At 39.5% G+C, this 72,089-nt stretch overlaps 2 protein-coding genes across 3 annotated transcripts; one reads left to right on the forward strand and one right to left on the reverse strand.

The window, feature by feature from the left end:
- The first annotated feature begins 14,238 nt into the window (after window positions 1-14,238).
- On the forward strand, window positions 14,239-27,775 carry PRDX4 (peroxiredoxin 4). The gene is made up of 7 exons (XM_063084031.1): window positions 14,239-14,565; window positions 17,775-17,892; window positions 20,894-21,010; window positions 23,489-23,611; window positions 24,087-24,217; window positions 25,193-25,227; window positions 27,667-27,775. Exons 1-7 carry the CDS (start codon window positions 14,325-14,327, stop codon window positions 27,715-27,717), a joined length of 816 nt encoding a protein of 271 aa, XP_062940101.1. The 5' UTR covers window positions 14,239-14,324; the 3' UTR covers window positions 27,718-27,775.
- A 7,114-nt stretch (window positions 27,776-34,889) lies between these two features.
- ACOT9 (acyl-CoA thioesterase 9) lies at window positions 34,890-57,499 on the reverse strand. 2 transcript variants are annotated; one of them, XM_063083563.1, is made up of 15 exons: window positions 57,007-57,499; window positions 53,085-53,182; window positions 50,868-50,913; window positions 48,793-48,963; window positions 48,496-48,533; window positions 46,921-47,004; window positions 46,438-46,541; window positions 41,527-41,600; window positions 37,685-37,752; window positions 37,053-37,164; window positions 36,806-36,896; window positions 36,555-36,640; window positions 36,043-36,130; window positions 35,743-35,893; window positions 34,890-35,203 (listed from the first exon to the last, which is right to left on the reverse strand). In XM_063083563.1, the coding sequence occupies exons 1-15, from the start codon at window positions 57,024-57,026 to the stop codon at window positions 35,115-35,117; spliced, it is 1,320 nt and encodes a 439-aa protein (XP_062939633.1). In that variant the 5' UTR covers window positions 57,027-57,499; the 3' UTR covers window positions 34,890-35,114. The 2 variants fall into 2 exon arrangements, with proteins under 2 accessions (XP_062939633.1, XP_062939634.1); XM_063083564.1 differs by lacking the exons at window positions 50,868-50,913; window positions 53,085-53,182; window positions 57,007-57,499 and adding an exon at window positions 49,352-49,431.
- Window positions 57,500-72,089: the final 14,590 nt, after the last annotated feature.

A 72,089-nucleotide genomic window follows, 5' to 3' on the forward strand; every position in this document is an offset into this window, starting at 1 on the left:
CTGCAAATGACCTGGGCCTTAACAAGGATCTCCTACCTCCCTTTAATAATGTTTCTCATTAACATTCTCAATAGTTATTTGTTGGGAATAAAGTATGTGCTGGACACTCTAATTGTTGCTAGGAATACTATTGTGAGCAAAATAGACATGGTGCCTTCCATTATTGAGTTTATAGCCTAATGAACATTTATCACATAATCACAGAAATATGTAATTACTAATTTCAATAAATACCTTAAAGGAAAAAGAAATGCCAAAAAAAGATCAGTATCTCACATTTTACAAAAGATACACAAAATTCTCATCCATTCCCAGTCTGAAGACAGTGCATTACAAAAAGTGTAAACAACTGGAGCAACATGGAATTTGGATGCTGAACATCCGAACTGAAAGCCAGGCTCTGCCAACTTCTAGCTCAATGTCCTTTCCTAAGCTCAAATTTCCTCCTCTCTCAATTAAGAGGGCAATTCATGTTACACAGTTCCTGGATTACGTCAGATCCTGGGGTTCGCTTTGTTCCTACCCATGTCAAGACTTCCATCTTATTGTTTTCTGGACCTCTGGGGTGCTCATCCCCTTTCCTTAAAATACCCACCTCTACTCAGGACATTTCTTCACCTAGTTTTACCCACCTCATCTTCAGGGACTCGAATACCACTTCCTCAGGAAAGCCTTCCCTGAAAACTCATTCACCCACCCCCATGTCGCCCCAAACTCCTGTGTTATATGTTATGGGCCCTAAGAGGCCTGCAATTCCCATTCATTGCACTTATCAGTTTACATTAAAACATTTATGTGACCATTGACTTCATATATGTGAGCGCCACTGGAATTAGCTTGAAAATGGCTGGGATGTGTCGCTTTTGTTACTGTTGCCACCCAATGACAGTGTCTGGCACATAGCAAGTGCTTAAAAAGTATTCCTGAAATTAAGTAATTAACCTAGGATCCTTTTCAGCAGCTATAGCTCTATGACTAAGACCAAGATGCACCATAAAAGGATAATGTCTCAGTCTAAGAACAAAGGGGACAATGACAATGTCAGGCAGTGGAGCAGGTGTATGAGAAAACGCTTGGAGATGGATGGGCCTTTCAGGATTCATGAAATCACATCTCCTCAATGCCTATATAAATATGCATAAGGCTGCCTGATAGCCATACCCTTGACTTTTTAAAAGAATTTTTTAAGATTTAAGATTTTTTTGTAAGATTTTCAAAAAGATTATTGTAGGCATGCCACCCAGAGAGGCCCGAGAGCCACCGGGCCCACAGGGCCCCAAGCCACCCACACCAGAACAGGTAGGTGCCACCAGGGGACTCCCAGCCCAGGCCAGTCCCTGCAGCCCAGAGGGGCCTGAGACTCCACTCCACAGGCACTGAAGCAGCTGTGCCAAACTGGCAGTCCTGGCAGGATCCTAGCCAGACACTAGGGTAGACAAGTGGACCATTAAATCCCCTGCCACAATGACTAAACACCAAAGGAAAGATACCAGAAATATGAAAAATCAAGAAAGTACATGACAACCAAAGGAAAATAGTAACTCTCAAGCTCTAGATCCTATAGCACAGGAAATCCTTAAAATGACTGACAAGGAATTTAGGCAACAACTCTAAGGAAACTAAATGAGATACAAGAAAATGCAGCTAGACAACACAATGAAATGAGAAAAGTATACAGGACCTGAAAGAAGAAATATACAAAAAAATCAATGCCCTGAAAAGGAATGTAACAGAGCTTATGGAGGTAAAGAATTCATTCAACGAAATAAAAAACAAAACAGAAAGTTTAACCAACAGGCTAGAACAAGCAGAAGAGAGAATTTCTAACCTTAAAGATGGGCTGTTTGAAATAACACAGGCAGATAACAAAAAGAAAAAAGAATTTTAAAAATCGAAGAAAATCTAAGAGAGATAACAGACAACCTTAAGCATTCAAATATCAAATATCAGAATCATAGGTATTCCAGAAGGAGAGGAAAAAGGAAATGGCATTGAAAACATATTCAATGAAATAATGGCAGAAAACATCCTGCGTATAGGCAAAGACACAGATCTTCAGGAGGCTCAGTGATCCCTAAACACATTCAACTCAAAAAGGTCCTCTCTAAGACATATTATAGTCAAACTGGCAAAACTCAAAGACAAAGAGAGAATCTTAAAAGCTGCAAGAGAAAAGCATCAAGTCACCTATAAGGGAGCCCCAATCAGACTAACATCGGACCTTTCATCACAAACCCTAAAAGCCAGAAAAGAATGGGATGATATATTCAAAATACTATAAAGACAAAGATTGCCAGCCAAGAATACTTCACCCAGAAAGGCTATCCTTCCAAAATGAAGGACAAATAGTATATTTCTCAGACTAACAAAAACTGTGGGAGTTCACTACCACATGACCAGCCTTACAAGAAATTCTCTAGGGAGTACTGGGTTTGGTACCTGAAAAACAACCACCACTGTCATAAATACTCAAGAAAAAACAAAACCCACTAGTAAAATTAAAATGGTAACAATAAAGAGAAAAAAAAGTTTATCTACTACCCTAAGAAACCAACAAATACAGAAGACAAACAGTAAATCAGAAAGAAAGGAACAAAAGATACTTAAGACATCCAAACAAAAATCAATAAAATGCTAGGAATAAATCAACACCTTTCAATAACAATTCAATGTAAAAGGATTAAATTTCCCACTCAAAGACACAGATTGACTGACTAGATTAAAAAGGTGGACCCAACTGTATGATGCCTTAAAGAGACTCACCTCACCTGTAAAGACACACATAGACTAAGAGTGAAAGGATGGAAAAAGATATATCATCCAAATAGAAACAAAAAATGAGCTGGAGTAGCTATTCTTATATCAGATAAAATAGGCTTAAAACCAAAAACCAAAAAAAGAGATAAAGAAGGCCACTATGTAATGATAAAAGTATCCATCAAGAAGATACAACAATCATAAATATATAAGCACCCAATGTTGGAGCAGCCAAATTGATAAAGCAAAAATATGAGATCTAAAGAATAAGATAGACACTAATACCATAATAACAGGGGACCTGAACACCCCACTCTCAATATTGTACATATCATTTAGGCAAAGAATCAGCAGAGAAACACAAGATGTAAACAACACTTTAGACCAACTGGACTTGGCAGATATCTACAGAACATTCCATCCAACAACCTCATAATATTCATTCTTCTCATCAGCACATGGAACATTCTGCAGGATAGATCACACGTCAGGTCACAAAGCAAGTCTCAACAAATTTTTAAAAAATTGGAATGATTCTATATATTTTTTCAGATCACAATGGATTAAAATTAGAAATCAATAACAAACGAAACTCTGGAAAATATACAAACACATGGAAATTAAACAGCATTCTACTTAATGACATATGGATCCAAGAAGAAATTAAACAGGAAATCAAAAAATTTATTGAAAATAATGATACATCATACCAAAACCTGTGGGATACTGCAAAAGCAGTACTAAGGGGGAAACTTATCACATTAAATGCTTTATTTCAGAAGAATGGAAAGATGGCAAGTAAACAACCTAACACTTCACCTTAAAGAACTAGAAAAACAAGAACAATCCAAACCCAAAGTTAGCAGACGGAAAGAAATAATTAAGATCAGAGCAGAACTTAATGAAATAAAAACCCAAAAAACGATACAAAAGATCAATGAATCAAAAAGTTCATCTTTTAAAAAGATAAATAAAATTGACAAATCATTAGCAAGACTAGCTAAAAAAAAGAAGAGAGAAGACCCAAATAACATACATTAGAAATGAAAAAGGTGATATTACAACTGATGCCTCAGAAATACAAGAAATCATTAGAAACTACTATAAACAACAACATGTCAACAAATTTAAAAATCTGGAGGAAATAGATAAATTTCTGGACACACACAAACTACCAAAACTAAGCCAAGAAGATATAGAAAATCTGAACAGACCAGTAACAATAAAAGAGATTGAAGCAGTTATCAGAAGGCTCCCAACAAAGAAAAGACCAGGACTGGATGGGTTCACTGCAGAGTTCTACCAAACCTTCAAAGAGGAATTGATACCAACTCTATACAAGCTATTCCAAAAGATTGAAACAGAGGCAATTCTCCCAAACTCATTCTATGAAGCAAACATCACCGTGATACCAAAACCAGACAAAGATAAAAGAAACAAAAAAATAATTACAGGCCAATATCTTTGATGAATAAAGATGCAAAAATCCTCAATAAAATACTAGCTAACAGAATACAGCAACACACAAAAAAAATTACACACCATGATCAAGTGGGATTCATCCCAGGGATGCAAGGTTGGTTCAACATTCACAAGCCAAGAAATGTGATACACCACATCAATAAAATCAAAGACAAAGACCATATGATCCTCTCTATAGACGCTGAAAAGGCATTTCACAAAATTAAACATTCATTCATGACAAAGACTCTCTACAAGTTAGGTAGAGACAGAAAGTATCTCAACATAATTAAAGCCATATATAATAAACCCACTGCCAATATCATCCTGAATGAGAAAAGCTTTTCCCTTAAGAACAGGAACTAGACAAGGATGCCCACTCTCATCACTCCTATTCAACATAGTGTTGGAAGTATTAGCCAGAGCAATCATAGAAGAGAAGGAAATAAAGGGCATCCAGATTGGAAAAGATGAAATCAAACTGTCCCTGTTTGCAGATGACACGATCCTATAAATCGAACAGCCTAAAACCTCTACCAAAAAACTCTTAGAGTTGATAAATGATTTCAGCCAAGTTGCAGGATACAAAATCAACAAACTCAGTAGCATTTCTATACTCCAACAGTGTACATGGAGAAAAAGAAATCAAGAAAGCTAACCCATTTACAACAGCCACCAAAACAATAAAATACTTAGGAATAAAGTTAACCAAGGATGTGAAAAATCTCTACAAGGAGAACTACAAACCACTGTTGAGAAAAATTAAAGAGGACACAAGAAGATGGAAAGATATCCCATGCTCTTGGATTGGAAGAATTAACATTGTGAAAATGTCCATACTACCCAAAGTGATCTGCAGATTCAATGCAATTCCCATCAAAAGTCCAGTGACATTTTTCTCTGAAATGGAATCAACTATCCTAACATTTATATGGAATAACAAAAGACCACAAATAGCCAAAGCAATTCTCAGCAAAAAAATAAAGCTGGTGGCATAACACTACCTGACTTTAAACTATACCACCAAGCTATAATAAACAAAACAGCATGGTACTGGCATAAAAACAGACACACAGATCAACGGAGTAGAATAGAGAACCCAGAAATCAATCCATATGCCTACAGCCATCTGATCTTTGCAAAGGCACCAAGTCTGCAAACGGAGGAAGAGACTGCCTCTTCAGCAAATAGTACTAGGAAAACTGGATATCCATATGCAAGGGAATGAAACTAGACCCGTACCTTTCACCATATACCAAAATCAACTCGAAATGGATTAAAGACTTAAATATACACCCTGAAACAATAAAATTCCTTAAAGAAAACATAGGCAAAACACTCCAGGAAGTAGGATTGGGTACATACTTCATGAATATGACCCCAAAAGCACAGGTGACAAAAGGAAAAATAAACAAATGGGATTATATGAAACTAAGAAGCCTCTGCACAGCAAATGAAACAATTAACAAAGTGAAAAGACAACCAACAGAGTGGGAAAAAATATTTGCAAAATATATATCTGACAAAGGATTAATATACAGAATATACAAGGAACTCAAACACCTTTTAAGGCAAAAAGCAGGTAACCCAATTAAAAAATGGGCAAAGGAACTGAACAGGCATTTCTCAAAGGAAGATATATGAATGGCCAACAGACACATGAAAAAATACTCAATATCACTCAGTATTTGGGAAATGCAAATCAAAACCACACTGAGAATACCACCTCACTCCAGTTAGGATGGCTAATATATAAAAGACTGAGAATGATAAATGCTGGTGAGGTTGCAGAGAACAAGGCACCCTTATACACTGTTGGTGGGACTGCAAATGGTGCAGCCTTTATGGAAAATGGTTTGGAGGTTTCTCAAACAATTACAGATAGATCTACCATATGACCCATCTATTCCACTGCTGGGAATATACCTAGAGGAATGGAAATCATCATGTCGAAGGGATACCTGTACTCCCATGTTTACTGCAGCACTATTTACAATAGCCAAGAGTTGGAACCAGTGCATCAGATGAGTGGATACAGAAAATGTGGTATACCTACACAATGGAATTCTACTCTGCCCTAAAAAAGAATGAAATACTACCATTTGCAGAATCATGGACAGACTTAGAAAAAATTACATTAAGTGAAATAAGTCAGGCACAGAGAAAGAAATACCATATGTTATCACTTATTTGTGGGAGCTAAAAATAAATAAATAAATTTATGTGAAGCCTCAGTTTCAAGAATCTGAATAAAACAAGCAGTGTACATCTCCTGTTCAAATGGAGGGGGGGAAGAAGACACAACAATCACAACAATTCCTTGAACTTGTTAAGACAAGTGAACAGATATGATGTTCATGGGTGGGAGGGGGGAGAAGCAGGGGGGAGAAGTAGGGGGGAGAAGCAGGGGGGAAAGGGGAATCAGTACAGGGACACGAAACTCAACTACACTGTATCTTGATAAATAAAAATAAAAATAAATTTAATAAAAGAAGAGGAAAAGAGAATAAATAAATAAATAAAGTTTCTAAAATAAAATCATCAGTAAGAGATAGAAATTGGGTTCTTGATTGCTGGGCCATCTTTATAGTGAAATTGCAGGTTGGTACCTTTTCTTATAGGAATGCATGTGTGCACATGCACACCAATGTCCTTTCTTTTTATAATAAGTTACCTTGGCATATACTATTCATCCTAGTGCTAACTTTCTGCACTCTGAGATTTACTGTTTTTTCTGTAGTCCACATAAAATCTCTAACTGTGTGTTCTATTATATATTGGGAGACTTGGTTATATTCTTTTCAGAATCTTGAACTTTGCAAGATTCTCAACTGGAAAAAAAGTATGAAGCTTGAAGAGGGAGTTAGAGAGGCAGAATTAATAAGGAAGGACAGATGCCTCTGACTCCAGTATACTTCTCTCAGTGTGAGAAATGGCAATCTGTTTTAGGAATCATAAATTTACTGTATTATATGCAGTTCCAAACAGGGAACATTCTTTCGAGCACAAACTATGAGAACCTCAGCAAAACCTCTTGTTAACCTATACATGTTTCATATGATGCCTAGAACTATACAGAGATTCTAGATTTTAACAAGCATGTTATTCCATTAATCAGAAAGAACAGCAGGTCATTTGCAATGTACTGTAAAACATTTTATGGACAACAGATGCATTACATAATCTCATGGCCTCTATAAAGTTGATAGTCTACAGGATTATTTTATTTGATACTTAATCTCTGTTCTCAGAATCCAGTTTATTTGTTTTTTATTCTATCATTTAAGGCTTTCAATATAAAATTTAAGATGTAATGATAATAGATCGCTTAATTTTCTGTAATATGCAGTAATTGCATGTCTTTAGTAAAGCTTCTTTTCAATTAAAAAAAAAAAAGATTATTGTAGAAAAACACATCCCTGGCTTGTGAGAAATGCTTCGGAGAGCCTTCTAGTGACTGGGTACTCTCTTACTTTATAAAAACAAATACAAATTAAAGTGAAAATCATGTTTGAAATCTGCCTTTCTACCAACCTCTTCCACTAACAAACCCTGCTTACAAATGATAAAGCAGCAAAACCTGTCCATATTGGTCTAAAGGCTACTTTCAACATTCAGACAGTCTAGGACAACCATTCATGAGTCTCTGCTTTACGAGCCTTGCTAACCACCTGAGCACACCCTCACTCTTTTGAACTCCTACATTTTAAACTAAAAGAAATTAAAGAGGATGCAAAAAGATGGAAAGACATTCCATGCTCTTGGATTAGGAGAATTAACATTGTGAAAATGTCCATATTAACCAAAGTGATCTACAGATTCAATGCAATCCGCATCAAATTACCAATGACATTCTTCACAGAAAGAGAAAAAAACAATCCTAACATTCATATGGAACAAAAGACCCTGAATAACTGAAGAAATCCTGAGCAAAAAAAATAAATAAATAAGCCTGGAAATGTAACACTACCTGACTTCAAATTATACTACAAAGCTATAGTGACCAAAAAGCATGGTATTGGCATAAAAAGACTCAGACCAATGGAACAGAATAGAGAATCCAGAAATCAACCCACTTATATTACAGCCAACTGATAATGACAAGAGCAACAGGAGCATACATTGGGGAAAGGACCACCTCTTCAATAAGTGGTGCTGGAAAAATTGGACATCCATAGGTAGAAAATGAAACTAGACCTGTATGTCTCACCATATAGCAAAATCAACTCAAAATGGATTAAACACATATATATGTAGGACACGAAACTATAAAATTACTAAAAGAAAACATAGGGAAAACACTTCAGGAAGTAGGACTGGGCAAAGAATTTATGAACAAGACCCCAGAAGCACAGGCAACAGAAGGAGAAATCAACAAATGGGATTATATCAAACTAAAAAGCTTCTGCACAGCAAAAGAAACAATTAACAGAGAAAAAAGACAATTTACAGAATGGGAGAAAATATTTGCAAATTACACATCCAACAAGGGATTAATATCCAGATCATACAAGGAACTCAAGCAACTTAACAGTAAAAAAACAAGTAACCTGATCAAAAAATGGGCAAAGGAACTGAACAAGCCTTTCTCAAAGGAAGATATACAAATGGCCAACAGACACAAAAAAACATTCAACATCACTCAGCATCAGGGAAATGCAAATCAAAACCACACTGAGATACCATCTCATGCCAGTTAGACTGGCCAGTATCAAAAAGACAGAGAATAACAAATGCTGGTGAGGATGTGGAGGAAGGGGAACCTTCCTACACCTTTGGTGGGACTGAAAATTGGTGCAGCCACTGTGAAAAACAGTATGGTGTTTCCTCAAACAACTGCAGATAGAACCACCATACGATCCAGCAATCCCACTACTGGATGTACACCCAAAGGAATGGAAATCATCACGTCAAAGGGATACCTGCACTTCTATGTTTACTGCAGCTCTATTTACAACAGCTAAGAGTTGGAACCAACCTAAATGTCCATCAACAGATGACTGGATAAGGAAAATGTGGTATATATACACAATGGAATACTACTCTGCCATAAAAAGAAATGAAATTCTGCCATTCGCAGCAACATGGATAAACTTAGAGAAAATTATGTATAGTGAAATAAGCCAGGTACAGGATGAGAAATACTGCATACCCTCACTTATAAGTGGAAGCTGAAAAAAAGAAAAAGAAAAAGAAAGAAAAATACAACAATCACCAATAATTCCTTGAACTCTCAAAAGGAGAGAATGGAATTGAGGACACTGAGAATGGAACTGAAGGGGTGGGGGGAGAGGGTTAGGGAAAAATAGGTAAAAGGCCACAAAAAATGTTTACATTGTGTAATGACTAAATAAATAAATACAAATTTTCAAAAATAAACTGATATTTTCCAATATTAATAAGAGCAACAATGTTTTTACTAGAAATTGTACTGTTTTACATTTTTTTGGTCTAAGACAATAATAAATATTCATTAAACTCCAAAAACAATACAAATGGCCAATAAACACATAAAAAGGTGCTCAACATCATTAGTCATTTGGGAAATGCTAATCAAAACCACAAAGAAATACAACCTTACACCCATTAGGATAACTATAACCAAAAAAATAGATAACAAGTGTTGAAGAGGATGTGGAGAAATTGGAACCCTCATACATTGTTGCTATGAATAAAAAATGGTGCAACTGCTATGGAAAACACTTTAGCAGGTCCTCAAAATGTTAAATATACAGTTACTATATGTCCTGGCAATTCCAGTCTAGGTATATAACCAACAGAACTGAAAATGTGTTCACACAAAAACTTGTATATTAATGTTCATTGCATCATTATTCATAATAGTCTAAAAGTTTAAACAACCCAAATATCCATCAATTTATGAATGGCTAAACAAAACTGGTATATCCAGCAATGGAATATTATTCAGCCATAAAAAGGAACGGAGTACCAATAGTTGCTACAGCATGGATGAACCCTGAAAGCAATAAGCCTAAATGAAAGAAGCAAGATACAAAAGGACATATATCGTATGATAGTATTTATATGAGGTACCTAGAGTAGTCAAATTCATAGAGAAAGTAGAATGTTGGTTTTTAGGGCCTGGGGGGAGTGGAGAATGGGGAATTATTATTTAATGGGTATAGTTTCAATTTGAGAAGATGAAAAAATTCTGGAGGATGGTGGTGATGGGTATACAACAATATGCATTTAATGCCACTGAACTGTACACTTAAAAATGACTAAAATGGTAAATTTTATGTTATGTATATTTTACTAAAATAAGAAAAGGAATGAAGCACCAATACACAATACAACATGGACAAACCCTGAAAACATTATGCTTTTGTGCCAGACACAAAAAGCCACATATTGTATGATTCCATTCATATGAAATGTCCTGAATAAGCAAATCTACAGAGAGAAAAAGTAGATTTGTGATTGCCAGGAGGTGGAGGAAAAGGAGGAACCGGGAGCGACTAATAGGCATGGAGTTTCTTTTGAGGGTGATAGAAATGTTCTAGAATCAGATAGTGGTGAGCACACAGCACAATATTATGAGTATACTAACAACCACTGAATTATACACTTTAAAATGAAGAAATCATATGTTTTGTGAATTTTATCTCAATAAAAAATTTGGACAAAAAGTCCTCCCCCAGGTTCTGTAATCTAAGCACAAGAGAGAGAAGCTATCCTTTTTATGACCTAGTCTTAGAAGTCACAAAGCATTACTCTTGCCATGTTTATTGGAAGTAAGTCCCTAAGTCTGGCCCACATTCAAAGTTAGGCTTTACATTTATCCTATCATTCCAGTTTCATAATACGGAGAAAGTATTATTGTCTTCCATCTACAGATTAAGAAACTGAGGCTCAGAGAAGTTAAATACATTTCTCAAGGCCATAAAGCCAATAGGTGGCAGATCTCAGATTTCAACCTAGAAACGGCTGACCCAAAATCTATACTCCTAACCACCATCAGTGGTGCTTCTTAACCAGACATGCCCATTTGTAAAACCAAAGACACCTGGGGCACCCCAATAACCTGTTAAATCATTTCTGGGGTTATGGTCCCTGTACTTGAATGTTTTTAAGTTCCCCAGGCGTTTCTAAGGTGCATCCTAGGTTCAGAACTATCCCTCTGTGTCTGATTTGTATTATTAATATGGAAAACTGACTCAAGCTGGGTGTGAAGTGCCTTGAGGGCAGGGCCCCCACTTCAAGCCTCCTTGTGGATGTCACTGTGACATCACAATGCCTGCACAAATATCATTGGATGAAAGGATTCAGAGCAACTGCCACCCAAATTGCCAGCTGCCAAGGAGTTCCAGTGTAACTGAGGGAGGCACAGTAGGTGCCTGGGAGCTGACTGGCCTGGTCGCTCCCTCCGGTGGGCAGGAGGTTCACTGGGGCCCACTTGGTGGGTAGCCCCAGCTGCCAACTGGGGCATCTCAGCCCAGAGCACAAAGGTGTAGGGACATAACGCTCTCCCCAAGCTTCCGTTCCCAGGTCCAAACTCAGATGCCCAGCTCAGGGCCTAGAATTCACTGAGGCTTGCGGCTGTTCATCCAGCGGTCACCATGGATCACCGAAGCCGACTACGGGGCATAGGCCTGAACCGAATCCTTGGGACTTAGGCCCGAGCAGCCCGGCCCCTGGTCCCCTTCCATGTGGAACAGGAAGCCAGGGAAGGAGAAGATTGGGAGCTAGAGCTCCCTCGTCAGAGGCCTCCTGTCTACCAGCCCCCAGAAAGCGAAGAGCCGCTGGACACTGTTCTGGGTAAGGACACGCCCTGCCTCCCTCTCCCGGCAGAAGGGGCCTGGCTTCCTCTTTTTCATCCTTTGCCCACAGGAAGCAGAGAGCCGAGTACAGAATGGGCAGATCCAGGGGAGGGAGGAACGCGAAAGGGGCACAGTTTCTATCTGCCACAAAGGGTTGTCACAAGGAGCAAGGCTACAATATAAAGATATAAGCAACTTGTAACTGAGACAGGCTGCTTGGAATATTAGGTGTTACTTACAAAATCGAGTGCTCACAGTAGCCAGTGCTTACCCTGTGCCAGGTTCTTTGGGAAACAAAGATGAGTTAGACATGGGTTTGGACCCCAGAAAGCTGGGAGTCTAACAGGGGAAAGACAAGCTGTCAGGATGGCCTCCGCGGGATTCAGAAAGATGACAGGAGCTCGCAGCAGGACACGGGCCCCTGGACACAGACAATGCTAGCAGCTCCTGGCTTGCTGGTGTGTACTGTCTCCTCCCTCAGCAAATGGGGGGCTCCTGGGCTAATTGTCAGAAGATGGAACGATGCCATGCTGGGACAGAGGGTTCTCTGGGAACTTTTCAAATCTTGATCTTAAAAAAAATACACACCTCAAGACAGGCTGTAATCACCAAACTGCCCATTTGCCCTGTAAGTTCCTTTTCTGTTAGAAGAGAAGAAATGGTCTCGAGCTATTGCTTTTCAGGCTACACCTTTCTTCTGCCAGTTTCCTGGGACTAGAAAGGGCTACCACTAGAGAGGGGGTCGTGGCACGGTTCACACAGATCACTGCAAGAAAAGGAATAATAAATGGGTTAGAGGGCTAAAAGGCTAGCTGTTTGGAGGCAGAAGGGTTAGTCTCCGCTTTGAGGGGCATGGTGTGTGATGGGGAGGCTTTGTAGGAGAATGCGTGGCTCTGACACAGGGCCGAGGCCAGGAGGCGGAGGCCCCACTGGTGGGAAGCCAGCCACCAGCCAAGCTGTGTGGAGAAAGACAGGTGAGGAAGCATGAGAGGGCCTACAACTGTGCTGAGGGTGGGTTCTCTGCAAATTTTTCTAGTTTTGATTTAAAAAAAAAAAATAGACATCTTTGAGACAAGATTAAGATGCCAAAAACTGCCTGTTTGCCCTTACCTGCTGGAGGAGAGTAAATGGTTAGCCCTATCTTCTCCAAGTTTTCTCAGGACTGAAAAGAGCTGCAGTCAGCCTTTGGAAAGTCTCCGATTTGGTCCTGCTTTTTGACCTCTCTCTACCTTTCAGGATAATGGTGTGGCACACGTGATAGCATTTAAAAGTTTTAGAGTTTTATGACTTCCTGCTCCTTCCTGATGTGAATCCTGAGCTATCTTCTATGTAGTTCTGCCATATCTCCTGTTTGGTCTTTGTCTTCTTTGTTCCTTGGGTGCATTCATCTTTCAAGTTGTGTAAAGTTCTTCTTCACACGACTTTTTTTCTCTGAGGGTGTGTGGGGAGGGTGGGGAGGGGAGTCAGCATGGTTATATTTTAATGCAGAAAATGTGACATCTGGATATAAAATGAAAATAAATGTTAAATGGGGGGGGAGCTGCAATTAGAGGGGAGAATCTTGGCACTGTCCACACAAATCAAGGACAATAACCAGTAAATGTCCATTAGATCTCAAAACTTATTCCTATTGTCTACCTGAAACTTTGTACCCTTGGACCAACATCTGCCCCGTTCCCTCCTTCCCCCCTCACAGCCTCTGGTAACCAGCAGGATAACTATAATCAATAATAATATATTATATATTTCAATATAACTAAGAGTAAATTTCAACTGCCTCACAACAAAAATGATACGTAAACGAAGTGATAGATATGTTAATTAGCTTGATTTAATCATTTCACATATCTTATAAATGTATATAATTAGGATTTGTCAATTAGTAAAAAATTTTAAGTGACTTTTTAAAAAGTCTATTAGAAGTATAAAATGTGGGCCGTTCACTGGCGTATAGGTCAGTTTCAGCTTTTGAGGTGATGGTGGGCGGGGAAGGCAGACTAAGAACACTAACCTGAGGGAGCCGGAGCGCGGGAAGCCGCTTACGCGCCACGCCTTGACGCAGCCGGCCCAGAGTTGGGCGATGCTCACCGCCGAGCCCGCCTCAGAGCGCAGGCGCGAATGCCGGCTGGGGGCGAGGGGGCGGGGCAGTCGCCCACGTGGCGGGGGGCGGGGGAGGCGAGGAATGGGGGAGGTGGTGAGGGGGCGGAGCGGGTCTCACGAGGCCACGCCCCGGTTAAAGCGGGCGTCGTGCACGCGGGTGTAGCTCCCTGGCCGCGGGAGAGGCGGTGCTCGCGCCAGGGGACGTGTTTCTGCACTCGCGTGGTCATGGAGGCGCCGCCGCCGCTTCTAGCCGCGATGACCCTGGCCCCTGGCTGGAGCCGAAGGCTGCTCCTGCCACTGCTGCTGCTCCTGCTGCCGGCCGTGGTTCTGCGGGGCTTGGAGTCAGAGGAGAGGCCTCGGATCCGCGAAGAGGAGTGCCACTTCTACGCGGGTGGACAAGTGTACCCAGGGGAGGCGTCCCGAGTATCGGTAGCAGACCACTCCCTGCACCTAAGCAAAGCCAAGAGTAGGTGGTGCCCGTGCTAAGGGTGGGGGTGGGGAAAGCCCGAACACACTTATACCCTGGTTACGGACACTACCGGGGGGCCTGGGCTTGGGCGGCACCCCCGGGGCTGCCTCGGAGTCCTGGGCCGAGCTGGTTTTCTCCTAGGGGGCGGGGGACGGAGGGGGTTCCAGCTGCGAAGAAGGGGATGGTTTTCACTTATCAGATTTTGGAAGAGGTAGTGGTTACCCCAAAAGCCACAGACGAGGGAAGGAGGATGGCCCTAGTCCCGGGCTTGTAGGCATCGAGGATGTGCAAACAAACACTTCCTCAAACATCGCAAAGTGCCTGCAGCACGTCCCGTCTCTTTTTCCAAGTACTGTTTCAGGGAAGAATACATTGATAGATTGAAATAATCATTCACAGAAAGTTTGATTAGACAGAAAAGTGGCTAAACAAAATGCTCAGGTTGTCAAACGTTTCGTTGTTTTGTTTGTTTGTTTGTTTTGTTACATCTTATAAAGAAGATTATTAAGAACCACTTTCCCAAAACCTGTAAAGTTAGTGGGTATTTTTTGTGTTTCTCAAAAATGAAGAGCCTGTTACAGGGTGTACTTTGGAGGGAAACGGGGTTAAAAGGAGATTGGAAGTAATGCATTTGGGTTGATAATAAACCTCGTGGCAAATTTGTGTCCTGCCATTTTGGCTTTTGATTATTTGCATTTCTGTCCAGTGTACAAAGCTAATGGCCACTTTCGGGAAGGACACGTCAGACTAAGTAAATACTGAGAAAGTTGTAGCCTGATGGATCTGGATGTCAAAAGAAGTTACCAGTGGCTATATAAACTGTCGCTTTTCAGTAACCTGCTTTTCCTGCAGATCATTTGACATTCTGTAGGTGTGTATTTGGCTTTTGTGGCTCAGTTACATCACATTCTGCGACAGTATTCATAGAAAAAAGTAATGAATTTGGAGTTAAATGGGATATTCTTATGACATGATGGGGTGGAAGTAATAAATGAGAAAAACTGTTTTGCCTCCTTAAACATTTGCAGTTCTTTTCTACTGAAAGTTAACTACTTTTGGATTTTCATTTTTAGAAAGCTAGTCTTGCACTTTTAAAATCATAGTATTTCCAAGTCCTGTTGGTTTTACTTGGCTGGGAAGGTACTTTGAAATATGTCAGCAGCCAGTTAAGTGTTTGCTGACGTTACATATATTTCCCATAGGAAACAAATCCACTCCAAAGCTGCTTATGGAAGCCAATAAATGGTAGTAAGGTAGTAGTAATAGCTTTCTTTTTACCAGCAAGCCTTTTCAAATATTAGGTATTTGCTACGTTTCTGTCACATGTAGGCTTATCTAGAATTAAAGATACAAGGACTTTTAGTCATAAAATAAAATATTATGTAGCCATTAAAGCCATATTTTCAAACAATTTTTAGTAATATGAAAAAATGTTCATGATAAATTTACTATTTCCTTAAGAACAGGGAAGAAAAAAAAACGGTGCAACGTGATCCAAATTTGGGTATTTAAAAAGACAAAGACATCAAAATGTTAACAGTAGTTAAATTTATGGGGATTAGGAGAGAGAGGATTTAAATATTCTTTATATTTCTCTGCATTTAGCAAAATCTTTATGTTAATTATATGATTCATATTCAGGACAATTTTTGTTTTTCAACAGATGCAAGGCGTTGCTTTGGGGATTCCATGTATAGAGCTTAGAAAGTAATTGCAGTTCTTAAAGCAAGAACCCAAAATTTCCAAAATCAGTTTTCAGAACAAAATCTATTTTTCATATATGGTTCTCCCGATATGCTAAAATCATTAAGAAATGTTATCGTAATAGATCATTACAATTGAGTAGCATTTTAAGTAATGTACATAAAGCATATATAGCTCAGTACCCTTCTGCTATCTAATTCTCCCTCCTGGCCTTTACTTAATCAGATCAGGCTTATTCATATGAGGTAGGCTGCTGGCTCAAGCTAAGTGATCACATTATATATTAACTTCACAGAGAAATTCATCTTCAGTTTTTCTCTATTTTCACAGTGACCATTAATGCTGGCCGTTATACAAAAGTATAAGCTTTACTTTCTAGGAACTTTGGTCAAACTTGGAAGCAAGTACTGACCTCAGTGTATGTTATAGTTCTGAAAGTATAAGTGTTATCCAAATGTGTGAACAGAGTATGAAGGTACACTGCAGACAGCCCCCACCTTACGATGTTTCGATTTATGATTTTTCAACTTTACAATGAGTTTATCAGGGCACTAGGTGCATTTTTGACTTACAATGATTTTATCAGGACATAGCCCCATGGTAAGTTGAGCATCTGTATAATCAAGGTGTGTTGGCTAGAATTACAGTACGCCCTTACAAGAGAGCAGCATAAACTGTTCATTTTCCATTATGTCACTTGAAACCTGTTCAAGGGGGGTCTCTTCAAAGCCCTCTAGGAAAATTATCCTATGGTCTGGGATTATACGCTTATGGCTTGACATATTTGCAGATTTCTCCTCCTTGAGTGCAGCAGGTCCTCCATGTGTATGTGAGAAGCTGGACAAACTAATTTAAATTAGTACATCTGGAAGACTGCATTAGAGAAAGGAAAATCTAATTATTTGAAATATAGAAAGTTGATAACTTGGAGGAGCTATAGTGAAGTATCCAGTAGGATTTAGTGCAGGGATGGAAGGTAGGGGGTCTATGAGCATGAATAGAAAAAAAGTCTGTATTTTCACTAACCCCTAACCGAAATTTAGTATTTCCCTCTATTATAAACATCAGCAACAAACCACACTAGCTTATCTGTACTCACTTGTACCTGTCACCAATAGGATCACAGATATTTTCATGCTACGTTATGGTTATTACAGGTATCCTGAAACATCATCTACACTTGTTATTTTAGTTATTAGATCACTGCTAGATGTTGCAGTTTTAAAGTTAATAAAAGAGCACGTATATTACTATATCACCAATTTGTTTTTTCATATTTTGATAATTGCACTTCAATGTAATTGGTTTCCTTTGTAATTCTATATATTTATTTTATGCATTTAATAACACTATTCAAAGAACTCTGTAAGCTTCACCAGACTGCCAAACAAGTCCAAAGGTTTAGAAGCCCTGATTTTTACTGATTTTTTTTTAAAGATGTCCTTCTGCCATTCCACCAACTTTCTCAGTGTTATGGAATGTGATGTCTTTTTCTTTCTTAGTTTCGAAGCCAGCACCTTATTGGGAAGGAACAGCTGTGATAAATGGAGAATTTAAGGAGCTCAAGTTAACTGATTATCGTGGGAAATACTTGGTATTTTTCTTCTACCCACTTGATTTGTAAGTAATATGTGTAAACGGCAGCCAGTAAAACCTCAGTCTTAATATTTTTTCTAGAACATAAAATAGAAATTATTTTGTTCAGCTCTTGGTTCTTAAAGTTAAGCTGAGATGAGGAATTTATTCAAAAAGGTAACATCTACTGTATATTTTAGAGTAATAACCCATTGACCTTAATACTTTATACTTACATTTACATGATTGTGTTATCATAGTGGAATAATTAGCTTAACGAAAATATATTCATTAAGCTCTACCTACTAAGGCAAGAAAATGGACTGATAATATTTTATAAAACATTTAAAGAAAAACTTATGCCATAATTCTGTTTAATGTATCTCTTTTAGCTAGAAAATTAATTAACCCTTTTCTCTAGTGGTACAATTTAACTATGGCTTTGCCATTTTTATTCTTTGCTGCACCTGTTGCTTTCCTGGAATCTGAACATTTTCCTGAAAGTATTGTATACTGCATAAGGAATAATACCTATTAATATAAGTTAATGGGTATTGTGGGGGGTTTTTTTCTTTAACTCTGTGACAGTGAGCATTTTTGTAGATGGTCAGAAAGTAGACACAGAGTAAATACTCTTATACGTTAATCACATCGAGTATTTAATTATTTTGAAAAATACTATTTTAAGCGTTTTCCAAATCCTATGAAAATGAAAAGAGGCCAGAAAGAGAGTTATACCAACTTTTATCTTTTTTCTGTTTGAACTTTTTGGTTACAAAAAGTAGATGGAAGATTCCTCTGTCTTTGCCACTGTGCCTTTTTCCATTAGAACTAATTTAGAACTATGTAGAAAAAATTTAAACTTGCAGGGAGGGTATATTTAAGCTAATTTCTATAGGTTGTTTCGAGACCCAGGTCAGCAAACTTTTTCTGCAGAGGGCCACATAGTAAATATTTTAGTTTTGTGGTGATCTGTGGGCAGCTACTCAACTTTACTATTGTAGCACGAAAACAGACAATACATAAACAAATGAATGTTACTCTGTTCCATTGAAACTTTATCTACAAAAAAAAAAAAATAGGCTGGATTTGGCCTGTGCATCAAAGTTTGCCAACCCCTGCTCTAAGCCAAATAGGAAGAATTCTCATAAAAGTTAGTACATTGAGACTAAAACAAGTTATGAATCTGCATAATACAGTCTTTTAAATTAGTAAGAACTTGCTTCTTTCTGATCAATGTGCACTGTGGCTTGACGAACTAAAAAATATAATACTTAATTTCTAATAGAAATCTTGATATAAAAAATGATAGGCCTTCTAAATGTGTTGTTATAAAACCAGAAAGTGAACATGTATATTAAATATTTATAATACTAACTCTGAATTTTTTTTTTTTTTTTTGTGACCGGTAAGGGGATCGCAACCCTTGGCATGGTGTCACCCGCACCGCAGGCGCTCAGCCAGTGAGCGCAGCGGCCTCGGCACTCCCAGTGCCACTGCACTCCCAGTGCCGCACTCTCCCGAGTGAGCCACGGGGTCGGCCCCTAACCCTGAATTTTGAAATTAGGCTAACAAAACAGAAAAGTATGCTGCTCAGTATTTCCTCAGTGTTACTTAAAATTCCATAATGAATAAGACATATCTAATTAGAGGATGGTATTAGCAGTGGTCTTCTAGGGCAGCTAAGATAGCTTCTTCCTGTTGTTTCCATGTAAGGCTGGACTGGGCCTGGTTGGAGAAGGAAGAATTCTGGGACATTTGCCACATGTTTGCAAGGAGGAAAGTCACAAACATAACCCTTCACTCTTCTGCCAGAACTTTTTCTCTGTCTTCACTAAAAAGTTGGGCAAATGTGTCTCTAGGTAACATTTCTTAGGATAATAGGAAGGAAGGCAGAGGCTGACTGTTCCTACCCTTTAGAAAATATTAAAAATACATATTATAGCCCAGGTTTCCAGGGACATAATCCTAGATTAGAACTCTCTGCTGGCACATAGCAGTGTTGGCAGTGCTGTAGTTGAACTGAAGCATTTAAAAATCCTGTATCAGGCTGTGGTAGGAACTTGTCCCCTAAGTCTGTTTTTCAAGCTTTTTTGATCATGATCCACAGTGGGAAATATATTTTTCATTGCCACCCAGTCCACATACACATATATAGGGTAACATTCAGTTTGTATGCCAGCACAGCCATGCTCATCATTAAAATACTGAAAAACTTGCATACCAGGTGGTAAATAGTCACTTTCCCAACCTCTTCCCCAAGTTGCCCCTACTACCTGGTTCCTTTCAGAAACCTTCAGAGCTAAAGCCGGCTTTGGGTTAAGGTTGTTAAATATTTTGAATAACACTGCTGAACGCAGACACATATATGCATTTATATATATATATGTTTAACTTACCCTTACTATGTACAATGTATTCTCATATTTTCTATTCTTTTTCACTTTTTTAAAATGTTGGTTGGAACTCACTAAATTGTTTTAAGAAGTCCCTACCACTGTTTGAAAAATACTGCCCTAGGTAATATTCCCTAAACATGCCCTTCTGACAACATGAGGGTATTAAGGTATAAAATTCCTGGCTGCACAGGACTGGGAGACAAGGTGGAAGAGGGGCTTATCAAGAAAGAGGGAGGGGAGGACTGGAGAACATTGCTTCATCTCAAAAATACAGACAGATGCATCTAGCTAATAAGGTTGGTATAGGAATGTGAAAAAATAGTGAAGTTATGTAAAATTTGTATACATCCTTTGAAAGCTGTAAAGCTACCATAAGGGAAAAGGGAACATTGGTTGACCACTGATCCATTGAGTTGTAAGAAGAAGAAACTTTATTGAGATGTAATTGGGAACTCTAACATACATTTCTTTATTAAGTATTTGATCAAATGACAATTTTTTAGACTACTCCATCTTGAGAGGTTTCATATATAAAATTGTTCTTAATGTGCAATTTTATATACTAATGGCGTTTTTAGAAATTAAGTCACTTGAAAATTGAGATATATGCTGAATCGCAGTTTTGTTTTTTGTTTTTTACCTTTCAGCACGTTTGTGTGTCCAACTGAAATTATCGCTTTTGGTGACAGAATTGAAGAATTCAGATCTATAAATACTGAAGTGGTAGCATGCTCTGTCGATTCACAGTTTACCCATTTGGCCTGGTCAGTATCTAACACTTATATTTGTAGGAAAAAAGAATGGATAACTCTTAACATGATAGAAATATAGTCATTTATCTGAGAGTAATACAATGAGCTTGTAGTTCAATGAAGTTATGGTAAAAATGCTTAAGGATTTTATAGGACATTTCAAAATTGGGGGGAAAAGTGATTTCCATAGCAAAAATCACTGAATTGTATGATTATTTTATGATAACCTTATCCTGGAGAAAAAATCTTTAAAATATACCATTTCTCTGTTACACAGATGTCTAGTATGGTAAGTCGAACTCATAATAGTTTTTATGATTTTCAAGAAGCAATAATTTTTAAAAATTTCAAAGTACTTAAAAATTCATTAATCATGAAAAGATGTTCTGCCTAATTAGTTGCAAATTATTGCAAATTAAAATGAGATGCCATTTTTCCATGTCTGATTGGCCAAGATTTAAGAGATTGAAAAAATTCGTTCAGCGTTGACAAAGATGTGAAGAAATGGCATTGACACAGTTGGTTTAGCATTTCAGGAGATCAGTTAGGCATTGTGTCTCAATATTTGAAATGTACTTGTTGATGTGAGTTTTTAATAGTGTCCACAATTTTGCACAGGAAATTTTGTGTACAATTAAGGTCATTCAGAATTATTTTAGTTTCAAAACTTAATATTCATTAAAGTTACAAATTCAAGTCACAAGTTTTTCTCCATTTACAATTACATATATACATACATGTGTGTATATAACAAATTTTAATTGGTTGGAGACCTAAAATTTAATTAATTACATTCCCTTAAGAAATTAATCCGCTGGCTGGTTAGCTCAGTTGGTTAGAGCATAGCCTTGTAACGCTAAGGTCAAGGGTTCAGATCCCCATACCGGCCAGCTGCCAAAAATAAAAATAAACAAAAAACAAAAAGAAATGAATGCCCTTGAGTATTTTTAAATGCAGTTATATAGTTAACATTTTATTTCCTTGTCGAGTATCTCAATTTTCAGACAGACCTTCCCAAGTACTTCTAATATGCCAAATTCTCTTAAGCATTATAAATTACTTAATATACAAATATATACTGATTATCAAAAATACTAAAATTATAGGCTTAATTTACTTCATCATTTCTATGGTAATTCTCAATCTTCCTAGGATCAAAACACATAATCACTAAGGAAAAAGTTACAGCATCTCAACTAATTTGGGATTGTTTTCCCAAGGAAATCTGAGAAATATGTTCTCAGCTGGATAGGTTTCATATCATCTAGAGATTTCTCTTTTTTTTAATTTATTTTTTATTGAAACATAGTTGCAATTAACCAGAGATTTCTGTTTGGATGTCACAAATCAGGCTGCAGACATCTGGAGCAGTATCTCTCTGTTTTCTAGCTGCTATGTCAGTGCCCTCTTATTGGGGCACTAGCCCACATCCCCTGGTTTCAAGTTACAGAATACTTAAGTCTGAAGACTAATGCATCTGAGATTATAACTAACTCCCTTCCCTGCTCCAAGTGGAGTTTGCATTTCTTTCTCAGAATATTAAAATGTCACCTAGTTGCATCCTGCCTCTCTCTCCAGGCTTTGTCCTGTGATCACATTCTAAGGTTATGCTTATGACAGTGCATATCCTTTGACCTGTCAATTCCATTTCTAGAAATTAATCAGACAAGTGTACAAAGATGAGAATACAAGGATATTTCTTTTTTTTTTCTCAGAACTATATAGAAATTTTATTTTATTTTTTTTTCTGTTTCTTCTTTTTTTTATTTTATTTTTTTTTTTTTTCGATATACATTGTGGCTGATTATTGCTCCCCATCACCAAAACCTCCCTCCCTCCTCCCTCCCCCCTCCCCCCAACAATGTCTTTTCTGTTTGCTTGTCATATCAACTTCAAGTAATTGTTGTTATATCTTCTTCCCCCCCCCCCCCGGTTTTGTGTGTGTGTGTGTGTGTGTGTGTGTGTGTGAATTTATATATTAATTTTTAGCTCCCACCAATAAGTGAAAACATGTGGTATTTCTCTTTCTGTGCCTGACTTGTTTCACTTAATATAATTCTCTCAAGGTCCATCCATGTTGTTGCAAATGGCAGTATTTCATTCGTTTTTATAGCTGAGTAGTATTCCATTGTGTAGATGTACCACATTTTCCGTATCCACTCATCTGATGATGGACATTTGGTACAAGGATATTTCTAATAGTGTTTATAAAAGCAAAAAAAAGGAACGTTTAAATGTCTATCAGTAGAGATTAGTAAAATATAGTATGTCTGTACATTAAAACGTATTGCATATATATCCATATTTAGTGTTTAAAGGATATGAATATATTGTTAAGTGGGGGGAAAAGGCAAGAAAATAGGAAGTATGTTAGCTTGTTTTTGTTAGAGAAAAGAATGTGTGAATGTGCATATGCAGCGAAAGAGTGCTGACTGTTTTAATATATACCATTTACTTAGCTCTGACAGGTAAGTGTTGTGTTTGTTACAGGATTAATACTCCTCGGAGACAAGGAGGACTTGGGCCAATAAGGATTCCACTTCTTTCAGATCTGACCCATCAGATCTCAAAGGACTATGGCGTATATCTAGAGGACTCAGGCCACACTCTTAGGTACCTTTCAGTAGTTTTACATTATGACAAATCCAAGTATATTTATAATCCTCCTTAAAACAGATGTTATTTATGAGTTAAAAGATACAATTGTGAGTACCCTACTTAAACTATGTTAGAGTCATAAAGTGTTAGAGCTGGAAGATTAGAAGTCTTTGAGCAGTGCTGTCATTTTGCAGATAAAACAGTCCAATTCATAGAGTCCCATGAAGTTAGCCAAAGTTATACCATTAGTTAACGGCAGAGCCCAGACTTGAATCCAGGTCCTCCACTTCCTTGTCCATTTCTTTTTCCCAAACTGACTCAGTAATGTTTTTTCCTAAATATGAGTGTACCTCAAGAAGTTCACTGAAAGATTCATATTATCTTTTAATTTTGTTTTTCCATGAACTTCTTGAAGTACCCTCATACAAATACCAGCCAGCTGCCCCCCTCTGCAAAAAGTAACAACCTCTGCTATTCTTGTGTTTTACAGAGGTCTCTTCATTATTGATGACAAGGGAATCCTGAGACAGATTACTCTGAATGACCTGCCTGTGGGTAGATCAGTGGATGAGACACTACGTTTGGTTCAAGCATTCCAGTACACCGACAAACACGGAGAAGGTACCCTTCTGTTCTAATCTTTTGATTTTTTAGTTTGAGAGAGAGCAGCATAATCAGTTTGGTTTCTTATCCTAAAAGTAATTTGGATGGTTCCAAAGTTTTCTGATTGTTTTCAAATTATCAGCAGATCTTTTTAGCAGACGAAATTATTATTTAAAGTGCTTTTTACAAAATATCACTATATATTCTGCTTACTGAATAAGATATAAAAATATTCATTATTTGCATAGTCTTTTTTAATAAACTCAAAGAGAAAAGTTTTTGTTACTGCAGTTTTTCAAATTATGTTTCTATAAACTTAAAATGTGCCAATCTAGCATCATTTAGTAATGTAGGTCTTATTTGCATGTTTATATTATTGGATTTAGCTGCTTAAATAATGTAATCCCCAGGGTTGTTCAGAATCATACTGGTAATCTGTCAGTTCATCCTTTCACTCCAAGTTTTAGCGGCAACTAAATGGAAAAAGTCAGACTTTAATAAAGTTGGAAACTTTGGAAATCTGGTGAACTGGAAGGTCTGGGCATGGCAAAAATTCCTCTGAGTTTACACAAACTTCAGTAAGCTTGTCTGCGACACATCATGCAGTATTTTGTACTGATGCCATGATTTTCTGTTTGTCAAAAGAAACTTTAGAATGCATCCTGATTCAGGAACTGGGTTACATTTTTAAAAGGAATATATAATGTGTTCTGTTTTATCAGAGTGACATTCAATATGGTTTCTTATATCATAAATGTAACTAAACATAATTGGTAAAAATGAAATAGAGTACTTGCCTGCTGCTAAGCTCCATGACTAAAATTCCTTGGTGCAAGCAGACAAACTAACAGAAGTGCTCGGTGGTCTAGAAATGTTCTTATTAACATATCCTATTAATTCAGCTTCATATGGAAACAGAAAAAAATCAGGAGTTGCTGAAGAGAATTGAACTCTGTTTTTAAACTTCCTTTTGCCCATTTTTGTTCCTTTTAGTCTGCCCTGCTGGCTGGAAACCTGGTAGTGAAACAGTAAGTCATATTGATTTTTCTGTTAAAGGGATAGCTGGAGCCAAAAAACAAAAGCCAACCTTAGGATAATCTTTCCTTATAATAGAACTGTCTTGGTTTTTGTAAATAAAGTAAACATTGCTAAGCAGGGATCATAGAATACAGACAGGAAGAATAGCTGAAACTGGAGAAAACAGAATATGGGGCTTAATGCTGTGAATTTTAAAGCCAAGTATCCAGAGAAATATACCATTCAAAATCAAAAACAAAGGGCAGAGTGGAGACATGTAGAATAAATTCAGCAGTCTTAGAGGTCATGTATGGATTCTTCCTATATTGTGAGCAAAGAAAACAGTCACAAGCAAAACCTTTCTATATGTAGTAAAAAGCTTTTGAGAAAATCTGGGTTCATTAACACTGAAGCTAAAGATTCTCTCCTTGTGATTGGAAGAAAGAAAAGATTGAAGCAGGTACATTCTTTCATTTAGGGAGGCTGAATAATTTATAGACAATCCCTGAAGTAGTCTCTGGCCAAAATACAATTTGGAAACTTGCTTGAAACTTTTTTTAAATAACATATTTATCTTCTAAAAGTCAGGAATTTTTCACAAACTGTAGTTAGGAAATTGAAAACTACTGAAGCATTAGAGGAAGAAATCATTATCTTAGGATAATAGAAAAATACAGACTCTTAAGACTTTCTTCCTTAACAAATCCAAACAAACAAACAAACAAAAAAAGCAAAGTACCATTAGCCATAGAGGTAGAAAGTTACTCTCTGACTTCAGGTGTGCCCACTTTCTATTCTCTGAACACACTAAGCTGGTTCCTGCCTCAGGGCCTTTGCCCTTGTTCTCTCCGCATTGCTGTCTGCATGACGGCTCCCTCATTTCACTCACGTTTCAGCTCAAATGTCACCTTAGAAGTCTTTCCTCACCACTTTATCTCCACTACAGACACTATCCCATCAACGTATTTTTAAAAGGATTTACCAGTCTAAAATTAGAATTAGAATATAACTCCAAGGGCAAGGACCTTGGCTGTGTTGTTCACTAATAAATACTGTCTGGCTGTCGTAATAGTTGAATACTTGCCGTATAGCAGGTGCTCAATAAATGTCAGTTGAAAGAATGACCAACACATAAATATATACAATTGTTACTTGTCAATTAAAAATAAAATAAAAAAGAATGACCAAACACAGTATGTGATAATACGTGCGCATTTTTCTGGAGGGAGAGGCCATAGTTTTGACCAGAAAGCGGCTATGTGGCCCCCAAAAGTTAGTCAAGTGGATAGTCAGCATGTTTTCTGAAATGTACAGTACTCATCCTGTAATACCCTTCATAGTTAATTTGAACTTCTTGGGAGCTCTCACTGATCTCTCGGGACCTGGGTACTTAGACATGTCTGTGATTGGTGGCTGTGGTATTCATCAGTCACAGTTGATTGTGCTACACCTCCGGGGGGAAGCGCCCCCCTACCTTGAAGACCTATCCAGAAATGCTTTTTAAGGCATCTTAAGCTACTTTTTAAGCCAGCAGCTTCTGATTCATATTTCTGTCTGTAAACTTCACAATCAATAAATGTTTAGTAACCTGATGACTAATTTATAATTTAAAGTATCTAGTGCTCAAAGTACCTTACCTTCAAATCCCCTTTGAGATCCATCAGATTTATGTAGAGATAAGTAAGTTGGTATAGTAACATTAACTTTGACCTCAAAGGAAAAGCTGTTTCACAAACCCATCAGAAACTGGTTCAAAGTCAGTGAATTATGGTGATTACAATTAGGTTATTTTTTATATCTAAAGACAGATGTACTTTACCTATAACTAGCAAGTAACATAGTTAATGCGAGATCAAATTATATTGGAAAAAATTTTTTAAGTTTATAACAGGTTTCAAAATACTCTTGGAGGGAGCACTTTTTCTTTCAGAATATTTATTCATTGACTAGTTATTGAAGTTAATGCTTGATGTTGTGTTTGAGGGTTTTTTTTTTTATTACTTGCAGTTTGAAATTAAAAAGTTGTATTCTAAGCCTCCAAAAAATTCATTTGGTAAACCCTTAGTGAACACACTGCTGCCCCCTTTTCAGGGTATTGTGGCATAACATCATTTAATAGCAAATGATTTTTAAAATATATTAACATCTGTAGCCACGCTCTCAATGTGTTTGATTTAATTAGATCAAACCTGAAGATGCCATGAAAGCCTGGTGGCCGAGAGAAGAGCTGTAAGTAAATTTTGGGGTGCTTGAGTACAGATGTTAATTTATTAACAAATAAATTATTTGCCTTTCGGGATAGCTGAGAGTAGTAGGCAGGACAAATCCTGTATACAAAAGTAATCTTTATATCTTCTTTTGTCAAGAGACAGGCAGCTAATGTCAGACTACTAATGACATCCTTTGGCTTTTAAAATTAATAATTTTGCTTTTTTGTTTTGTTATAACAGATAATCCCAGATCCAGCTGGAAAACTGAAGTATTTTGATAAACTAAATTGAAAAATACTTCAAGTCATGATGTTTGAGAGTTCTCAATAAAGTTCACCATTCATTACCACATTGTGTTACAGTAGTAATTTCTTGGAGAATATAAAAATCCATGTCACGATCCAAAGATATTTAGTTCAAGTTAGACACTGATGTTAAAAGACAAGCAGTTATTCTCTACTATTTCAAAGTAAGAATTGTCAGATTGAATCAAACTAAAAACAGCAGTAATAACTAACATTTATGGAGTGCACGCCATGTGCCAGGCTTTGTGTTAGCAGGTTAGGTGTGTTATTTCATTGAATCCTCACAGCAACTCTTATTTAGATCAGATAAATTACCAAAGTCACAAAGCTAGCCAGCAAAGGCTAAAATATCAGACTCTGAACCCAGACAGGCTAATTCTAGTTTCTGAGCTCTTAACACTCCACCGTGGCTCACCTCTCCATGCCTTTGAGGGTAGCAGTAAAGAACAGGTTTGTGAGCATAGTCACCTTCCACTTACCCCATAGCTCACTGTTCTGTAATAACATAAAGCCCTTTGTCCCCCCTTTTCTCTAAATTCACATTTTCAACTTGTACCAGATTTATAAGTAACAAGTTACATGTTTATAGTTTAACAAATAAAAGTTGAATCCCTAAATATATGTAGCTAGCTCTTAACAAATGGCCATATACAAAGCTGCTTCATATTTAGTTTTAAATAGCAAAGCAACTTTTACCAATCCCATTACTAACATAACATAATTTTGGCATAATGTACATTTATGTAAAATGCTAAAAATATATTTTAAAAGATCTGCCTCCCTGAAGCAGCTTACAGTTTTTTAATTAACATTTAAAAGCCAACTCAAATACCCAAATTCATCTAAATCATGCATTTGTTCATATAGAAAATATTTTATTACCTACACATGTGCAAGGTACTTTGCTAGGCAATAGGAATAAAAGATATGACACAATCCCTTCCCTCAAGAAGCCCACAGTCGTATAAACCCCCAGGCTTATAAATGAAATCAGCATGTTGCAATACAATGTAATAAGTGCTGAAAACCCCAACACCTGTAGAGGCTCTAAGGCAAGCAAGAGCAGCTAAAAGGAAAGACAGGCTGAGGAAAGGTTTCACGGGGCTGGGGGGGTTGCCCATTTCCTGTTTCTCCACTGAAGGCCATATCACCTGCAAGTAGTCCTTACCAAAAAAATACAGTACTTGTGGCCCAACCTCAAGAGACAAAGCACTGACTGGTCTTCCTCTCTCACAATTATCTACTTGGAAATGGCACATACTTTAGAGTTGATTGGCTAGGGTCAGGGGTCCGGTGTGTAGCCAGGGCTAGACGGAAGTTAAGAATAGAATCTGTGGTCTTCATTTCGTTAACGTCAAGCTCTGGCCATTTGTACAACTTGGCTGTGACATCAGAAACAGGATTTGCAATTTTTCTTTTTTTTTTTTTTTTTTTTTTTGTCTTTTTTGTGTCCAGCACTCAGCCAGTGAGCGCACCGGTCATTCCCATATAGGATCCGAACCCGCGGCGGGAGCGTCGCTGCGCTCCCAGCGCCGCACTCTCCCAAGTGCGCCACGGGCTCGGCCCTGCAATTTTTCTTTTAAAGGGAGTATACTGCACTGTAGTCCACAGGCCACAAGATGGCACCCATCTCACAGAAATCAAACAGCAACTTGCTTAGTCCTGAGGCCCCCCTTTCAGGCTAAACTAAGAGCAACAACTTGCTCTCAGATGATTTTTTTACAAATCTAATTTTTTTTAATGAAAAACAACTTGAAAATTCAACAATTCAAACATAAGTACAACTCAAGAGGGTATCTTAATATGTACTAAATGTACTCCTTCCATCCATGATGAAAGGTCAAACTTTTTGACCATGACCCAGTTGGAACTACATTTTATACTGTGACCTAGTATGCACACAGATGTATGTACCATGCACATACATAACAAGTGTCACACGACACTTACCATTACTATGCATGATGCATCTTATTTTGTTTTTTTAATGTTTACAGCCCACTAAATTTTATGACCCACTCATTTCAAACCCATAGCCTGAAAATAAACATATGCACATTTTTTTACAAATATATATACACATATATATATTAAATGTATAAAATCAGGATACCACAATGCCTGGTATATCAATACCTTTTCACGTGTAATTTTCATTTTACTTCCATTATGGTTTTGTTCATTTGTTTTACTATTGACTCTTTTAAAGGTACAGAATTTCTCTGACAAAACCCAAAATTTCTCTACGCTTTCTTTGGTGATTATAATCCTTTCTCTCTGGGGATTAATTCCTCGATGTCTCTGGTTTACTAAGTGGTTTTCATAAGGGCTTGTTTTATTCAGGCTCCAATTTTTTTAGCATATACATCTTAAATGGGATTTTATTTTTAAGATGATATGTAACATATTCATAAAAATATTTCACTAACTGAACAGCTGAATCATGTGAAGGAAGAATACAGGCCTAAATCAGAGACTCTGGAGAGAGAAAAAGGTACCCCCTCCTTCTGTAGGGGAGGAAACAAGACCTGTAGAGATTAATCCTCCACCCACCTCCCAGAGCTAGCTGGTTGCAAAGGTAGGTGAGACACCACAGGGTAGACATTCAGGCCGGCACCACTTCTCACACGTTACTCTGACTACCCAGAAACCCACACACTGGATCAAAGGACCCCCAAATCCACCTCAGATTGATTCCCTTAAATCCAAATAATCTCATGACACAACAGTTTCATCGAGAAGTAGTGTGATTAGTCAAGGACCCCTGAACCCATTTTTGAACTTTCCAAATCCCTACCTTTAAATTTTTCTTTCCTGTTACCTATGTTACAATACATTCATTATTTGTTGGCAAGGGAAGGGAAAGAAAACATTCACAAGTTAATTTAGAGAGTCAATCATAACTGTAACAAAAGTTTTATCCCAAGAGGGAATTAAAACAAATGCTGAAAATATTTCAGCCATCCTCTCATTTGGTTAAGACCCCACTGCATTGATATATACGTATATGGAATTCTTTTTTTTAATGTTCATCATAACAGCTGAGAAAATATGTAAAAAATATGGCAAAGAACCAAGATTCTAGACCTACTCTGGGCCTATCCCATTTATATACTGTTACACAGTGGGCTTTGGGAAGTTACTTTCCCTCTCTAAGCCTCAGTTTCCTCACCTGCAAAATGTGGGTAATAATGGTATTGACTTCAAAGAGTTACTGTAATAATTAAATGAGAGAATACATTTTAATGTCATTAAACAGTGCCTGACATATAGTAAAAATCCAATGTGTTAGCCATACATAAAATTTTGTGATTACATCTTGTAACTGATTTTTTGCCAAGTTTATGCCACACTTCATCACTAACATACAAGTTGCCATGAGGTTCTGTAACCAAATAAAGAATCCCTAATTCCTTCCAAATGTTTTCATGCTAAAGCATAAAGCATTATTGAATTTTAGCTTTAAGCTCCTGCCCAGAAACTGAAATCAGTAACACAACCTCGTATTCTCTGTATCAAAATGGAGGCAAATATCTTATAAACTAAACTTTACCATCCTCCTGGTGTTCCTTTCACCTCCCTCTTTTCGTCTGTAAAGACGGTCATAATGCTAAAAGATTATTATTCAGAATTTGTGGTAAAGGTAAATGCACTGTTACAAGTTAACATTGTATAAATTATCAGCAGTGACAGCAAGCAATTATACTCCTGCTAAAAAGCAAGACTGCCAACCCTTAAAAGCTGGAAAGATCAGTCAGATCTAAAATGTCATCCGAAATTTGGTTTTAAGAAACATAATACTAATATTTGATTCTTCATAGGAAAAGAGGGCATAACAACTTACTCCTTGCGTAATATATTAGACTGCCTTTTCATGTTACAAAATAGAAATATAGAGTATGTTCCCAGCTTTGTAAAAGTTGTAATAGTTCCTAGTGTGTTTGATTTGTTCATAGGTATTTTTTTTTTTAAAATGGGCCCATGGTCAAATAGGTTTCACAAAAGCTGATTTTAAAAAGTGAAGAAGTTTTTTTATGGCCCTATTTTCAGTCTTTCATAAGCTAATATGCATTATAAAATACCCAAGGAGGGTTACACCATACAGTGTTTCCCAATATTACTTGTCAATAAGACCTTTATAAAAGAGCACCTCACTAGCACCAGTGAGGAATTCACCCAGGAAAGACAAATGGATACTTGAAATTACTTAGCCCTTGCCATCTAGCCCAAGATACCATCACTTTTTTTGAAAAGTGAAACTTTTTTCGAAACTTTTTTCTTAGCAACCTCTCAATCAACAATGTCGATGTAAAAAGGTGGGGCCTTTTCCCAGTACTAATCCTCCTCAACTTCAGTGACACCATTCATAATTCCTTCCATGAAAATGGCTTTGAGAGGAAGAATGGTGTGGTTAAGACCTGGGGATTTGTCTGGCTGCTCTTAGAGCCCTTGAGCCACCATTTAAGAAATCCAGCCAGCCTGCTACACAGCCCCCACTCATTCCAGCCACCCCAGCTGAGGCACCAGATGTCCCAGCCCAGACGGGATCCCAGCTGGACTCCCAGCTGAACACAGCCAAGTGAGTGACCCCAGCCAATGCCACATGGAGCAGAAGAACCTCCCATGTGATCCCAGCCATCCCACAGAATTAAATATATCCTTAGAAAGATAAACTGCACAAATTCATCAAAAAGAAAAATAAAATATTGGAATCCCAGGTGAGTGGGGTAAAAATTTAAGTTCTTCAGGAATAGAGCACCATGGAGCTCCTGTTGGAGCTCTATTCCAAGAGATGAGAGAAAGCAGATCACACCAGAGAGAATGCAGGTACCAAAGGGAATATGTAGACAAAGAGTTTTCCGGTTTCAACAGAAAGATCCACAACATCACAGGAACATGCCCAACATAGTGTAAAGCATACTAGAGTGAAGTAAACTCTTCTAAAGAAACCAGTGATAAAGACACCATCCTCAAAGACTGCACATTGCAGAAATATCTAAGCAAAAACTAAGAACTTGGCAATAAATGCCTGAAGTAAAATTAGGACCTCAGCACAGACTATTAAATACAAAACAACGTCCAACCCATGTTAGGAAGCTCCATGCTGGACCCTCAGCAGTACTGGTACTGGTTAAAAGTTCTCATCTATTCCTTAAGGAAGAGGGACAGATGACTAATAAGCCAGAACCTACTGTATATCCTTTATAGTTTGCTTCATTTCCTCTTCTTAAAGTCCTGTATTAAAAATAAAGACCTATAGTTCTTATAAGTACCTGCATCGGTGGATAACAGATTTGGGGTTAAGATTCTGATATCCAAAACTACTTGAACAATTTAATTAAAAAGACAATAATGAGTTGAAATCCAATCTCAGTAGAATTCAAACAAAGGCAATTAACAAATGTCATTTTTTACCTAGCAAAATAGCAAAGATGATTTCACAAGGTAAGATAAAATTTGGCGAAGTTTAGGGAAACTGCTGATGAGTAAGTGAATGTGTGCAACTGTTCTGCAGGGTTATGTGAAATGCATATTCAAAGCCTCCAACATGTGCATACTATGTGACCTAGATGGCTCACTTGCCTACATTTTTCCCAAGGAAGCACTTTAGGGATCAAATGTTTTAGGTATTTAGGATATTTACTGCAACACTGTTTATAATACCAAAATATGTTTAGAAAAAGCTTTCATATACAACAAATGGTTAAATATAGAATGTATAATCTATACAATAGCACACAGTAAGTCTCTTAACTGAACTCCACTTAACACATTCACAAAACTCTCCAGGGCCCTTCCCTTCCCATTAGCCACCTGGCCCCACCTGTCCCTACATCATAGGTAGATATGCAAGATGCTGTATTGAAGGGCCAGTAAATCTCAGGGTGGTAGTACAGCATGAAGAGTCAAGCTACCATATATTTAACTTATGTTTAATTCTGTAAGTTAAATCTGCATGCCCACAAGAGATAGTTGTGTTTGTTCCCATGACTATTTATGCCCAAGGTAATTGTTGATATTAACTGTGATTCAATAAATATTATATAAACTAATATAAAATTTTTTAAGAAAGGCATTCCAGCTAATTCCAAGGCAGAGCCAAATTTGTGACCACTGATCTAGAACCCACACTAAAGACTGCTTCCTTCTTGGAAGGATCTTTTTCAGAGATTAATTTTTTCTTCTATGTAGCCTGTTTTTTACCTCTCCTAAATTTGATCAAGTTCCCCTCCCATCAAGGAAGAAACTGTCTTGGCTGAAGATTAATGATTGAATGCCTCCCTCTGTGTTCCTAGGTGACACATACACACACACACAAAAAAAGTTCATGGAAAAATAGAATTAAACAATTCTATCAAACAATAATATGAATCTTTCCATTAACTGTTTGAAGTACCCTCATATCAGCTCATTTATAGCTAATAAAGTTCGTGTGTCAAGTGCTGAGGATAGTGCCTACCTAGCAAATGGCAAGTGCTCTGTAAGCATAAGCTGCTATTCTGATTATTGTTCCTGTTTTTTAATCAGATATATCCCATCCAGCCCCTAGCACGGTGTACTGAATAGCTGTCTGGTGAATGAAAGAATGAATAAATGGTCCTGTGTTTCCTCACCTCGACCATCTCTGAACACTTCCTCGTGATATGGCTTTAGATCTAAAGCTTCCCACAAATCGTTACAGATGCTGTATCTTTTGTTCAATCCCTTTACCCCAACTTTTCATCTACCCTCTGTTAACAAAAGCTGGGAAACAGAGGGAAGCAAAATACACAGGAATCATTGTAGGGTTGGTGGGCTTTTAAAAGCTTCCCACAAATCGTTACAGATGCTGTATCTTTTGTTCAATCCCTTTACCCCAACTTTTCATCTACCCTCTGTTAACAAAAGTTGGGAAACAGAGGGAAGCAAAATACACAGGAATCATGTAGGGTTGGTGGGCTTTTAGATGACACAGGGGAACAGGTCAGGTTTAAAGAATGTCATCCGAAGTTAAAATAAAAATAAAAATAAAATAATGTCATTCAAATGCCTTGGTAGGAAACCTTGTATATTGATCGTTGTAATATGTGTAAGAAAAAAAATGTGTCCAATTGTGTAAACAGTCATTCTGCCCTAATTCCTTTAGCGGGTGGAAGGCAACGTGGTAGATTCACAAAATTGTTTTGAAAGTATTTATTGTTTAATAGCTCTCTCTCCCCTCAACCCTATCCAACCATTCTCTTCATTCTCTTGTTCTGCTTTTCTGATTATCCTAAAAGCTGAATACATTTCTCCTTCTCTATGGAGGATGAGAAGCAACACTGAACCAATACACTTGACCAGGCCTTCATCAGGCACTACGTTATGTGGATGGAGTGCTGGTTTTCAACAAGTGAGGTTTTCCTAGGGCTCCACAAGGCAGTCCTTTTTCAAGGTCACCGGGGCACTCATGGAGTTGAAATGCCGCTGCCCATCCAAATACAACATGGACTCTGAAACACAAGAAAGATAACCCTGGAGAAACTGGCAAGGCCTCAGAAAATCATCATACAAACACAAATCTACTTGGGAACGCTGGGACAGCAATGAGAATGCGAAAGCAGTGATGGAGATGCACGTGTACTGTTGAGCTGGGGAGCCGGCCACGACTCCCATCCCTTTCCTTTCCCAGTCACTGACTACCAGTGGCTGCTTGCAGCTGGCACTGCAGACAACCCCCAAGAGCGCAGAGCAGCAACAGCCACCAGAGAGCCACGAGGCATTTTTGGCCTTCAGGGTTGCAGAACCTCAAAAGCAAAATCTCCTAAAAACATGCTCTTGGGCTGACAGGCATTGATGCGCTTCCTACGACAAAGTTTGTTTTGTTTCTTTTTTGGTAGCTGGCCAGTACAAAGATCTGAACCCATGACCTTATGAGGCTGCACTCTAACCAACTGAGCTAACCAGCCAGCCCCTACAACAACGCAAAAGGAGAAAAATTTCTTCAGAAGTTCTTCCCTTCATTAGGGGACAAGCAATAATCACTGCTTACCTCCATATGTTCTGGGGAAAACCAAGGGCACTTCTTTTTCCGACATGAATGTGAAATGAAAGACATTGGTGGTTGTATGCTCTTTATTCTGAAGAGAAGCCACTTCACTGTGTACTCTGACTTGAATATAATTGTTCTGAGTAAAGCATACCTAACAGATTATAGACACTATAGTTAGTCAACTGCATTAGGAAGGGGAAAAAGACAGTCATAAGAGAAACAGTGGTTTTAGAGTATAGAAACTTCGCTTCTAGGCCCAAATGACAAAAACCTGTATTTCATCTCTCATTACACACCTACCTGGGAAGAAAGAAAGAGCAATGAGCCAACCTCAACTGGTTTCTGAAACATGATATCATCCACTGCTACCACAAATGGTCGGGAACCACTATTGGAAAAAGGCAGAATTTGGGGTAAATTGCAACACTCAGGTGATCTCGATTTTTTTCCTAACAACCAGCTGAAGCAAAATAAAAATAAACAAAGAATAAACGTAGAGAAGGGGGAAATGATCATACCAGCAAGGAATAAGAGATGCCAGTGTAACTAGATCAGGGCCAAAATCACTATATCTTTTCTCTTCTATATATTATTGCCATATCTTCTCAGCAGGTCTTCAATGTACTAACTTACAAAGTCAGAACAAGAACAATAGCCTTCTAAGAAGATCAAACTCAGCTGGTATCAGTGTGGTATTCATTTAAAAACATAACTTATTCCCCAAAACATCTAGTCTCGTCCAAAATGTTTCATTTCAGTGGGGTGGTATAAATTGCTTCTCAGAAGTTAAGACTGCCTTAAATCTAACTCACCCGAAGCTACAAGCAGTAGCCCATGCAAGTTCATATGCTTTCCTCATAAGGAAACCACCAAAGATCCTATTGAAAATGTTCCGCTCCTATAAGACATAAATATTAATGAATGTAAACTTATAGCCACCCTAGTATACAGAACAAAGGAATTAACAATGCCATAGAACGAAGGGCAGTTTAAAGGTGTGTCAAGTCAAACATCATGAATGTAAGCTATCCTATTCAGAAGATTTCTCATTAAATTACAATACCTGAGGGTGGCAAATTTCCAAGCTCTTCAGTTTTGAATTTTCCATCCACACTGCATTAGAGGGCAAAACTCGACTCCGAAAACTTATAGTCCTGTACAAATGGATATTTATTAAACCCCGTTAATGCCATGGTTTTGCTGCTGAAATGTAAAAAAAATTGTGAACAATTCCCAATATGCTCAGGCAAGCGTGGCTCTGGAGAAGGCCAAGGTTTAAATGCTTTCCCTTGGAATTTCACCATCCTTACTTTGGATCCAGTGTGTTAAGAAACATCTCATGGATAGTGTTCCTCTCCTCAGCACTGGGAGCCATTTTCAGTAATGATGTCGAGCTGAAGGCAATCCTTCTCCCCTTGTTCACTGGAACATGGGAGAATAGGAGCTATGATCAGGACAGTCACAGTACAGCACACGGGGTCCTGACCTGGAGTGCCTTGGGTCCTACAAAGGCAGTATTTCAAAATTTCAAAACCCCACCAGAAATTATACATGTATCCAAGAGAAAGCTGCAGAGGCCACATAAAACTTCCAATGAGTCTTTGCTTTCAGATAGAAATTGTATTGGCTCAGTGAGAGACCACTTGTTGTCATTCTGATCCACAGCCCTGACTGGCAGTTATCCCATTAATCTGCATTTCCCATTTCATTAAAAATGAGAAAACCAATTAATTCACTTAATAAATATTGTCTGATCAATAAAATCATTCAAGATATGGACTCCAAAGAACAAAAAATAAGGTATTTTTAATACCAATACATTCTTGGCGTGAGTAAGACATTTGACTGGTATAAGGAGTCCATATATAATCTTAAATAATCTCTTCTGCAGTGTGATTAATGTGCTTTTTAAATTTATTTTATTATAAACAAATTAATATACATTCTCCTTGTCTAAAGAGCTCTTCTTCCTCTGGGCTTTCAGGGATGAGTGGATTTACAAATGCCGGCCTAAAGAGAAGAAAAGAAAAGAATACAATATAAGATGTGACATTATCTAATAAAAATTGAAGATGACCAATTTCCCATTAGTTTTAAAATCTTCTACTTTTGGGCTGAGCCCGTGGCGCACTCGGGAGAGTGTGGCACTGGGAGCGCGGCGACGCTCCCGCCGCAGGTTGGGATCCTATGTGGGAATGGCCGGTGCACTCACTGGCTGAGTGCCAGTCACGAAAAAGACAAAAAAAAAAAAAAAAAAATCTTCTACTGTTCCTCATGCTTACTGCCTCACAGATGACCACTGAGAAAATTAAGGGAGGCTTCTAGTTATAAACTTGCCTGTACACTAGAAAGTTCACATTATAAAAAGGATACTGCCACTTGCCAAAATGTTTAACCTGATTCTAATCATGAGGAAACAGTCAAATACAGGATGTAGAACATTCTACCAGACAACTGCCTTGGACTTATCAAAAATGTCAATGTCAAGAAAGACAGAAAATGACAGGGGGACTATTCTAAAGAAACATGACAACCAAATGCAATACACGATCCTTGACTGGATCTTCAATCAGGGGGAAAAGCTATAAAGGCTATTTTAGGGACAACTGGTAAAATTTGAATATGGACCATATATTAGATAATATGACTATTATTGTTAAATTTCTTGGCTATAATAAAGGCATTGAGGTTATGGAGGAGAATTACCTTGTTCTTAGGAGATATATGGTGAACTACTGATGGGTGAAGCAGTCAAATTTACTTTCTAATGATTCAGGAAAAAAAGGTGTGTATGTGTGTATTTACAGAGAGAAGGCGAGAGAGTTAAGCAAATGTGGTACGATGTTAATTGGTGAATTTACGTGAAGGGCATATTTGAGTTTGTTGCACATTATTCTTTCTACTTTTCCATAAGTGTCAAATTTTTCAAAATAAAAAAATAAGAGAAAAGGTATAGTACTTCACTATGGTAGAATCCAAAGGTTTGATGAAACAACAATGGAAACAAAAGAATTGAAAGGGCAGCTTGGAAAACTGAAATGCATCAGCTGGGAAAGAAACTTGAAACGATGCCCTCAGTGCTTGGAAAGGAGCCCCAGGCCAGCCGCTGGCCGCAGCAGGTCAACTGGGGCTGGCAGAAGGAACAGGAGTAGATGAGTGTTACTCTTCATTCCGATCACAGAGTCACCAAGGTATTTTTTGGTTTTAACTAGGTTTTCCAAGTCGTCTTTCCATGCAATAGAAAAGTTTCTCATTGCCTGCTCCTACATCAAGTTTCTAATAGAAATTAGATTTCTCACAGGCCACTAGACTCTGTCCTGTGCAGAGAGCAATCTGCTAACATTCCCTCCCACCCTAGTCCCACCCCTACAATTAGATAGTTTTTCTCAGTATGGATGCCTTGGGTGGAACTGTTGTTAGGAACCAAGAATTCAATTTAAGAGAAAAAAGATAAAGTCAAATAAGTTAAAGACCATATGGTTAAATTAAACTTGGAATTGACCATAAAAACTCATAAGGCTTTTTGTTTGTTTGTTTAACACACATCCTAGCTCCGTCCATTAAAAAAGCCTAGACAAACTAGTAGCATTGTAGAGTTCCAGTGCCCAGATTTTGGTGTCTAAATACCAGTTCCCACTAAAAGGAACATCAGGACTCCTTGGAGAAATGGGTGATTCCAGGCCTGGGGCAGGAAATGTGTAAGATGAGCCCAAGACATCTTGTTGCACCAGGGAGCAGGAAGGTATCAAAGATTAATGGAGATAGGTCAAAAGGACACTGGAGCCAGCTTAGAGGAACCCCCACTGACCAAAGATGCCACATCCTGAGCATCAAGAAGAACATTGAGAGCAATTTATTGAAATACATGTAATATATTAAAACCATGAATTTGCAATGATACCTTTCTAAAAAGCCCAAAAAGTGGGAAAGCCATGTCATCACTAGCTAGTGAACCAACCTGTTATTCTGAAAATGTGTAAACAAAGGACAACAAGGAAGCACTGACCCTGACTTTCCTTTACAAACCAAATTGCCCTAGTTGATAAGGGAAAGCTCTTCTTTAAGGAACTCCAACCAATAAATGTAGAAGGAATGACAAAATTTGAGAATCATTTTACACCCCCTAATGAAAATGATTAAAGCAATGATCAGCAATGGACATTAAAAGCATTGGAAAAAAACTGATGGGGAACTATAGCTATTTACAGGATGACAAAGTACACCATGTAGATTATTGCTGGTCAGAAGAAAAACTGAACTTCACAATGGAGAGATCAGGCTGTCACTACTTGAACCCGCACATAAATTTTAGCATCACTGTGAGTGGGACAGCCTGCACCTCCTGATATGATGCAATATCATACAATACAAAATACTTAGCATCACCTATGTGGTACTCTCACCACATATGCTGAACCTGAATCTAATAAAAGCTTTAGATCAAACTTCAGTTTATAGAAAACACTAGAGATAGAGAAACTAGTTTAAAAAAAAAAAAAAAGCACCATGAGGAACGTGAGGAAGGAATAAGACAAATCCAGAAAGTGGGTCATTGTACAGAATAACTGATGAAGCCTTTCAACAAGTTAATGATATGAAACAAGAAGGGGGCAGCTGGTACACACAACTATTCTGGATAAAAACAGATTAAAGATATCACACAACTGTGTGAATACACTAAAAGCCATTAAATTGTACACATTCAATGGGTGAATTATGTGGTATGTGAATTATATCTCAATAAAGCTGCTAACAAAAAAAACAGACTTAAGAAACATAAAACTCAAATGTAATATGTGGACATTATTTGGATCCTGATTTGAATACATGATTAAAAAGATATTTGGGGAAAACTGGATATGAACTGAATATCAGAATATATTAAGGACATACTATTATTTTTGTTAGGCATGAAAATGGTAACATAGTTAAGAGAATATCCTCATTTTTTTTTTTTTTTTTATAAAAGATGACCGGTAAGGGGATCCTAACCCTTGACTTGGTGTTTTCAGCACCACACCCAGCCAGTGAGCCAACCGGCCATCCCTATAAAGGATCCGAACCCGGGGCCTTGGTGTTATCAGCACCACACTCTCCCGAGTGAGCCACGGGCTGGCCCTAGAGAATATCCTCATTTAAAAAAAAGATACCTACACTAAAATATTTAGAGGTGAAATGTCATGTCTCGAATGTGCTTTAAAATATTATAAATTTTCTTTAAAGAAAAAAAACAGACGAAGTAAATACAGTAACAGAGTTTGGGTATGTTGTCCCCTTAAAGCTCATGTGGAAATCTGATCCCCAATGTGGCAGTGTTGGGAGCTCTTTGGGTCATAGGGGGCAGATCCCTCATGAATGGATTAATGCTCTCCTTGAGGGGGGACGGGTAGTGAGTGAGTTCTCTATTAGTTCCCACAAGAGCTGGTTGTTTAAAAGGACCCTGGCACCTTCTCTCTCTCTCTCTCTCTCTCTCCCCCCCCCCCTTGCTTCCTCTCATCATGTGATCCTGCACCCACCAGCTGCCTGGCATGAGGGGAAGCAGCCTACGGACCGCACTAGATGCTGCTGTCCCAGAATCATGAGCCAAATAAACCTCTTTGTAAATTGCCCAATCTCAGGTATTCTGTTATAGCAACACAAAAACAGACTAATACATATGGCAAAAATGATTAAAACTGTTAAGTCCAGATGATGGGTATATAGAAATTGTTTATAGTCTTCTCTCCAGTTTTATGTATCTTTGGAATTCTTCAAAATAAAGAATTATGAAAAAACAGCAATTACCCTTTATTTTCACAATCACGAGCCACCATTACAAACGTTGCATCCAAAACAGGAAAAAATTCATCACCATGCAACTAAAGAACAAAGGAAAGAAAATGCACATATAAGAAATGCATTTACTGGGAAGACCTACCACAATTCTAACAGATAACATGCATGCTTTGAGAAAGTCTTAAATTGGAAAAAAAGGAGAAGCACACTCATTACCCACCATCTGCTGAGGGCTGACCCTGAGCCAAGCACAGCACTAGGCTCTGAGAATGGCAGGATGACCAACGAGCCTGTGGTCTGGCAGAGGAGACAGACACCTCGAAACCCAAAAGGTGCACTGTGCGAGAAGTGCTGGGACAGGCTTTGGAGCTGGGAGTGACTGGGACCTAGGGGCAAGGGCCGCAGAGGCATCTTCTGCATCATCAGCATTTAATTTGCTCACATCATGCAGAATCCGGGCTTCCTTCAGGGCCTACCTGTCCTCCTGATGGCACACCTACCCAGGTGGACCTCCCACCACACTCACAGACACTAGCATCTTCAGGGAACTGTAGTGTGCCAGGTACTGGCACATGTCCATGTCTCCTTAGCCAAGCACAGGAGCTCCCAAGAAGGGGTAAGATAAGTGACAATTCTGTGGATTAAGTTAACGATTTACAATGCACAGGCTTTTGAGATTTTAAGGTGTTTATCCCCTAGAAGTCTGCATTTCCAGGAAAGTCATATCATAAACTATTGACAAAAGCTATTTATAACCTGAGGATATATTTGGTTCCCTCCTCAACAAATACTACAAGCCTCATCACTACTGCCTGTGCAGGCCCTTACTGCCTGCCCCTCAACTGTGGGAACAATCGCACCAATTTCATTATGCCTCTGCCCTGTTCAAATCTTTCAATAACTCCTCCTTGCCTCCAGCACCTGGGCTAATCCCATTAACACGGCATACAGGTTGAGCATCCCTTATCCAAAATGCATGGGACCAGAAGTATTTTGGATTTCAGATTTTTCTGGATTTTGGAATATTTGCAGAATAAATACTGGTTGGCATCCCTAATTCAAAGATCCGAAATGCTCCAATGAGCATTTCCTTTGAGCATCATGTCATCATTGAAAAAGTTTTCAAATTTTGAGATCAGGGATGCTCAAGCTGTATAAAGCCCTCCACAACAGAACTCCAGTTCTTCACCAAACACTGTCCTCATACCTGTACCTTCTTTCCTAGCCACAGCTTAACAACTGAGAGGGCCTGGGATACAGCCGGCTGTTGATCACCTCCCATCCATGCCTTTGCCTGATGCCTTCCTCACTGGCCTCATTCTTCAAGACACTCCTCCCATCTTGGCCCCATCCCCACTCCCCGGGCAGAGTTCATCATTCACTCCTGCCTTCAGCCACCTTAATGGAAACAAAGCCCTCCCTTGATAGTGGTTCTCAATGTAAGAGAAGTAGATACCACACCCACAGGAGGCATCTGGAAATGTGTAGAAGGGTTTTTAGTTGTCGCATGACTTGTGGGGGGCACCATGGGGAGCTAAACATTTCACAGTGCAGGGGACAGGCCTGCAGAACAAAGAATTTTCCCACATACAATGCCAACAGTATCTCTGTTGAGAAATACTGCATAATAATATACTATATCATAATCATTTATTTATATGTCTGTCTCCTACTGCACTGAGATCCTTGAGGACAAAGACCAATTTTCTTCACATTTGTATCCTTAGCATTTAGCCCAAAGACTGGCAGATAGCAGATACCCAATCAATGTTTGCTGATGAATGAATGAAGCACATAATTACTGAGCATTACTAGAAGGTAAACTCCAAGAGAATGAAACTTTGTCTTGCCTATCGCTGTATGCCTAGCATAGAACAAGTGCTCAATAACCAACTGCTAAATGAATGGATGTAAGGAAGCGGCCTCAGTGACTCAAACCCAGGCCCTTCTATTGAGGAACATACAGTCTAGTGGAAGAGAAAAGACACATTTATATATGGCTGTGTAGGACAGAGTATAGCAGGTGCCAAAAGAGAGGGTACCGAGGAAGGAGTCTTGGGGAAGGAACAGGTGCTATGAGCTAGGGGGATCAGGGAAGGGGTCGAGCACGAAGTGACCCTGAAGCATAAGAGGAATGCGGATACGCGGCGCCAGAGCACAAGGAATTTCAGGCAAAGGAAAAAGCATAAGCAATGATATGCATTCACTCACTCACTATTTAAATTATGGTTTATTATAATGAACAACCTACAGGTTGAGCATCCCAGATCCAAAAATCCAAAACCTGAAATGCTCCAAAGATCTGGGCTTAAGCTCTTCTTACACATATGAATGAAATGTATCATGTTCTGGGCTTAAGCTCTTCTTACACATCTTTGAGCATCATGTCAGCACTCAAAAAGTTTCAGATTTCGGAGCATTGCAGATTTCAGATTTTCGTATTAGGGATGATCAATGTGTAGCACCAAGCATTCGTTGGGAGTACAAAGGTGAATAACTTCCTAGCCTTAGGATGCTCAGTGTCCAGTAGTGAGCACTAAGAAGGCATATAAATGGTAGGTTGGAGGGCATATAATTGGAAAGGTAGTTTGGAGCTAGTTTATGGAGCATCTTGGACCCTAACTAGTCAAAAGAGTTTAGACTTTAATCTATAGATAATGGTCACTGAAGATTTTTTTAGACGAGGAGTGATATGATTCAAGATCAACTTTGGAAGATCTGGTAAAAATGTGTAAAATTAACAGAGACAGGACAGACTAGAGGCAGGCAGAGATTAATTAAAAGACAGTTGAGGCACATACAAGAGGCAGTGAGGACTCGAATAAAACACAGAGGCCAAGGGAGAGAAAGGATTCTGGTGAGTTGCTGTGGGTGAGGAATCTGCAAGATTTGGCAAAAACCTGCATGGGAAAGGAAAAGTTAAAACTATCGCAAAGGCTGGAGCTGGGGGAAACAGGAGGCAGGCAAAGGGGAGACTGGAGGAGGATCAGGATCTGACACATGCAGTTTGGCACGCACTGAACTTGAGGTAGCAACAGCACATCTAGGTGGAGAAATATAATGGACACTCAGAAGAGAGTGAAGGTCAAGCCTAGAACAGACACTTGGGACCACCTTAATAGTTTGATAATAAATTAACATTATTGCCAACAGTGGGTACTATGTGACAGGCACTATACCAAGTACTTCATATGAGTGGGTTTTTTTTTTTCATGTCACCCTTACCACAACCATATGACATGGTACTATTACTATTTTCATGTTACACTTGAGAAAACAGGCTCAGAGAGAGAAGGTAAGTAGTTTGTCCACAGTCAAATGGCTAATAAGCAGCAGAGCTGGGATCAGAACCTAGGTCTACCCAAACCAAAGGCAGAGTGCTTATCCCCAACCCACCTCTCTGGAATACGAGTAGAAAGGATCACTCAAGTCACCGGTTATTAGACAAATAGCCAATGAGGAACACAAATTTTTTTTAAGTTTTTACTTGTCTGACATTGATTTTCATTGGCTTGCACTCTCAATAATTCCTATATTTCTTTTTCCACCTATTTGTCCAAGACTCAAATTGTCAAGATTCCCTAGAAGGCAGGTCCTATGCCAGGAATCTGCTGTGCATGGCACTGAGCAGGCTAGGAATTAACCAAGTATATTTTTTTTTAAAAAAAAAAAAAGAGTGTGGACAAATCATAGCAGCATCCCCAGCAATGTCATCATATTTTGCTTTAAAAACAATATTACTGTCAGTTACATCACCATAGGAGCTAAAGGATTCAATCACTAACACATAGTATCAAATAAAAATATTCTTATCTATTTTGATAAATACCTTTAATTACTGCAGAGCAAGCTTCAGACTTTTTCTAAAAGCCTGAAAGATTTTTTCTCCAAAAGGTGAAATGTTTCATAATTCCATAGCAAAAAAAAAATGCATTTGAATAACAGGTCTACCAAATACCCCAGCATAACTAAATAAGTCATTCTTAAATAAGTTTTCCACAATGAAATCTTAAGCATACTCTGAATTATTTGATTTCTGTGCTGTTATCCTCTCTGAGCTACTTTTTCTTTCCAAATTTCTTCATTTGTTTATAATAGCTACTCTGAGTTTTGCTCATTAGAGGGGCTGTTCCTAACTGCTATGATAGTCCAAATAACTATTAAGGGTAAACCTGTGCTCCCAAAAAGATAAGTGGAAGCCCTAATTCCCATACCTGTGAACATGACTTCATTTGGAAATAGGGTTGTTGCAGACATAGGGTTGTTAAGATGAGGTCATACTGAAGTACGGTGGGCCCTTAATCCAATATTAGTATCCTAATAAGAAGAGAAGAGATACGGAGACAGACACGCAAGACAAGATCGCCATGTGATGACAGAGGCAGAGATAAAATGAAGTGCTGCAAATAAATGCAAGCTAAGGAATGCCAAGGATTGCCAGCAAACCACCAAAAGCAAGGAAGAGGGAAGGGAACATTCGTTCCTACAGGTTTCAAAGGGAGCAAGGCCCTGCGAACACCTTGATTTTGGACTTCTAGGCTCCCAGCTGGGAGACAGTAAGTTTCTGTAGCTTTTAAGCCACCAGTTTGTGATACTTTGTGGTACAGAAGCCCTAGGAAACTCATACAGTTATCAGTCCCACTCACGCCTAATATAACTCAGACATTTGTGAAACGCTCCTGGGCAAAACCAGAAACAAGAACCTTAACATGGAGCTTCATATGATTAGGAAGTAATAAATATTAAATGTAAACACTAAATAATGTGTCAGTCTTTCTCCGGGAGGAAAATATTAACAACCCGCCATCTGTATGACATGAACTTTCAACTGTTTTTCTAGAAGTGGTGAGCTATATACTTGTCTATGAATAGACAGGTAAATAAGCTTTTTTGAACAGTGGACAATCTTCGGGTGCATACCTGGAACATTCGCATCTTCACTTCCATGGATGTCTTTCCAACCCAGCTAACATGGCCACTGAACTTAATGTCCTGTTCTGGGCTCAAGCTCTTCCTACACATATCTGCAAAACAGAAAATCAACCTGTGTCCAAACCATACCAAAACTTTTCTGCACTGTAAATGGACAATTTCATTTGAAATCTTGGCAAATTACACTACATTGCTTTCTTGTCTTCAAAACTAACTTTTTGACATATAAAAGAAATCCATATGTCTTTTCGAAAAATGTACATAGTGCAAAGTCTATAAAAAATAAAACTGGAATCATGCAAAACCCTTCCACCTAATTATAATAAATACCTTGGTATATAGCATTCTAGACATTTTCATATGCACATATACATTAAAATTCCCCATAAAAAGAGAATATTTCCTCTAATCTCAATAATACCTTATAATTACTATGAATTCTAAATATGTACAGAAAATGATATTGCTTACCGATCTTGTCCACCAGGGCTGTAACTATTGATAAAGGAGACATCTTAGCTGAATGAATTTTGGTGTGCATGTAGCAAATAAGAACTGTAGGAAAACAGGAGAGTACCAAATAAAAGAAAAGCAAAATTATTTCTCAACACTTACAATTTGCTCCCTGAAATCCATAAAAAGTCTCAGCTTGTTTTGAAGACCCAGCCCCCGATATTCCACTAATGATCTTATCCTAGGACCAAAGACTTCATAAATTGAAGAGATTTGGATAACCTCTAATATGGCTGCCCTCTCCATTTTAGATTTGCTGAAGAAACCAAAGAGAAACAAATCACAAGAACTCAGCTACCTGTTTTCTTCCTGACTTTTTGCTAATCATGAAGCAATTATTTGCTCTCCTTTCCCATAACACCCGTGGCTCCTACACCATCCCGTGGTTATCTACACATCTTCCATACTTTAACAAGTATTTATAGGTGCCAAGCATGGTTCTATGCACCTTACGAATATCAAGTCAGTTAAAGTTGTATTATATTTATGTGCTTATTGGCCTCCTTGCTTCCCCCATGATCCATTCAAATTTGTATCACCAACCCTCAGGACAGGGTATGTGCTCAAGAGTATGTATATTCATACGTATATTCAATACTTGTTGAGTGACAGTAAATCCTTCCATCTATGTACCTGCTAAAGGATGCACAGGGGAATGAGATGCTAAAGGCAAGAAACTCCATTTAAAAGCCTTTGTAGTGTCCAGAAAAGAAACCATGTGGGTCTGACCTACAGCAATAGTAGTGGAAATGAAGAGAAAAGATTCAAGAGCTAAGTAATCAAAGTTGACATCATCAGTAATGGGACATATCAAAATCATGTACCACTTGACAGGATGCAAAAAGAACAGAGCATCTCTTCTGTGACATTCCTGCCAAAGATGCATATCCAGAAGCTAATCATGAGGAAGCATCAGACAAACCCAAACTGAGGGACAATCCACAAAAGAACTGGTCTGTAACCTTCAAAAGTATCAAGGTCATGAAAGTCAAGGGAAGAGGAACTGTTCCTGACACGACAATTGAACACAACATGTGATTCAGAACTGGACCCTTCTGCCACAAAGGACCATAGGCAAAAGTTGAATGGGGTCTGAGGATTAGACAGTATAATGTATCAGCGTTAATTTCCTGATACCGATGGCTGTATTATGGTTATATAGGCGAATGTCCTTGTTTGTAGGAAATACATGTTAAAATATCTGGGGGTGATGTGACATCATGTCAGCAATTTACTCTCACATGATTCAAAGAACATTTTTTCATACTGTATTTGCAGCTTTTTTTGTAAGTTTAAGACTCTTTTTGAACGGTATTAAAAAGAAGAATTATTCAGATTATAACTCCATTAAATTGGAATCTACATTTACAGGAAAAAATTATGACAATTCAGAAGTAGTAGATGCACTTCATTTTCTGCGCTTTTAGAATATACTCCTCCATTCAGGTTAAAGAATAAAAAGGCCCTTTTTAGTCATAGAATTCAATGTATGACTGTAAGTATCTATTAGAAATACTAAAATAATACCAGTACCTCCTAAGCTGTCAAGATCCTCAAGAATCCTGCCAAATCTGTGAAATAAAGCAAACTGTGAATTAAATGAAAATCATGCTGCTCTCCCTTTAAAGATAAATAACACACTTTGAGGTAATAAAAATGTTCTAAAATTGATTGTGGTGATGGTTGCACAACTCTCTGAATATACTGAAAACCACAGAATTGCACACTTTAAACAGAATTGTATGGTGTGTGAATTATATTACATGGTTGTTAAAAAAAAAGGAAATAAAATACAAACAAATAAATAATAGTAAAAAAAGGCCACATTACCTCACGGTGTTTTGAACAGTCAAATATTTCTCTCGTAATTCAGGTTCACTGCCCAAAGGCAAGAGAACTTCGACATAACTGTCCTTCATTCTCCTCAGTGGCAGTCCTTTCTGTGACTCAGCCAAAAAACTATGAAGTAACTTTCTTTCCTCCATTGCCTTCACATGGTCTCTGAGAAGAAAGGATGCAAGCTTCATAAAACAAGAGCAGTGCTATCCCACAATTCTAGTGACACACAGGCCAGTCAGACACCATCAGAGGAGGAAAGGGAAGGTCTGGACCTACTTCATCTTCTCTCCCTTCCCTCCCCTCCTACCCACCACTTGGTAAAACTGAACATTTCTGTTAACATTTCTTAGGCTTGTAGGTAAGGAAAACATACTTAAAAGTGATATAGATATACCCAAATGAACTATATATTGACTTTCATCAAAAAGTTTATTCAAAGAATAGAATACTTGAAATCAAACGAAAAATCCAGAGATGGATACAATAGTGTGTATATATATGTGGGCTGAACAACAGCACGGCCACTCGATTCCATATTCCCATTTCTCACCTTGACAATTCTTGGATTCTCTGTGCCCCAGCTCTCTCTCTCTCTCTGCCTTCAATTTCAGGAAAGAGAGACAGAGGAGGAAAAATGGACTATATCCAAAGGAAGTATGGAAGGCAGAACAAAAGGTAAAGAGGAAAAGAACATGAAAAGGAGACAGAAAGGGAAGAAAAAGGAGAGAAGATTAAGGTGGAAGAGACAAGAGAGACAACGGGGCAGGGAACTAAAATGTTGACAGTATCATTAACTAAGATGTCTTTCTAAGCTTAACTTATGGAGTATTATTGCCAGAAATGTTTAGCCTACAAAAAATATAGGACATAGAGAAAAAAGTTAAATGGCCCAGGTAAATCCAGAATGTGAAACATTCTCAAGACAAATGGCTTGGCCTCTTTAAAGTCAAGCTCACAGGGGCTGGCCGGTTAGCTCAGTTGGTTCCAGCGCAATGTTATGAAAGTCAAGCTCATGGGGAAAAAGCAAGGGGGGGTAGATAACTGTCAGTCATTCTAGATTAGGGGAGACTATAAAAGTCAAAACCACCAGATGCAATATGCAATCCTTTATTGGATCTTGATGTTTTTTAAAAAGCTATAAAATACATTTTTGGAACATTTGAGGAAATGTGACTACGGATGAGTAATATATTCTTAGGGAATTACTGTCGATTTCATTACATAAGAAAATGTCTTATTAGTTGGAGATACATGAAGGCTGATTTTGTTATACAAGAGAATATATTTATTTATTAAAGATGTATGCTGAAGTATCATGACGTCTATAATTTACTTAGGAATGGTTCAGCTAATATATGTATATCAGCAAATTTGGCAAAATGTTACGAAGTATTGAATCCAGGTGGTGGGTACATAGTTATTTACTCTTTCTACTTTTAAGTAAATTGAAATTTTTCATATAAAGAGTTTAAAAATACGTCATTAGATAATTTCTATACCAAGAATAGATTGTTGTATTATTTTTCTGATCTCATTTTAGCATCAAAATTCTGTACACCAAGAGGGATATGACCTATTTTACAGCACGGAAATATTGAGAAAGAGAAAGACAACATGGGAGACCCTGGTTAATTGTGAACTGATAAGAAGCAATAAAGGAGTCAAGTTACATGAAATAGAAAAACCGGGAGACTTGGGTTCAAGTTCCAAACCCTGATAATCAATCACTCAATTTCTCTGAGTTTCAGTTTTGGCATATGTAAAAAGGGAAAAGAAACATATGCCATAAGCATGTCACAGGTTTTGTTATGAGAATCAGTGAAGTAATATACCTGAATGCATTTTTGAAAAATGTAGAATATATGTAAATCACATTATTTTATGACAACTATGCATCAACTAATGAGTATGTTGAAATGTTGATATTTTCCTCCAATTAAAAAATCTGTCATCCCACCTCCAAACATGGGGCTCCCCATCCCTACAATGGGACCATCAACTGAGCCTAATACAGCCTAGCACAACACCTTGGAGATGAAAGAACGAATGAACACAAGAGTGCATACCTCCAGTTTGTGGATGCTCCTACTATCTCCCGCAACTTATCTCGAACTGAAACAAAAATAAAGAGGTCACTCCATGAAACAAAGAAATCTCATAACTGAATTATGGCAATGAGTTCAAGAAATATGAAAGGCAATTCATGCACTCAAAAGATTTAAAGATCCATGAATATCCATGTAATGTGACAACAAACAGCTCAAGAAAGGGATCAGGCCTCTGCTTCCTGAAAACCTGAAATAACTACACTGTCTCCTTAGCTCAGAAAAGAACATCTTTGTGCCAATCACTGGGGTTTATATAAACAAACAAAAAAGGACAACTTTTTTTTTTTTTTTAGTGAGTGCACCGGCCATTCCTATATAGGATCCGAACCCACGGCGGGAGCGTCGCCGCGCTCCCAGCGCTGCCCCAAAAAAGGACAACTTTAATGACCATCCAAGTCCCTTTATGATGGAGATATTATGAACAGGATCCCCTCCTGTCTTCTTACCAGCAGTATTAGATCAAATTACTTAGTTCAGGAACTAATACTAATATCCAAATCTGAGTCTCATTATAATTGATTTCTCATATCTTTATATTATCCTAATTGTTAGAAAAGTTTAAGCAAGAAAAATGAAGCAAAGACTTAAATTAATGTAAGGCAAAGAATGCAATTTAATTTTAGTTAATGCCCACTGCTCAAAAGTGCAGAAGTAAATTAGTGCTAACAAAATTTAAGCACTTAAAGAAAAACTGATACTAATTACCACACACACCATGAGTCACATGCGTAGGTGAACATGCTATATGGATAAAGAGAAAATCAATTAAAGAAGCAGCAATAATTCAAAACTAAAAAATAAATCTATAGTATTTAAATAATGTGTTAAGTTCATGTATTTTCTTCTAACTTTTCAAAATACATATTCCAGTTACAGGAAATGAACTACAGTATAGACTTGTATATACTTGTATATCCTTGGTCCTTGAACTGATCAAAACTAAATATGGTTAGATTAACATGCACTTTAACTTTCATGAAAAAATGGCTGATTTTTCTATCAAACAATCATGTATACACTATAAATTTGGTGCACACTCTAATTATAAATAAATCATAGAAATGTGCAAAAAATAACCATTAGTAAATTAGTCTTATTTCTGATTTTTTTCTCCTGAGTTCCCTGAATAAAAGAATGGACAGAAAGTACCCCAAACAGTATACAGACTACTGATGCTCACTGACATTAAAATACTACTACTTTAGTCAGTGTAAGAGGCAGGGCTGGGGCCAAAAAGGGAAGTGGAATTTTAAATTTTATATACGACCCACATAGACACACGCATATACATGTACACACAGTCGGCCCATCTGTGGATTCAACCAACTGCTAATCGAAAATACTTGGGAAATAAAAATGGATGGCTGCATCTGTACTGAACTTATACAGACTTTTTCTTGTTATTATTCTCTAAACAATACATTATGACGACTCTTTATATAGCATTTACATTGTATCAGGTATTATAAGTAATCCAGAGATGGTTTTAAGTATGTGGGAGGATGTGCATACGTTGTTTATATGCAAATACTATGCCATTTTCTATCAGGGACTTGAGCATCCAAGATTTTGGTAGCCGAGATGGGGGTCCTGGAACCAATCCCCCACAGATACTAAGGGACAAATGTACACATACACACACACACACATACACACACACACACATATTTGGACCCTTTAAAGAAGCCACAATTTTAACTATAATGATACTCCTAAATTGATAAAGGCAATCCATAGTTTGGATATCATATTAGTAACTGAAATTAACTTCAATCAAGCATAGATTAATGGAGTTCCTCTAACAAAACTATGGACTAGGAGTGTTTAGTTGGTACAACTGACAACAGGGTGACTATAGTTAATGACAAGCCCATCTCTTACTCATGTGTTAGGTCTTTTGCCATGCCTTTAGTATCTACACACAGGAAGTAGAAATTACTTAACTAAAAGAGCTCAGGTTTCAAGGCTCCCAGGAACAATAGCTCAAATTCTGAATGTGATTTCTGCCCAAAGCTATTATGCAGCTACCCTGGTCATTTTATAAATGAGATTATTTATGAAAGATCTACCTTTAATATGCCTCATTTACCTGAACTATCATTCTACACACCTCCAAAATAAAAGTAAAACAGGGTTTTTCAACACATAGGCATAAAAGGTAAACACCATACTTGCCTTCATGAATGTGGAAGATTCCTTGTTTGCTGGGGTTAGGGGGTCCTTGAGTCAGTCCTCTGCCAGGAGTAAGCAGCCCCTTGCTCAAGGCACAAAGCCTGTAAAACAAGATAAAACACATTTAGAATAGGTTCCATGGCTTCTTCCCTGGCAACCCCAAAGACCTACACCTCTTCCCAGACTATCTAGCCATACCACACCTTCAGTATACATACTGTCTTGTAGGAGTCTGTAGTTGTTTCACAAGTGTATGTATATCTATCTGCATGAGGCTACTCCATAAATCATCTCTCCAACTAGAGTAAACATTCCTTGAGAACAGAAACTAATTAGGTAATTATCTACAAAATAAATAAAAAATGTCAACCAGGTGTAACGGATTTATTCTTGCTCTCCCTATTTTATTAGCTTTATAAGCCCAGAATCGATTTGATAAACTGAATGAATTAATTACGAGCATTGCCATATTTCCTCAATAAATAAGATAAACCCAATTATAAATTAATTAACTTTGAACATTGAATTAGCCCTTTCCAGACTCAAAGAAAGTATTTATTGGACTTATGCAGAAATTTCCTAGATCCACAACAGAATAAAATAAAAGCTATCTATCCAAATGTGCCTACACAAAATAAGCTGTTTAAGTTTGACTTTGGCTCACTATTGTTTAAGTTTTGACCCCTAATCACACACTACCATGTCAGGGGTAACACACACATAACATCAGGGATTAACAACTGATCTGTGAGAGCACAGTTGAAGAAGACAAGCACTGAAGAGGTCAAGAGCCCCAGATACTGTCATTCATTCTAGCTCAAGTTACTAGCAAATTCTCACTACCTACTGTGGGGATAAGTGATGACTAGCCAAAAAAAAGTAAAGTATATTTTTAATTTTCTTTAGAGCCCAAGGTGCTATAGATTTCTCTTCTGATTTACAGGATACAGGGGAAGTCCCTCAGCAAAAATATTTCATAAAATCTACATGTAGTTTTGACACTTATGTGCTGCTAGAACAAATCCTTATCCTCTCACCAAGTCAACTAATCCAGCTGCAAAGAACACATAAATATGACCACATGCTTGTTGGTTAATTTAACTCCTCAGCCATGCTATCCCATAGGATTGCCATAATGACATGTTAACACGTATTAAACCCTTAGGAGCATGCCTAGTACACTGACAAGTCCTCAAAAAAAATGTAGCTATTATTCCAGAAAGTCATGTTTCTCCAAAGTCTCCCCTAAAGATCAAAAAGTAAGGACCAGAAATTTAGAAAGCAAAAGCCAGGCACTATGATGGACCATCTCTGAATGTAGAATCAAATGGAGATAGTAAAGAAAGGAGTAAATGAATATGGAGAAACACTTGGGCCAATTCATTTGGAATATCATGGCCCTATAGCCCTAGTTCCTTGCAAGCTACCTTAAGAAATTTGGAAGTATATACCTGTGGCACAACAAAGGCATAATTTCAACACTTTTTTAAAAATTGTTGCTTATACCAATAGTATACAGTCATGTGTCTCTTAAGGAAGAGGATACGTTCTGAGACGGGCATCTTGGGCGATTTCATCATTGTGCGAACATCAGAGTGTACTTACACAAACCTAGATGGTACAGCTTACTACACACCTAGGCTATATACTATAGCCATTATAATCTTACAGGACCACCGTCATGTATGCAGTTCATCATTGATTGAAATGTCACTGTGTGGCTAGTGACTATATTTGTATAATAAAGCTCTTTCATACTGTGAACACAGCATTCAGGTAATGGTATCTTTTCACTACAATTTGGTTTCCTATCTACTGATAATCTGATGAAAACCATGGACCCTCAAGCCAGGGGAGTGGGAATACATTTTTGCTCACACACAAAATGGTATACAAAGAGGTTCATAGACCACCTCCTTTTGATACCTCCCAGGGGGACCTATATTTAAAAATTCTGATTCAAACCAACCTCCTGAAGAAACTGAGGTTCTAATTTCAGATGACTTTTCCCCAGTGCCAGTCAACTGGCATATTGGCAAGTCCAGACAGAACCCAGTTCTTCTGATACCTCCCAACACACCCACACACACCCACACCCACACACACCCACACCCACACCCACACCCACACCCACACACACACACACACACACACACACACACTGCTCTTTTCACATCTCAGGTCTCAGGCTACTTCCCTTATATGTATGCAGCACTGTAGTGGAGGAGGTAGGAGAATGGTTTAATCAGCACCCAAAATTTCATTACCTCAGAGTTCCTGGCTTATCTGCTGATAAGCCCTCAGGAGTCCTATAAAGCAAAACCCCTAGGCGTTTAGAAGAAACTGTCAAGAGGCCTTTGGGACACTCAGGCCCCAAGACCTCATGATGGGACCTTTCCAATGAAAGGAGACCAAGGAGCCAAACCTCTCCATGGCTTGCCTAGAGAGACACAGAAGTCACCGAGAGGCATGAACAGAAATGTCTTGGCTCAGCCCTGGGTCCCGAACTTAAGAGTGAGTGGCAAGGAAGAGTTTCAGTGCAATAATACTCATGTGTCTTCCACTCTGAGGAAATGTCTAAATTTAGAGACTAAACAAAGTCAGATGACTCTTTTATGAGAATGTAAAAAAAAAAAAAAAAAAGCTTATAAAGGTTGCCCACCAGTCAAATAACCTAATTATCTCACACTATTTTTTTATGAACTCTTTCTCTCACTAGACACTTACAGAGTACCTTCAGTGGGGTTCACAAGAAAGGAATGCAGGGTTATGGGAATTCAGTGCAAAGGAGGACTTCCAAATTGGGAGAGAGGAGCTCAAGAAAGGTTTTGATGGAGAAGGCACATGAAGAAGACCGTGGAGCTGGTAGAAGGCCTTTCACATCATGTACAATGCAAAGTATAGCTGATCGTGGCCATTCTTGTAATGAGTTTTAACCTGCCTTCAACAAAAAGGGTTTTTGTTTGTTTGTTTGTTTGTTAAGTACTATAAAGGAGAGGGAAAAGGAGAACCCTTTCAACTGCTAGGGAAGTCCCCAGGAACAGTGAGATCCAGGACCCCCAAGAGAACTGATGGGATCAGTGTCAGAACCACTATGGGCCACCCCAGGGGGGCAGACCCACGGCAGCAGCAGCAGGATGACTTCAGAAAGCGGAGCAGGTGTGAGTCCCCTGGATCCCAGCCAAGCAGAAAGAACTAGGAAGTGCCGGCGTGTACTCTGGTGACAGGGAGTGGGGGAGAGCCACATACACCCTGGAGTCTACAGACCTCAGGCCTTAACTGCCCCAGCTGGGAAGATTACATTTACGAAAAAGCATCCTCAATGCCAAGTGGCCCAAAGTACCCCCCTTACAAGGGCCTTCATGCTCATAAAAGAAAGGTAAAGTTCAAATCAGCACCAGGGCCCTAGTCACACAGTCCTAAGGCCCTGAGAACTAAAAGGTACAGGCAATCTCTGCCGACGGCCTTACAACACACTTAAGTCACAATCCAAGTGCGTCAAGCATTTAACCCTTAAAAATGTCCCCCAAAGGAAGGCAAAGGGCTAAAGGTGATGTGTAAGCAAAAATACTAGCTTTCTGACAAGAGGCTACCCTAAAACGGTTTCCACCCACACCCCTGATGAGCAAAGAGAAAGGAATTTCAGGGAACACCCAACTTCCTCCCTTATAAGTGCCGCTTTGCTTTTAATTTCAAGCCCTTTGCCAGAAGGCGCTAAAGTGGAGGGGGGGGTTCCCCACACCCTAGGCCGGCGGCCCGTGTCCAGGCGGGGTTGCAGTGGCGGACGCCCTTCCCCCCAAGCCCAAATGCCCACGCATTAGTTCCACCCACCCTGGCCCGCTTCTTCCGCCGGGGCCCGCTCGGAGGGAGGGCAAGGGAGCCCCCGGCAAGCGCCCCTCCAGGCCCCCCACGCCCCGCTACCTACCGCAGTGCTGCCCGCCTCATCGCGCTCGGCTGCAGTGCACGCGGCTGGAGAACCGGGCCCCACGCGCCGGTTGGCGGAGGGCAACGGAGGCAATGGAAGAGCGCGACTACCACGCGGGAACTCACTCCCCACGACCGCGCCCTGGCAGGCGGGGCCGCGCTGCCCGGTGGGTGGGGCCACGTCTTCCCGGGACTGGGCTGCCTGCGCCCGGCGTCCCCTGCTGGTTCATTGGCGGAAAGCGGGGGTCAGCCTCTGCAGAGCTTCACGAGCTTCCCACTCAGTCAGCTGCTCGGGGAGTGTGGCTAACTCAAGGACTGGCCTATTCCCGCCATCGGTAAGTAGATGAACCACCCAGCAACGCCAGGGCGTGACGTGGAGGCGAGGCGAGGCGCGGCCCGACCCCGGAGAGCTTCTCTTCGTTATCCTTGACCCCCACGCCTCGGCTCCCTGTCTGTGGTTCTTGCCCTTGGCTGCATTTTGGAATCTCCTGGGCACCTTTCCAAAATACTGATGCCTCGGATCCACCCTCTAGAGACTCGGATTTAGTTAGTCATGGATGCGGCCTGAGCTTCGGGATGTCTAAAGGCGCCCCATGTGATGCTGACGTAACCAAAGGTTGAGAACCACTGACCTAAAAGGAAAAAATCGTTCCTCTTCTAATCTCGGCCTGCCCCCTAGTGTTTGACAGTTGGACATCTTGGCCGATCTAGAGAGATTCAAGGCCACAGAGTTTAAGATGATTTCACCCTACTACCTGATTCTCCATTTCATTTAACGAATTCTTACTGTGCTGCGTGCATTACGCCAGGCGCTGTTGTAGACACTGGGGATGCAAAAAAGAAAAAAAAATGACAAAAATCCCTGCCCTTAGGGAAATTACCTTATAGAGAAAAAAACAAATCAGCAAACAAGTTGGCAAATAACTCCAAACATAGTAATGCGGTCTAAAGAAGAAATAAAACAAGGTAATCTCTGCCAATCTTACAGCACATTTAAGTCAGATTTCAAACGGGTCAAGCACCTAACCCTAAAAATGTTCTCCAAAGGAGGGCAAAGGGCTGGAGAGATGATGTGGAAGTCCAAATACTAGCTTACTGACGAGGGGCTACCCCAAAATGGTTTCTAACCACACCCCAGGTGTGGATCTTTGGAGAATATGTGCAAATCTTGATTTGCCCCTAACGACGGTAATTTCTTACGAGGCAGGGGCCATATCATATGCTTTTTCAGAATACCCCTTGCTTAGTAAAAATGTGTTAATTTTAATTAAGCTAGCTTTTTGTTTTTAATCACTTCATGAGTTACAAGTGGAGCATGGTTTTTGGCTTTCTCTTTCTATCCAACCTTCTCTCTTTTATCAATCCCACATCCAGAAGACTTCTGGTTTGGCCTGCAAGGATCTCTCAATTTTGTTCATACTGTCTGTTCCTTTTCAGTGACTGGTTTGCTATGTTTTGTGTAAGCTATACTAATTTATATTTCACTATACCTAACACAGTGCAATAAATACTGTATTGAGTTATATTATTGTCGTCCTTAGTTTTACTTGAACTTTTGGTTGAAGCAATAGGAGAATCAGGGAGAAAAATAAGGTTCAAGAGAATTTGTCAGGTTACATACATGGCATGATATGTAAGGACAGTTTTTAATTTTTGTGCAATCAAATCATGTTCCATCAACTTCCAAGATATACAGCCAGACACATTCTCATCAGTATATAAACAGCATTGCTTGACTGAAACAGCTAAAACCAAGGACTCAATGCAATGAAGATGCCTTCTCTCCATCGCTTATCTTTTTTCCCCCTCTCTGAATAATGGCATTCTCCATATGGCAAAAGAAGCTCCTGAACTTTACATCTTACAACAACAGCCACAGGTACAAAGAGTCCTCCGGAGAGATTTAATGGCTCTTTTGGGATCAGGTACTCACTGCTGGACTAGTCAACTGTGGCAGCAGGGCAAGGTCATATGATTGGTCTTACTTATGGCTATTTCCATAAGTAAACACACAGATGGGGATATGGGGCAGTTTCTCAGGAAAGGAGTACCAAGCAACCGACCCCACAGATGTCCACTATAGATGTTATTTAAAGAGAAAAAAAATCTCATCATTTAGCCTATCTACCTTAGTTCTTTTTTTATTTATTTTATTTTTTTTTTTTTTTTTAAATTTTATTTTGTCGATATACATTGTGGCTGATTATTGCTCCCCATCACCAAAACCTCCCTCCCTTCTCCCTCCCCCCCTCCCCCCCAACAATGTCCTTTCTGTTTGCTTGTCGTATCATCTTCAAATAATTGTGGTTGTTATATCTTCTTCCCCCCCCCCCGCGGTTTGTGTGTGTGTGTGAATTTATATATTAATTTTTAGCTCCCACCAATAAGTGAGAACATGTGGTATTTCTCTTTCTGTGCCTGACTTGTTTCACTTAATATAATTCTCTCAAGGTCCATCCATGTTGTTGCAAATGGCAGTATTTCATTCGTTTTTATAGCTGAGTAGTATTCCATTGTGTAGATGTACCACATTTTCCGTATCCACTCATCTGATGATGGGCATTTGGGCTGGTTCCAACTCTTGGCTATTGTAAAGAGTGCTGCGATAAACATTGGGGAACAGGTATACCTTCGACTTGATGATTTCCATTCCTCTGGGTATATTCCCAACAGTGGGATAGCTGGGTCGTATGGTAGATCGATCTGCAATTGTTTGAGGAACCTCCATACCATTTTCCATAGAGGCTGCACCATTTTGCAGTCCCACCAACAGTGTATGAGAGTTCCTTTTTCTCCGCAGCCTCGCCAGCATTTATCGTTCATAGTCTTTTGGATTTTAACCATCCTAACTGGGGTGAGATGGTATCTCAATGTGGTTTTGATTTGCATTTCCCGGATGCTGAGTGATGTTGACCACTTTTTCATATGTCTGTTAGCCATTTGTATATCTTCCTTAGAGAAATGCCTACTTTAGCTCTTTTGCCCATTTTTTAATTGGGTTGCTTGTTTTCTTCTTGTACAGTTGTTTAAGTTCCTTATATATTCTGGATATTAATCCTTTGTCAGATATATATTTCGCAAATATTTTCTCCCACTCTGTTGGTTGTCTTTTAACTCTTTTAATTGTTTCTTTTGCTGTGCAGAAGCTTTTTAGTTTGATATAATCCCATTTGTTTATTTTTCCTTTGGTTGCCCATGCTTTTGGGGTGGTATTCATGAAGTCTGTGCCCAGTCCTATTTCCTGAAGTGTTTCTCCTATGTTTTCTTTAAGAAGTTTTATTGTTTCAGGGTGTATATTTAAATCCTTAATCCATTTTGAGTTGATTTTAGTATACGGCGAGAGGTATGGATCTAGTTTCATTCTCCTGCATATGGATATCCAGTTATCCCAGCACCATTTGCTGAAGAGGCAGTCCCTTCGCCACAGAATAGGCTTGGTGCCTTTGTCAAAGATCAGCTGACAGTAAGTGTGTGGGTTGATTTCTGGATTCTCTATTCTATTCCATTGGTCAGTGTGTCTGTTTTTATGCCAGTACCATACTGTTTTGGTTATTATAGCTTTGTAGTATAGCTTAAAGTCAGGTAGTGTTATGCCTCCAGCTTTATTTTTTTTTGCTCAGCATTGCTTTGGCTATGCGTGGTCTTTTATTGTTCCATATGAATGTCTGGATAGTTTTTTCCATTTCTGAGAAAAATGTCTTTGGAATTTTGATGGGGATTGCATTGAATTTGTATATGACTTTGGGTAGTATGGACATTTTCACTATGTTGATTCTTCCAATCCAAGAGCATGGGATATCTTTCCATCTTCTTGTGTCCTCTCTAATTTCTCTCAGCAGTGGTTTGTAGTTCTCATTATAGAGATTTTTCACCTCCTTGGTTAACTCAATTCCTAAGTATTTTATTTTTTTGGTGGCTATTGTAAATGGGCAGGCTTTCTTGATTTCTCTTTCTGCATGTTCACTATTGGAGAAAAGAAATGCTACTGATTTTTGTGAGTTGATTTTGTATCCTGCTACTGTGCTGAAATCATTTATCAATTCTAGCAGTTTTTTTGTAGAGGTTTTAGGCTGTTCGATATATAGGATCATGTCATCTGCAAACAGGGACAGTTTGACTTCATCTTTTCCAATCTGGATGCCCTTTATTTCCTTCTCTTCTCTGATTGCTCTGGCTAGTACTTCCAACACTATGTTGAATAGGAGTGGTGAGAGTGGGCATCCTTGTCTAGTTCCTGTTCTTAAAGGAAAAGCTTTCAGCTTTTCCCCATTCAGGATGATATTGGCTGTGGGTTTGGCATATATGGCTTTAATTATGTTGAGATACTTTCCCTCTATACCTAACTTATAGAGGGTCTTTGTCATGAATGAGTGCTGAACTTTATCAAATGCTTTTTCAGCATCTATAGAGATGATCATATGGTCCTTGTGTTTGAGTTTATTAATATGGTGTATCACATTTATTGATTTGCGTATGTTGAACCAACCTTGCATCCCTGGGATGAATCCCACTTGATCGTGATGAATAATTTTACGTATGTGTTGCTGTATTCTGTTTGCTAGTAATTTAGTGAGGATTTTTGCATCTATATTCATCAAGGATATCGGCCTGTAGTTTACTTTTTTGGTTATATCTTTACCTGGTTTTGGTATCAGGATGATATTTGCTTCATAGAATGAGTTTGGGAGATTTGCGTCCGTTTCAATCTTTTGGAATAGTTTGTAAAGAATCGGTGTCAATTCCTCTTTGAATGTTTGGTAAAATTCTGCTGTGAATCCATCTGGTCTTGGGCTTTTCTTTTTTGGGAGCCTTCTGATAACAGCTTCAATCTCCTTTATTGTTATTGGTCTGTTCAAATTTTCTACGTCTTCACGGTTCAGTTTTGGGAGCTTGTGTGTGTCCAGAAATTTATCCATTTCCTCCAGATTTTCAAATTTGTTGGCGTATAGTTGTTTATAGTAGTCTCGAATGATTCCTTGTATTTCAGATGAATCAGTTGTAATATTGCCTTTTTCATTTCTAATTTTTGTTATTTGAGTCTTCTCTCTTCTTTTTTTTGTTAGCCATGCTAATGGTTTGTCAATTTTATTTATCTTTTCAAAAAACCAACTTTTTGATTCGTTGATCTTTTGAATTGTTTTTTGGTTTTCAATTTCATTGAGTTCTGCTCTGATCTTAATGATTTCTTTCCGTCTGCTAACTTTAGGTTTGGATTGTTCTTGTTTTTCTAGTTCTTTAAGGTGAAGTGTTAGGTTGTTCACTTGCCATCTTTCCATTCTTCTGAAGTGAGCGTTTAATGCAGTAAATTTTCCCCTCAATACTGCTTTTGCAGTATCCCACAGGTTTTGGTATGATGTATCATTGTTTTCATTAGTTTCAAGAAATTTTTTGATTTCCTGCTTGATTTCTTCTTGGACCCATATGTCATTAAGTAGAATGCTGTTCAATTTCCATGTGTTTGTATAGTTTCCAGAGTTTCGTTTGTTATTAATTTCTAGTTTTAATCCATTGTGGTCTGAGAAGATACATGGGATAATTCCAATTTTTTTGAATTTATTGAGACTTGATTTGTGACCTAATATGTGATCTATCCTAGAGAATGATACATGTGCTGCTGAGAAGAATGAATATTCTGAGGTTGTTGGGTGGAATGTTCTGTAGATATCTGCCAATTCCAATTGGTCTAGAGTATTGTTTAGATCTTGTGTTTCTCTACTGATTCTTTGCCTAGATGATCTGTCTAATATTGACAGTGGGGTGTTCAGGTCCCCTGCTATTATGGTATTAGTGTCTATTTCCTTCTTTAGGTCTAATACAGTTTGTTTTATAAATCTGGCTGCTCCAACATTGGGTGCATACATATTTATGATTGTTATGTCTTCTTGATGGATCAGTCCTTTTATCATTAAGTAGTGTCCCTCATTGTCTCTTTTTATGGTTTTTAGTTTAAAGTCTATTTTGTCTGATATAAGAATAGCTACTCCAGCTCGTTTTTCTTTTCTGTTTGCTTGGTAAATCTTTTTCCATCCTTTCACTCTTAGTCTATGTGAATCTTTATGGGTGAGGTGGGTCTCTTGTAGGCAGCATATAGTTGGGTCCTGCTTTTTGATCCAGTCGGCCAGTCTGTGTCTTTTAATTGGGGAATTTAAGCCTTTTACATTAAGAGTTGTTACTGAAAGGTGTTGATTTATTCCTAGCATTTTATTGGTTGTTTGGTTGTCTTAGGTGTCTTTTGTTCCTTGCTTTCTGATTTACTGTTTGTTTTCTGTGTTTGTTGGTTCCTTAGGTTGTAGATAGTGTTTTTGTTAGCTTGTTTTCTCTTCATGAATGTCATTTTTATTATACTAGCGGGTTTAGATTTTTCTTGGGTTTTTATGGTAGTGGTAGTTATTTTTCAGGAACCAAACCCAGTACTCCCTTGAGGATTTCTTGTAAGGGTGGTCTTGTGGTAGTGAACTCCCGCAGTTTTTGTTTGTCTGAGAAATATACTATTTGCCCCTCACTTCGGAAGGATAGCCTTGCAGGGTAGAGTATTCTTGGCTGGCAATCTTTGTCTTTTAGTATTTTGAAAATATCATCCCATTCCTTTCTAGCTTTTAGGGTTTGTGATGAAAAGTCTGATGTTAACCTGATTGGGGCTCCCTTATAGGTGATTTGACGCTTCTCTCTTGCAGCTTTTAAGATTCTCTCTTTATCTCTGAGTTTTGCCAATTTGACTATGACATGTCTTGGAGAAGGTCTTTTTGGGTTGAATACATTTGGAGATCGTTGAGCTTCCTGGATCTGAAGATCTGTGATTTTTCCTATACCTGGGAAGTTTTCTGCCACTATTTTGTTGAATATGTTTTCAATGGAGTCTCCATTTTCCTCCCCTTCTGGAATACCCATGACTCGGATATTTGATCGCTTATGGTTGTCTGATATCTCTCTCAGATTTTCTTCAATGTCCTTGATTCTTTTTTCTTTCTTTTTGTCTGCTTGTGTTATTTCAAACAGCCCATCTTCAAGTTCAGAGGTTCTCTCTTCAACTTCGACAAGCCTGCTGGTTAAACTCTCCGTTGTGTTTTTTATTTCGTTGAATATCTTCTTCAGTTCAGCAAGTTCTGCTGCATCTTTTTTCAGGACATTGATTTCCTTGTACATTTCCTCTTTCAGATCCTGTATACTTTTCCTCATTTCATCGTGATATCTAGCTGAGTTTTCTTGTATCTCATTCAGTTTCCTTAGAATTATCACTCGAAATTCCTTGTCAGTCATTTCAAGGGCTTCTTGTTCTATAGGATCTAGAGTTTGAGATTTATTAACTTTTGGTGGTGTACTTTCTTGATTTTTTGTATTTCTGGTATCTTTTTTTTGGTGTTTATTCATTGTGGCCGGGGGTTTCACCGTTCACCGGTTTGAGACTAATGACTAACTAGGATGTTGCTATGGTTGCCAATTTCGTATGGCTCCCTCCGTGACTGCTCAGTTGGCCTCTAGTGCCTTGTGTGTGTGGTTGTCTCGAGTCTTGGGCTTCTCCGGGGAGCCACCTTTCTGGTCAGCTTGGACTCTGCTGGGCTGGTGGATCACGTACCACAGGGTGTGTGATCTCTGTTGAGCTTTCACTTCCTGTGCAGGACTTCTCCCTGTTCCGTGTGCTCTGGCCCAGGCTGTTAGATCGTGCAGTGGCGACCCCACCGGGTGTGTGGTTTCTGTCGAGTCTCCCCCTCCCTGGCCGCACGTCTCCCCACTCTGTGCGCACTGTGCTGGGCTGGGGCGTGTCTTCTGCACCCCTCGTCTATCAGCTGGGCCTTCAAGACCCTGCTCGGCACCACCTCGCCCAGGAAGTCTACCAGGTTTCTGCTGGGCACAGACGACTGGTCTCTCTGGGTGCCTTTGTAGCACTATGTAGATCTTTCTCGGGTCTTGTTCACCTTTGTATCCCCCCAGTATAAACCGAGTCTAGCGCCCACCTGCAGCCTGGTCTCCGGCTGGTTCAAGCGGACCTGGGAACTCTCCTACCACACTATTCCCAACCAGACATTCGTTAGGCTTTTTTCCAAACTGGTGGCCGCAGAGATGGTATCTGCCTCCCAGTAACAGGGAGTTTACCTGGGGCCGGAGTCCAGGGTATGGTGGAGTGACAGTCGGCCCGCCCGTACTTCCTTGCCGTCCGGACACTGGCCCGGGACACCCCCTCCACCAGCCCCGCCAGAGAACCGCGGAGGGAGTGGGAGCGGAGGCCCCCGCGCCAGGCCAAGCAAGTGGGAGGGCTCAGTGATGGCCGAGCAGGGCGGAGCTGCCCGCACCTGGGAAAATGGAGGCAGCACCGGGCAGTGAGTGGCCTGGTGGTGCAGGCGGGAGCCGCGTGGGCATCCACCCCCCGAACAGAGCTGTGCCAGGGATCACTCACAGTGCTGTGCCAGGTTGGGTGCTCGCTCTCTGTCTCTGGTTTGCCGCCTTTCCCAGTTCTTGGCCGCTGCCGCCTCGGGCTGTTCAGTCGCGGCTCGGCTCGGGCGCTCCCAGGAATCTTCTTTAATGCCGGTCTGAAACCTCGAATCCTGAATAGGGCAGCTGGCCGCCTTCAGCGCAGCCCCGGCCTCCGGGATCCTGGCTGCATCCACAGCAGCCCTGGCGCCGTGTTCCGTGTTTCGAGACTCGCTTTTGCAGCTAAGAAACAGTTCTTTTCCTGCTCCACACTTCAAAGCTGTTGTCTGTAAATGAGGCAGCCTTTCCTGCCGGGGGCAAAGTGGCGGTCACCCCCACGACCGGTCAGCAGCAGCAGTCCTCCCTTAAGAGATGGCGAGAGGAAGGTCCACAAGATTCCCGGCTGCCTGAGGCCCAGTGGCCACCTTCTCCACCTCAGCTACTCCGCGCCAGCTGCCGCAGCCGCCGCCATCTTGTTATTTTATTTTATTTTATTTTATTTTATTTTATTTTATCGATATACAATGTAGTTGATTTTCATGTCCTTTTACCAAATCCTCCCTCCCTACTCCCTCTCCCCCCTCCATCAACATCATATGTGTTCACTTGTCTTAACAAGTTCAAGGAATTGTAATTGTTGTGTCTTCTTCCCCACCCTACCCCGTTTGTTTGTGTATTTATATATTTATTTTTAGCTCCCACAAATAAGTGAGAATATGTGGTATTTCTCTTTCTGTGCCTGACTTATTTCAGTTAATATAATTTTTTCTAAGTCTATCCATGTTGCTCAGAATGGCAGTATTTCATTCTTTCAGAGTAGTATTCCATTGTGTAGATGTACCACAGTTTCCTTATCCACTCATCTGATGATGGACATTTGTGCTGGTTCCAGCCGTTGGCTATTGTAAATAGTGCTGCAATAAACACTGGCATACAGGTATCCCTTCAACATTATGATTTCCATTCCTCTGGGTATATTCCCAGCAGTGGAATAACTGGGCCATATGGTAGTTCTAGCCTCAGGGAACCCCTGCTAGACCCAGCCAGCCCAGCATTCATCCAAGTGTCTCCAATTATCTCAATTTGCAGCATGTATAAAATTCTTCAGACAGCTTGGCAATCCTGATTTCTGTTTGTGTGTGTTGTTATTGTTGTTAAACATATGGAGGGTACTTCAAAAAGTTCGTGGAAAATAGAATTAAAAGATAATACAAATCTTTCCACGATCTTTTTGAAGTACCCTGGTATGCTATACCACATTTTGGATAGCAGGGATGAAAGGTGAAGTGGTCACAAAACCAGACCAGGAAACATGCAACGATTTTATAGTGGTGAGAATCACTGCTCTTAAGTAACAGATTCTCCACCCCACCTTTTTGTTTCCTGTTATGTGCCATTAGTTCCATTCTGATATGATTTCAGGGAAACAGAAATGATATCAAATGTGTAATTCAAATAAAAGGTACCTAATCATGTGTTGACAGATACATAAGATAGTATTGATGTCAACTACAATCATATTACTGATGTCATTGATATTATTGATGTTCCACTACAAGTAGAACAATAAAATCAAATAACAAAACCTAAAAATACTCATATGTTGTCAGTTCAATCTAGTACTATGAGTGAAAAAATATCTAGTAACCATCCTTCCTTGGGCTGCTGAACCGTATATGCTTTTGGATACCTGATTTAGGTAGAAAATGTTCTTGGAAAACTGTCATCAGCTTTCAAGCAAAGTTATTCATACTATAATTTCATTAGGATAGAGAAACCACTTTTTTTTTTTTTTTCCGTGACCGGCGCTCAGCCAGGGAGTGCACCGGTCATTCCTATATAGGATCCGAACCCGCGGCGGGAGCGTCGCCGCGCTGCTAGCGCAGCACGCTACCGAGTGCGCCACGGGCTCAGCCCGAGAAACCACTTTTTAAAAATTAGCTTATTTCCTGGATTATAAAGATTACACAAAATGATCCATTATAAATTTGGGAGGGGCAGAAGGAAACAGTGGGTAAGTATTTTCCCCAAAAACATCAAAGAAAAAACCAGAAAGACTAGTGTGTTGTTACATTAAATTGCTTAATATTATTTTCACTTGCACCAACAGAAGCAAAGCCAGGTCTACGGCCATACCACCCTGAATGCACCCAATCTCGTCAGAAGCAAAGCCAACCTAGGCAATTTAGAAACACAGTGATTTTTTTAATAACTTTCTGATGGAGTCTGGATGTACTATCCTCCCAAACTCATGTAGAAAGCTGATCCCCAATGTGGCAGTGTTAGAAGCTGTTTGAGTCATGGGGGCGGATCCCTCATGAGTGGATTAATGCTTGGGGAGGGGGGTAGTGAGTGAGTTCTCGCTCTATTAGTTCCTGTGAGAGCTGGTTGTTTAAAAGACCCTGGCACCTCCCCCCTCTCTCTCTTTTGCTTCCTCTCGCCATGTGATCTGCTTGTACCCGCTGGCTGCCTGCTGCTTTCCGCCATGAGTAGAAGCAGCCTGAGGCCTGCACCAGATGCAGCTGTTGCAGAATCGTAAGCCAAATAAACCTCCGTTCTTTGTAAATCACCCAATCTCAGGTATTCGGTTATAGCAACACAAAACGAACTAATACACTTTCTCTACATTTTCCCAGCTCCACTTTTATGACTGTTTATCAAATCCAAATTTTGAAAGAGCATATTTTAGACATGCTCTTTTTCCTCTAACAATTTCCACTTGCTTAAAAATGGCAAACTTTTAAAACACATAATACTATTACTGACATGGGATCAGAGGGCCTCTTTAAGACAGGACATCTTTATTTCAGGATGTCAACTTCAAAAAAAGATGTCTCTTTCAATAATATAGGGCTTAAACAGTAAAATTTCAATGAGCATTTCCTTATTCATGCCTAATCTTCCAATCATTCTTCACCTCATCATGCCCACCCTTCCTCTCACTTAATCTACTTCTCCAAAAAAGTCAGGTTCTCTTCCATTCATTCCTCATTCTGCATCCTATTTATCTCCATTCTCTTTCCCCTCCACTTCCCATTTTATTCATACCAACCCAAGTGCTACCATTATTGCTGAGAAATATAGCCTCCTTTCAGACCCCAGGGGCAGGCTGCTCAGCTGGGCCAGTGTAAGATCCAACCCTGCCATGCCTTAGCCCAAGGAAAACCAAGCGCCCACCCATACAATTACAGTTTCTCTGGGATTCATAACCATGGAAAGAATGAAGCTATAAACATACTTCACTATCTCCACAGAAGCTCATGCTTCAGAGTGCACTCAAGCTCCTGAAACTTACTTTACAGTGAAGCCAGATTCAGTCCCTACCAGTTCTTGGGCTTCCTCTCCCTAATGCTGTTACCAATACCATTGCGTCTCCTCCCCACATGCCTCCCCGCTTCCCCCTTCACCACCATAGACACACACAGAGACTTGAGAGACTAAGAATACAGGGATGAATAAGGCACAGTCCTGGGCCAGGAGAAGCATACAGTCTAAGGGAATGAGGAACATAAAAACAAATCATTGTAAGCTAATGACATTAACTCCAATAGAGGAACATGCAAAGTACTCCTGATACAGCAAGAGTGGACTACCCCTGGACAATGTGATTTGGACAATGTTTTTCTTACCAACTCTATTAGTTTTCTATTGCTGCTGTAACAAATTACCACAAATGCAGTGGCTTTAAACAACACAAAAGTATCATCCTACAGTACTGCAGGTCAGAAGTCTGACACAGGTCTTCCTGGGCTAAAATGAAGGTGTCAGCAGGGCTCTGTTCCTTCCACGAGGCTCTAGGAGATGATCCATTTCCTTGCTCTTTCCAGTTTCTAGATGCTACCTGCACTCCTTGGCTTGAGGGCCCCTTCCACCATCTTCAAAGCCTGCAATGTTGCATCTCTCTGTTTGCATCTTCCTCTGGCTCTGACTTCCCTCTTCCACTTTTAAGAGCCCTGTGATTACATTAGACCCCCCAGGACAATCCAGTATAATCTCTCTATTTTAATGTCAGCTGATGAGCAACCTTAATTCCATCTGCAGCCTTAATTCCCCTTTGCCATATAACCTAAGATATTAACAGGTTCTGGAATTCAGATAGGGACATTTTTGAGGGGACATTATGCTGCCTACCACACCCACTACAAAAATTCTACCAATATAAATACACACACACACACACACACACACACACACACACACACACACACACACACACACACACCACCTTGCAATTCAAAAATAAAGCTAAAACAGTGTCAGCTTTCCCAACCTCCACTGTTGTAGTTGACCCCTCCTCCATGACTTCTGCTCCCCCTGGCCTCCAGTAACATTTCCAGAGTTTCTTCCTCCTGCCCCTTCAGTCTTAGGGGTGGTAATGGCTTTCTGTTGTTGAAGTCTCTGAGTGCGTCTTAATTCTTTGCTTGTTCCCTTAGCCCTGACTATACCTCTGTAAGTAGATCTATTTTTAAAGTCTCCCCACTTGAAGCACCTGGGGTGAATTATGTTTTCTGTCAAGATTCTGACCAGATGTTTCCCACTGCCCAATTTTTCATACTTACTCCTCAGTTTCAAGGCTGGTGTGTCAGTCTAGGTTTTCCAGGAAGACAGAGGCAGAAGTGAAAGAGGTTTATTGGGGGTAACGCCTGTGAAATGAAAGAGAGGGAGTAAGAGCAGGCAGGGAAAGCCTTTAGTCCATGATGCCGGACTGAAACCTGAGAAGGGAGAGGGGCCAGGAAAGACATTTGGGTAGGAAGAGCCTCAGACTACAGTGCAGCTCTGAGAAAGCCCAGCAAACAGGGAGCTCTGGTGCGAAGATTTCCCGACAGAAGTGTCCTATACTGCTGCTGTGCCTAGTCTATATGGTTAGGAGCTGTCTGAGAAACATGTGGCCTCAGCTTGAAAGCTGAGATAGAAACTGAAGGCTGTCAGCTAACTCTACCCCTTGTGGCAGGCTCTTTGCTGAAGAGAGGTCAGAGTGGGACACCTCCATGCCGTAAGTCGCTCCTTGCACTATGCAGATCTACTTCACACACGTTCAGGGAACAACTCCTACGTGGTTCCCATAGGTCTCTCTTTTTTTGGCGGGGGGAAGAGGGCTGCTGGCCAGTACCAGGATCCGAACCTTTGACCTTTGCGTTACAGGCTGTTTTCTAACCAACTGAGCTAACCAGCCAGCCCAGGTCTATCTTCTTGAAGAGAAACTTAGAAAAGGGAAGTTAAGACCAACTACAGTCCCTGTCACTGCAGTTGGTCTTGGGGTTGCAACTGGTTCTCATCCTCCCTCTCCCCTACTATCTATTCTAAATTCCCCTCATCTCACACTTGCCCAATGGTATAACCCAAACCCTCATTCCTGAAGAGGTCTGAGCCCCTCGTAATCATGTCCATTTCACACTGGGGTTGCTGCACTTGTCCACTTATGGTTATAGCTAGGCAGGGAACATCAAGAAGTGCCCACATAGATCGATCACCCAAGTTCCACGCGCATTCCTCTCTGCCCCTGTGTGCGACAGCAGCCTTACCTCCTGCTGATTGTAGGCAATTCTCCCTGCCAAGACGGTGACTCCTTGGCCACAAGGAGCCCAAAGCCTTGGCAGCAGCCACACTTGTAGTTCAATGGGACCCCTGCTGTGTCCACTAGCAAGAGTGCAACCCTTTGCAGAACGGAACCTCAAACTCCACAGAGCCCAGAGTTGCAGATTCAGGAAGCATAAAGTCCCCCTGTGGGTCATTAGAAGTGATGGTAATTGGGGCCACTCTTGCTTCCATTCCTTGGTTCCCAGACTCATCTCTCTGTCAGGATGGCTGCTTCTGGACGCTGTGGTATATGATACAAGCAGTGAATCCTATTGGTCACGACCTGCTCCCACACCTCCTTCACAATGAAGCAGGGCTCCTGCTCAGATGCCATCTTGTATTGGATTCCAGGCCTATAAATCAGGCATTCCATAAGCCCGTGGATAATGGTGGCAAATGAGGCCCTACAGGCAGGAAAGGCAAAGCCATAACCAGAGAAAATATTCCTGTGATAACAAATCTCCGGCCCTTCTAAGATAATAGGGGCCCAATGTCATCAACTTGCCAAGTAGCTTGTGGGTCTCCTTGAGGAATGGTTCCATATCAGGGGACTCAGATTTGGCCTCTGTAATGGCAGGTTGGACATTCAGAAGCAGCAGTAGCCAGGACATTAGCAAGTGGGAGTCCATGCTGTTGGGCCCATGCATAGCAGCCTCCTCTGTAGCTGGGAACACTCCAAACATGTCCGCCTCATGCCAGTTCTGAAGTGGGTGATAACAAAGGCTAGCTATCATCAACTGGTCAAGTCATTTTGTCTACTTGGTTGTTCAAGGCCTCTTCCATGATAATAATTTCTGGTGGAAATTAACATGTGATATAATAGCTTTCACACCCCATCCACATGCCGCTACCCCAGACTTCCTTGTCTCCAATCTTCCAATCCTTTTCCTTTCAGGCCTCTGACCAGCAATCTAAGCTATTTACCACTGCCCGTGAATCCACATATATTCTCACCTTGGACAAGTTAAGTGCCATCACCTGGTGTATTAGTCAGGGTCCTCCAGAGAGACAGAACCAACAGGATAGATGGATAGATAGACAGACAGATAGCTATGAGAGGGGATTTACTAGGGGAATTGGCTCATGAGAATATGAGGCTGA

Source organism: Cynocephalus volans, chromosome X (genome assembly GCF_027409185.1).
Source record: "Cynocephalus volans isolate mCynVol1 chromosome X, mCynVol1.pri, whole genome shotgun sequence".
Lineage (NCBI taxonomy): Eukaryota > Metazoa > Chordata > Mammalia > Dermoptera > Cynocephalidae > Cynocephalus > Cynocephalus volans.

Bases quoted from the DNA above. Each gene is read 5' to 3' on its own strand.
- PRDX4 (XM_063084031.1), top strand. From the start codon at position 14,325: ATGGAGGCGCCGCCGCCGCTTCTAGCCGCGATGACCCTGGCCCCTGGC. The intron at 21,011-23,488 runs GTCAGTATCTAA...TGTTTGTTACAG, and splicing joins CAGTTTACCCATTTGGCCTG to GATTAATACTCCTCGGAGAC. The intron at 25,228-27,666 runs GTAAGTCATATT...TTGTTATAACAG, and splicing joins GGAAACCTGGTAGTGAAACA to ATAATCCCAGATCCAGCTGG.
- ACOT9 (XM_063083563.1), bottom strand. From the start codon at position 57,026: ATGAGGCGGGCAGCACTGCG. The intron at 53,183-57,006 runs GTAGGTAGCGGG...CTTGTTTTACAG, and splicing joins ATGAGGCGGGCAGCACTGCG to GCTTTGTGCCTTGAGCAAGG. The intron at 41,601-46,437 runs GTATGCACCCGA...TTTGTTCTTTAG, and splicing joins TGAAGATGCGAATGTTCCAG to TTGCATGGTGATGAATTTTT.